This window comes from Lacerta agilis, chromosome 1, assembly GCF_009819535.1.
Source record: "Lacerta agilis isolate rLacAgi1 chromosome 1, rLacAgi1.pri, whole genome shotgun sequence".
NCBI lineage: Eukaryota > Metazoa > Chordata > Lepidosauria > Squamata > Lacertidae > Lacerta > Lacerta agilis.
The window spans coordinates 131,209,373-131,281,461 of record NC_046312.1 but is presented as its reverse complement, the minus strand read 5'-3'; the positions used below and the strand labels follow the sequence as shown (position 1 = coordinate 131,281,461).

The following is a 72,089-nucleotide window of genomic DNA, read 5'->3' as shown; positions in this document are numbered from 1 at the left end:
AGACTTGACTGAAAATGTTATTTTTACAGGTGTGACTTTCTAAAAACTTCTTCAAGCCAATGAATCCAACCAAGTTGGATGGATGAGTGGCACAATGGCTCTTGCTAGGACTGAGGAACAGTAACTGGGTATCTGAAGAAGTGTGCATGCACACGAAAGCTCATACCAGCAACTAACTCAGTTGGTCTCTAAGGTGCTACTAGAAAGAATTTTCGATTTTGTTTTGACTATGGCAGACCAACACGGCTACCCACCTGTAACAGTAACTGGTGCAGGAGCCTCAAAGTAGCCCCGGTGTAAGGACTTGGGTCAGGGCAACATGCCAGTGCAGTTGTTCCTTGTGCTGGGCCTAGGACTCTTGCCCAGGATACCCTAAAGAGAGGTTAAATGGGCTGAGGCAGTGCTTAAAGGTAAAGGTAAAAGGACCCCTGAACATTAGGTCCAGTCGCGGACAACTCTGGGGTTGCGGCGCTCATCTTGCGTTACTGGCCGAGGGAGCTGGCGTACAGCTTCCGGGTCATGTGGCCAGCATGACTAAGCCGCTTCTGGTGAACCAGAGCAGCGCATGGAAATGCTGTTTATCTTCCCGCCGGAGCGGTACCTATTTATCTACTTGCACTTTGACGTGTTTTCGAACTGCTAAGTTGGCAGGAGCAGGGACCGAGCTCACCCTGTCACGGGGATTTGAACCGCTGATCAGCAAGCTCTAGGCTCTGTGGTTTAGACCACAGCACCACCCGCCTTGAGCCAGTGCTTATGTTACCTAAAAAAACAAGGTGATAAAAGTGCCATGGGTAGCAACCAAAGAAGCACCAGTACTCCATACTGGTCAGTACTGCCATTAAAAAAAAAACACCCTGGGCAGAACTAGGTATGTTATGGCAACCCCAGGTGTTGGACCAGCAATTTGTCAGGGAAAACGGGCGGGGGGGGATTTTTGAACCCGCATTTGTAAATGTAATGTATCTTCACCCACTTTTAACAGATGGATTATCTTGCATACTTTCTCAAATTCTTAGTCGGATTAAGAGATGCCTGAACATGCATGTATATGCCCACTGGTGCTGTCTGACGACAAAAGCATCTTTCTCTTACCACATCTACCGTAATTGCAGATATAAATCAAGAATTGTTACAGATCTGGTGTAACAGACTATGTGGGTGCCAAGGCGCCCATAACTGCTAAAATTAGGGAATGATAACATTTTGAGTTTTGAAGGGAAGATGACAGAGGTTAGATTTAAAATGCAGGCTAAACCAGGAAATCACAGTCTCAGTGCCTGGAACCTCTAGGAATCTTGCTTGGCACAGAGAGGCGGAGGCACCCAACTTTTGCAATAATATCCCTTTCTTAGCTGGGCCAGATTTGCTACTAGTAGCCCCATCCTAGGGAGTATTGTGCAAATATAAGGAGGAAGAAATAAGCCTTGCTCCAGGAGTGTGAAAAGGCAGGAGGGGGAGAGGAAGAGAGAGAATGAAGCGGGGTGTGGTGTGGGGGGTGCAATCCATTGCTAGAGAAAGCGAATGCATCTTCTCCCATGAAAGATAGAATGGAGCAAAAAGGTACACAGAATACCAGAGAATTGCTTTGGGAACTGTGTCATTGTGTACTTTTATTTTTAAAGAGTTACAAGAATGCTTGTCTGCTCGAAATAGGGGTCAGCTTTTATGATTTTTTAAAAAAATGATGATGAGCTTAATTTCAATCCATGGATAATGCCCTAGGGTGGGGGTGGGGATCCTGTCACTGAGAGTACCGGTATATAGGAGATCCTAACTGGGCCAGGAAAATGGCCTGCTGGATTTCTCTAGACAATGTCAAACTATCCCCTTGATTTTTCTGGTCAATTTTACAAATAAAATTACCTTATATTGTTGTGCTCTTACTATTAAAAAAAAAAGTCAGAGGCAGCATAGAGATTGAGGGCACGTTGTTTCAGGAGAGGAAGTAATTAATTAAGAGTTTGTGAGAGCTGAAGTGCTACAGGCAAAGCATTGCAAAAGTCTTTAAAGAAAGGAAACAAAAGGAAATGCACAATGAGAAATCAGAAAGAAGAGGCGTCTCAATACACCACCCAGCTTTCCTAGGGATCACCCCCCCCCCAACCTGGCCTCAGTTGTATATTTTTCTGTTCACACCTGCAAACAGATTGTGTTGTTATTATGCTCTTTCTCTCCAACACATTTCCCCCCCATAACCAAAAAGGTGGGTGTAGCACTGGGGGTGGTGGTGTGGTGTGGTGTGGGGAATGGATGACCTAGTGCCACATGGACCTCCTGCAAAATTAAACAAACCATTACACAAAAAGCACCTCATCTGGAAACAGCTTGTTGAACTGGCTGCAAGTGGTTCACAGGAGGAAGACGGCATTTCAGGCAATATTCCTTTGCTAGGCCACCTTAGGTGATACTGCAGCAGCAATGGGGTGGTTTGATGTTTTAGGGCCATTCCATGAAAAATGAGCCTGATAAGAATGCTACATGAGCGCTGGACCTTGGTGAGGAAGATTCCAAACGTGCAGTCTAACCATTTTTTAAAAGCTAAAGACAAAAGAAGTTTAGTTTATGGACCTTCTTTTCAAAAGTCCACCCACGTAGTCTTCACAGAAGTGTTCAAGTTAAAAGTTTTCTGATGATTGTCCCACCCGTGACAGCATATTTTCCTTAATTTTGTATCGTTAAATTTCTTAAACTTAATTTCTGATTGCATAGTTGTAACCAATAAACATTGATTTAAACAGATATGCTGAGTTTATCATTGATTCACCTCCCAACTCACAGAGTTTTTCCATAAATCAAACTTATCTCAAGCTCTATTTCCTTTTTTTGTCCCACCCGTGACAATACTTTAACATTTAATAAAATTGTCAAAAATATCTATAAAAATAATAAAAAAATTAGTAAATTGCTCAGTATCTTATTAAGAACATAGTTTAAATTTTGGTTGTTAATGCTTATGTATATTTACATTGTTACACATGTGTGAATACCAAAAAACATGGTCCAAGTGTCCCACCCGTGACAATGGAATGGCAAACCAAGCCATGCTGAGAAAACTGAGCCTGTGCAGTGAGAATCCAGCGGAGTGGCCAAGTGCTTTCTCAGATTCTGATCGTGTATTTTACTGCATGTAACATCAGTGGCTGCTTGTAGCATCCTGTTCTGAATATATGTGAGGAAAGTCTAGACAATTTGGGATTGAGACTTCAGGGCAGGGATAGGCGAAGGCAGCCTTACAGTGAAGCAACTCCTCAGGCAGAAGATTTTGGGTGTCATTAAGAGAGGCAGATTAAGAGCCAGCTTGACCTGATTTGTGGAACAAAATACTCCGAAATGAGCAGGAACACAGTGTGCGTTTTGTGCAGCTTCTGCTCATTCAATAAAAATTATGCAGGGAAACCTCCTGGTGGGTTATGCTCTGTGTTAGTGGGATGAGTACCATTAAGATCCAGTACGAAAATGTATTGGGCTGGCCTTAGAGGTGGGCCCCCTGCAACCCTTGTTGACAGTAAACAGACAAGACTGGCAGCAACCACAACTCAGGGTGCTTCCAGATGGGTGTTTATTGTGGGGTGGGGTGTGTGATTGTTATTAGTTTTGCAGCATCCACACAACATTGTTAAACTCAAAATGCCAGTGTGTATTTCTCCCCGCAGAAAATCAGATAAATTGTGTGTGTGTGTGATTTGGGGACTTGTATGCAGTAATAAGAATCTGACTGGTGCCATGCCTACTCATCAGAGTCTTGGTATTGGCTGAAAAGGAAAGAAATGCACTGTATGTTTGGGAGCAGTGGTGCATTTTTTGGATAGAAAGGAGAGCCACTGATTTAGGAAGCTGCCCAGAGTTGGCTGAGGCAACCCAGTCAGATGGACAGGTATTATTATTATTATTATTATTATTATTAGACCCACCTGTAAGTGACTGCGGGAGTTCTGTGTGTAGAAAGAAAGGAGAGGGTTCCAGTGGCGGAGCTAGGCTCCGCGGCACCTGGGGTGGCAAAGGAAACGCCCCGGGGGTGGGCAATGCCCCGCCCCCGGGGCATTTCCGGGAGTGCCGCCGCTGCTTCTGCAGCCCCCTTTTAAGCCGAAGAGCCCGCTTTTAAGCTCTGCGGCTCAAAAGGAGGCTGTGGAAGCGGCGGTCCGACGCTGCTGCTCCCGGGGCGACTGAGCGAGCGGCAGCGCTTGGGGCTGACAAGCGCCGGCCCCTCCTGCCACTCCCCACGCTGCCGGTCACCCTGGGAGCAGCAGCGCTGCACGGACGGGGTGCTCCCTCGGCCGTGCGCTGTTGCTCCTGGGGTGACGGAGGGAGCGGCAGCGCTTGGGAATGGCGGGAGGGGCTTCCGCTTGTCACCCCCATGCGCCGCCGCTTGCTCCGTCGCCCCGGGAGCAACAGCGCACGGCCGAGGGAGCACCCCGTCCGTGCAGCGCTGCTGCTCCCAGGGTGACCGGCATTGCGTGGGAAGTGGCGGGAGGGGCCGCCGCTTGTCACCCCCACCCGCCGCTTGTCACCCCCACCCGCCGCTTGTCACACCTGCCACTCGGGGTGTACCGCCCCCACCGCACCCCCTAGCGACGCCCCTGGAGGGTTCAAATTTTAACAGGAAGGAGAAAGACACTGAACTCATCCCATACCTTAGGCCAGGGGTCAGAAACCTTTTTCAGCTGTGGGCCTCAGACCATGTGGTGGGCCAGACTATATTTTTTTGGGGAAATGAAGAAATTCCTATGCCCCACAAATAACCCAGAGATGCATTTTAAATAAGATGACACATTCTACATGCTGATTCCTGGACCATCCACGGGCCGGATTGAGAAGGTGATTGGGCCGCATCTGGCCCACACGCCTTAGGTTGCCAACCCCTACCTTAGGCTCATTTCCCTCCATCCTCCCTATTCTGCTTGGAAAGTGAAGGTGTGAGGAGACTCTGCACCCCTCCCATTTTGGTTCTGTGACTCTTCTCTTTCACACCCCACCCCAGCTCTGCTTTTTTAATGGGACTTGGGCAGTTCTCTGTTTGAACACAGATCTACCAATCTCCTATCCGGACTGCCTCTCAGCCTAAAATAAGAATGAGGGGTGGAGCGAGGAACCATTACTTGAGAGCTTTTTGCACCACTGAGTTTAACCAGTCTCATCATTGCTTCCTAACATCCTGTCAATAGGTACATTTCCAAATCATTCCAGCTCTTTAGGTTCACAGTGAACATAATTCCTACATATAAGTTTAATATATAAAAAAAGAAAAAGTGAAGTGTAGCAAGCTTTCTACCAACAGCAGCAAAATGTGTCCTTCAGTGATTATATTGAAAAGAATAATTCTCTACACAAAGCAGTACAATAGCACACTATTAATGGAACATGCCTGCAATAAAGAATAGCCTATTTAAGGCCTTCAACAATAAAAGGGATCTTGTGTCATGGTTTTGTGTATCATCTAACGGGATACACTGTGTTCTCGATTATTTTGCAGGAGAGAAAACATCCTTTCAGAGTTATACACTGTATCTTTGAATCTCTCTTTAAAGTTTTGGTATCATTTCTGATTTTCAGCTGCAGATTCCTGCTTCTTTTGACTCTAGACATTATCCTGCCAGAAAGACACACTATTATAAGCTCACTGGGAAAGAGAAAGAAATGGGACTTACAAGGACTTCACTGGGCTAGATCGTATGTGCAGTGGGTCTTTTCTTTGGCATTCCTCCCTTCCTATTTTTAGCCTTTTAAGAGCTTCTTCCACTTCCTTCTTTTTAAGCAATCTGTTAAGAATGGGCTCAGGTGAACATCCATGTGGTGATGACTTCATCTCTGGCTGCTCGCAGCTGCCTGCCTGCTTGGAAAAAAAAGGCCAGCGTAAACAAAATGAGCACATGCTGAAAACTCCCAGTGATGGAGCTATTATGTGAAAGATGCAACAACAACATTGTTAATCATTAGCTGCATTGCATGAACTAGATGGAGTGGATAATTGATACTTGCGTTGTCAGGAACATTTCATTCCACAGAACAGTTTTTCAGGGAAAGTTGAATGGCAAAAATAAAACCAATTCACTTGAAAATATTCTAGAACTGATGTTGAATACCCACAATGGCTTTTGTTTGCCTGAAAGTAAAGCCCTGCCCCCAGGCACCCAGCTAAGCTCCCTGCTTACTTGGAGCTGCCCATGGGGCGAGTGGGCCTCCCCTGGAGCTATTTCTCTCCAGCTGATGGAGCCCAACTTTCCGCCAGCTTCCCAATCCACTTTACAGACCAATCCAGTGTGGTTCAGTAGTCTCTCCCCACTCCTCAAGTGGGCACCTCTATTGTCTTTTTAATTTTTTTTAAAAAACCTGAGACACACATTTCAGCATCCTCTGAATTTTCTTGATTATAATTTTTTAAGTGTTGAAAATATTGCCTTTAAAATTTTTTGCAACCTACCCTGGGGCCTCATGCTGAAGGGCAGGCAATAAATCAAATCAATGACTAGAGTTTTAAAACATATATATTTAAAAAATAGAATCATTTTTACAACAGAGGAGGAAAGGGAGAAATGCTTAGTGGCCAGTTCCCAGCTCTACAGTGCTATATTCATCTAGCTTCTCCTTAAAACATGAAGCATGTTTCCCTTGACCTAGACCCAAGAGAGAATACTATGTCTGACCAAAACATAGTGAATATAGTTCCACACTGGAAACACTGCTAAAATAGGTCTGCTCAGAAAAATGGCGTCCGGGCAGATATTTGCTGAATTGGCAAAATGTCCAGGGAAACCCGGACGTATGGCAAGTTGGGCTATTTTTATTTTTAAAATCTGAAAAAAAAATCAAAGAAAAGCCCCAAAATGTGTTGGTTTTTTTTTGGGGGGGGGAGATGTTCCCAAGAACGGCTCAGCAACTCTGTCTGGATTTCCACTTTGGGGAATATGGCAAGCCTAGCTATAATGATGTTCACCCTCCCTACAACACTGATATTTGGTAGCCTGGGGAGGGGGTGAACTTTCTCCAGCCAAGTTGTCCCTTTGCCGTACAAGTGTATTGTCTCCTCTGACCAGTTCTAGTAGGGCAGTTTGCCCCTCCATGCCACCCCTACTAAGAGCCATTCACTGATCATTGCATTCTTGGAATAGATGGCGATGCGGGAGCTGACGCTCTTCCAAATACACCCAGAAGCTGATCAAAAGAAGAAGACAAATCATCCCCCCCTCCACTGTTTGATGGGGCAAGTAGCAGATTGCAAGAGATGGGACAAAGGAACATCATGGCTCTTCCGCTGTTTTTGGGTTGGCAGATCCTGCAAGCATCACTCTGCAGTAGGTGATTGTTCTGGAGTTATCAGACCTGCAGTGCTGCAAAGGATGGATTCTTTCAAGCATATAAAGATGAAATCATCAAGCCTGCATCTCTAAAAAGTAGGGAGAAATTCACCAATAGCTCAGCTTCCTATCACCTGCACTCTCTGCTCCTGATTTCTGGCTAGCTGGTTATGGAAACATATATGAAGCTGCAATCCTATTCCCACACGTGGAAGTTTATTGAACTCAATGAGTAACTTCTGAGGCTCCTTTGGGAGGATGGACAGGATATAAATAGCCCTGAGATATTTGGGTGGTCTGCTTTGCTTCTCTGAAAGTTGCCTGCTGCTCCTCAGTGCCTGCAGCAGAGGAGAATATATTAGCTGCCTGCACTGAATTCACAAAAGCCCCTGTGCAGATGGGACCTTGACAAGTGTCAGAATAGAGGAGGGAAATGAGGCATTTAAGTAATTTTTAGACTCTGAACTTAATGGACTTAGGGTTCCCCTCTTGAGATAGTAATGTGTTTTACTTCAAAACAGTAATGTGCCAAAATCCCTCCTTCAATTTATTGAAAGTTTTCTTCATCTACAAAATAAACTTCCATTTCTCTGCCTCGCTTGAAAGGTGTTCTAGAATTTTTCTGTAATTTTGTTGCTGTGGCATTGTGCTTGCTCACTTTATCAGGATGAGGTGGCCATGAGTGGTGTATTTAGTCTTCTTCGGAAACCTTTCCCCACAGCTCTGCAGTCTCCTTGGATGCCTCCAGTTACTGATCTTAAAGAAAACTCCATGGGAGGCGTAACCTCACAACATCTACCCCAGGGCTTTCATTGAAGAATGGGAAGCTGGCAAGCAATACCTGAGATCAGTGCACTGGCTTGTTTTGTTTTTGAGGGCATGTGTGTGTGGTGGGGGTGGGGAGAGGGAGAAGGAGCTTTCTGCACTGATTTCTTTAAATGTGAACATATTTCAATTGAACAAAAACAATAAACAACTGTCAGGCACATGGTAGGGGCCCTCCTGCTCCAACAGAAAAATGCAGCCTATGACGGAGGCTTTCAAGAAGTGTGGACACCCAGGAAGGCTGCCAACCATTGAGAGGATTTGAGGAATGCTCACATACACACTCCGGCAACCTTGAAGGTATGTTAAGGGCCACAAATACATGGTACCCTGCTAGGGTTGCCACCTTTGTTCTATCAAAATACAGGACAGGATGGTGGCATGCAGGCAAGGGGGGGGGGCAATTTTATTTTCCACCTGGTGCTGAAATTACTTCAAAGCATTCCATTACGATCTATTGCAGCCATACGGCCCCTCTGGAATTTGTCACATGCACAAACACACACTTTCCCCCCTGGTAGATCTGTCTGTGCTTTGCAACCCAGAGCTAAAATACAGGACTTTTCCCAAACCCCTTCACACACATGCAATATTGTGTGTACAGCAATACTTGCAGGCCAGAGCAAAATAAATAAAGAAGGCGGGCATATTCTGATGAGGGGGTGAGCTTTGTTCCACATGTTAAATTTCTGAAAAAGAGAGAAAATATGTCAGTGTGGCAGGTTGGGGGGTGGGAAAGCCATGTGGGCAGCTGCTTCTCTCCCACCCTCCTCTCTCAAAGATAATGCAGATAAATAACTACTGTTTGTTCAGAACTGGGACTTCTGGGCTACACCAACACAAAACTGCTTGTTTCTATAGCCTCAGAACCTGTTTGTCTCTGAGGGACGGGGCCCCAGTGCTGCCTGGCTGCCACTCTGCAGATGGCCACCTTAACCCAGCCAAAGCTGCAGGGAACTGGAAGGGACAACATGAAAGCCTTGCCCTGGTTTGCTCCTCCTTGGGGTGGAATGAGGAGAGGGAGCAAGGAGAAAAAAGGAAAGGAAAGGAAAGATGGGAGAGACATCGTTTCTCCAGCCAAGCCGGCAAAGCCTTCCCTGCAAGAGCAGAGGCAGGCAATTGGAGAGGATCCTTAACTTGGAGAGAGTGCAGAAGCAGAGAAGAAATATGAGAAATAAAGGGCAAACTGTCCTGTATTGAATCAATATAGGACACCACGTTTTACTTTGAAATAAGGGACAATCCTGTATTAAACAGGACAGGTGGCAACCCTATACCCCACCTCTGAAAATTCCACCAACTTTTTTCTCCCCTTCCATAATTCTCAGAAGGAAGTTCAGTTCTCATTAATTGATGGAGAACAGTTAAAAAAGAAAACCACAGAAGGAATTTTGTTATTTGTTAAAATTTATATATTTAAGCAACTCTCTAAGCTACGTGGTGACCCTCTTCTTCTGGTCTTCTGCCTCAAAGTCCTACCCTGGTGGGGCAAGACCCTCCTTCCACCATCTTTTCCGTGATCCAAAGCAACGGGCGGCGTTTCGCTCTTCTGTCCCCGGAGAGAGAGGCTGGGGGGTTTGCCGTTGCGCTTCGGCCTCTCCCCGCCCCGAAAGCCCTTCACCCGCGCAGGCATCGCGGAGCGGAGGGCGCCCCTTTCACAGCCCTCCGAAACCAAGGGGGAAACGGCAAGGCTCCCGCTCGCTTGTTTTTTATTTTAAGTTCACAATAAATGCGAGGGGTGTGGGAATCCGGAGCCCGGAGGAGGGGGGTTTCCGCTGGCGCCTTCCCGACCCCGCGGCGCTTCCCGGGGCCGAGGCGGGCCCAGCCCTTGGCGGCGGGCGGGCGGGGGGCGCCCTCCTGGTGCGCTCCCGAGGAGGGGGGCAGCCGCGTGGATGCCAGCTCCTTGCCTTCCTCCGCCTCCTCCCGGGGCGTCCCCCTTCCACGCCCGGCCCCTCCAGTGACATCAGCGAGGAGGTCCCTGCGCGGACGTCGAGGGGACGCCGAGGCGCTCGCAAGCCTCGCCTCCTGCTCGGCTCCATTCCCGACTCCCTGCCGGAGCGCTGCCCTCCTTGCTTGCCACTGGGGCGGGCGGCTCGACGGCGAGCGGAGCCGTCCTGCGGGGAGGTAAGGGAGCGCCCGGTCGCTGCGCGCCAACTCCGCGGGGGCTGGGACTCCCTCCCCCGCTCCCCCCACCGCGGGGCTCAGACATTCCCCTCCAAGTCCGGGGTCATTAAGGGGTGTTTTTTTTTTGGGGGGGCTGCCTCTCCCCACCCCGTTCGGTGCCCGCGCGCGGGTGAAGTGAAGCTTCCCTGCTCGAGCGATGGGGCGCGGAGGACAACTATGGAGGTGGACAGCGAGGTTGGGCGGGGCTGGGCAGGGACCCTGGGGCGGAAGGTTGTTATTTGGGGGGGGGGGTCGCTTTTCAGTAGGACCCTGCTGGTTGGGGTCTACAGTACCCCACAGGGATGCGAACTGGGAGCGTGGGCAGAGAAGCCCAGGCGCCGGGCCCAAGCGCCGCACCCCTCGAGGGGGCTCCGTTGCGCGCTGCTGCTCGCCTTTCCCGGGGCGCGTGGCTTTCTTGCTGCTGCCGCTGCTCCCCGGCCAGCGAGGGCTCTCGAGCTGCGCCTTCAGCCACATCCGCTCCTTTGCTCCGACCGCCTGGCGTGATGGTGGCTTCGTCCGGCTTGGGGTGGTCTCCTTTCCTTTGAGAATGGGAAGAGCAGCTGTGGGGCAAGCGACGTGGATGGAGGCCGTGGCGTTGCCCAGGCTTTGCTCGGAGCTGGATGCAAAGAAGGGAAACTCCGGCCCGGGCGGGGGGTCTTAAGTCGAATGTTTACACGAAAAGTTTAACCAGGCTTTGTTCTGAGGATTACACCGCAAAGGGGTAATGCTAGTAGAACCAGGAGGAGAAATGTGATCAGTATGATCCGGTTCCTTTGGGGAGGGGTAATTCTGTGTGGTCTGGTGGTCTGGCTTGTTTCTGCCCACGGCTGTATTTTGTATGCTTGATTATAGATGGGTTCGATGTGGATTTCATTGTATTTGCTAAATTGCTTAAATTACCAGGTTTTGTTGCTGTACTGTGTGAACTGCTCTCAATTATCTCTGAAGAGTGGGATATAAATAAAATTATCATTGTTTATTATCCTTATCCAAGCAGCCTATTTTATAAGTTGCCCCCAAATCTTCTAATACAGCAGAAAAAATTGGTCATTCCTCCATGATATTTACAGGACATTATATTCTGCTGATGCTTTTGTTTATTTTTTAAAACTTTACTATAGCTAGTAGTGGGGGGGGGGAGTGCTTACAGGCAAAAGGTTGTTCTTCAGTTGTGTAAATAATTGCAGCAACCTGAATAGCGGTGCAAACAGTTCCTGTGTTATGTGCTCTCCCCAACCCCCTTTACATCTACTGAGATGATGATACAAACATTTAAGTTTTTATAATGTACTATAAAACTAGAAACTCAGTTCAGATTAGAAAAACAAATCTTTTTATGACATTTTAGTATTTGCATGGGGATAGCCAAACTTTCAAAGCTGTTGGCTAAGGCCCCTGGTGAGGAGTCAGAAGGTAGATAGGACCTCTCTTATTGTACCGGGTGCTTTAGTTTGTTCTCCACATACCCTACTTATTCCCACAAAGCAGGAGGCATCAATCTGATAGGGTTATTTCCCTTCAGGTTCTGAGAGAACTTCTGTAATATCCAATTCTAGACAGGTCCTGTTCAATATATTTTACCTGCCCAAGAGGCTGCAGCACACACAAATCCAGGACTCTTGGTACGGCGAAAGATTTGGTGGTACAGTAACCAATGCCACTTAATGCCCTCTGATGTATTACAGTGAGATGCGGAACCCTGCAGATGTTGCTGCACCACAGCTCCATCAGTCCTGACCATTGTCCATGTTGATGGGGTGGGGGGAGCTGACGGGACTTTGAGTCACAACTTCTGGATGGCGGAAGATTCCCCATCCCACTCTTAAACCCTAACCTCACTATACATTTAAAGCAGCACCATAGCACTTTAAATAGTCCCTGAAAGAATCCTGTGAACTATAGTTTGTTAAGGGTGCTCAGCGTTGTTTGGAGACCCCATTCCTCTAAAAGAGCTGCAATCTGCAGAGTTCCCTGGGAAGAGGGATTGATTGTCAAGCCACTGTGTAGAAATTGTAGCTTGGGGGGGGGAATAGGGGTCTCCTAACAATTCTCCTTGACAGGATTCTTTGGGGGAGCTCATGACTGCTGGAAGTGATGGTGCTTTAAAAGTACAGTGCAGGTGAGAGGATTCTGAGGGACAGCACTTGAGCCGCATGTCAGCATGAGTGACTGCTCAGACAGCTGGGTCAGTCCTGATCCTACAAACATAGGAGTCAACTCCATGTCCCTTCGGCCCACCCAATAAAATATTTGAGGGACGTTGCCATTCAAATGGGGTGTGTGTGTACACTGTCTTAATTATGTGGGGTGGGGCTTACCTGGCCCCTGCCATATTTTACTCAAGTTGGCACCCTTGCTTGCAAATGATGGCGATTAAAGAGAAGGTCCCTTAATATTTATGTGTGTTGACAGCGTGGAAGAAACAAACCCTCTGCTCGCTTGTTTTATTCCCTCTAACAGTGAGGCTTAATCATGGCTCTGTTTGTGACAAGATAAGCAAACTGCCTGAAGTGATTTTGAGAATTCTGCCTTTCATGGACCTTGTTGAATCAGACACAAGCCATTGCAGCTGAGCCTGCAAACTCTAAGTAAACCTTGGATGACGCTGCAGGTGCTTCTAGATGCAGCTTGACAGTAGTCTGCTTTGCCGCTTAAGAATCTCTGAGGTCTTTTTTAATTATATGGTGGGGCTCAGATATTTATTTTTATTTATTAAACTGATATCCTGCCTTTCCGGCCAAAGGAGGCCAGGAAACCAGCACCTTAACCTTAGCCCAGTAGCTAATTGGCAGCCAGTGCAATTCTTTCATCAGTGGGGTGACCTGTTGGCAATATCCTGCCAGCTGCAGCTTCTGGACCCACCTCAAGGGCAGCCCCATAAAGAGTGCATTGCAGTGATCCAGCCTGGATGTTACCAGCGCATGGATGACAGCTGTCAGGCTATACCAATCCAGAAACACCCACATCTGTCCTGCTAGCTGAAGCTGGTAGTTAAAGCGCACTTAGCAACCGAGGGTCACTTGGGCCTCTAGCAACATAGATGAGTCCGTGAGCCGCTACGAACTTGCTCTTTGGGGAAAGTACTGCCCCGTCCAAAGCAGGCAATTGACCAATTATCCAGGGTTGTGAACCACCCACTCACAGTGCCTCTGTCTCGCTAGGATCCAGTGTTTTGGCTCACCACAGAGTCTAGGCATCAGCCCAGGACTTGCAAGGAAGGCCTCTCCTTTTTCGGATGTTACACAGAGTGGTGTCCTCAGCATACAGGCATGCTTAAATATAAAAATCTGTCCAGGGTTCCAGCAGTTTTGAAAGCTAATGTTTATTGAGCTGATGTTTGTAATTAGGTCTTCTTTTTTTAAAATTAGATTTATATACCGCCCTTCATCAAAGGATCTCAGGGGCAGTTCACAAGATAAATGCACAAACAAATAGTTAAAATAAAAGCAACAAAATGATGACAATCACCCTACAAACACATTTAAAAGGCTTTAGAAAATTACACATTTAAAAGGCTTTGGAAAATTAATCATCCAAAGGCCTGGTTGAAGAGGAACGCTTCCCCCTGGCGTCTAAAGATATACTGTGAAGGTGCCAGATGAACCTCCCTGGGGATGGGGGGCCACTGCAGAAAAGGTCCCATTCTCATATTGCCACTGTCTGGACCTCACATGGAGGGGGCACACAAATGAGGGCCTCCCTGCGGCCACCATATATGGTGAGATAATGACTTTAGGAGAAATCCTTTTGATTTGTTACTTATTTGATTTATCAATTATTATGATTTGTCATTCATATAAATTATATTTACCTGGCAAGAAAAACCTATGTATCTTGGAGCTGGGGAGAAGACTAGTTAGCTGTGGTTATCTGCTAGTGCAATATTTGTGGAGAAAGAAACCTGCAAGGGGCCGTAATTTGAAGAAGAGGAAAAGCAGGTGGTGGGAGGAATAGGCAGGTATGCGTCACAGATGCACACCCCTGTGGCATCTCAGCTCAGGGCCCCTTTTAAAGATAAAAGGTGTTGGGGTTTTCTTACATACTATTGTGTGTAATGTGTAGCCTTCCTCTCCAAACCATGCTGGCTAGAACAACATGAACAAAAGGATGTAGGTTTTATCTAGCAATCAACTTTTCCAGATGCGTGTCTGCCATCACTGCACACAAATACAGTGGTACCTCAGGTTACAGACGCTTCAGGTTACAGACTCCACTAACCCAGAAATAGTACCTCTGATTAAGAACTTTGCTTCAGGATAAGAACAGAAATTGTGCAGCGGTGGTGCGGAGGCTGTGGGAGGCCCCATTAGCTAAAGTGGTACCTCAGGTTAAGAACAGTTTCAGGTTAAGAACGGACCTCTGGAACGAATTAAGTTCTTGACCCGAGGTACCACTGTACCGATTTTTATTTGTGCAGGGGTCTTAAAAGTCTAGTCATTTTATTTGTGGAGCCTGTTTTCCAGGATTACTAAATGCAGCACAACAGAAGCATGTGGAGGACTTTTTGCATTCTGCCCCTTTCTAGCACATTAAAAAACCCAGTATTGCAAATTTGATTTTTTTTCAGGCATCAGGGAGGTGTTTTTTTGTTTTTGTTTTGGTCAGTAGGACAATGATGCAGTGTGGTGTAGTGGTTAAGCGCGGTAGTCTCGTAATCTGGTGAACCGGGTTTGCGTCTCCACTTCTCCACATGCAGCTGCTGGGTGACCTTGGTCTAGTCACACTTCTTGGAAGTCTCTCAGCCCCACTCACTTCACAGAGTGTTTGTTGTGGGGGAGGAAGGGGAAGGAGAATGTTAGCCGCTTTGAGACTCCTTCGGGTAGTGATAAAGCGATAAAGCGGGATATCAAATCCAAACTCCTCCTCCTCCTCCTCCTCCTCCTCCTCCTCTTCTTCTTCTTCTTCTTCTTCTTCTTCTTCTTCTTCCTGCATGCGAGAATGTTATGGCCCAAATGTGGTGGCTTTCAAGACTATTTCTCAAGAGCAAGTGGATTGCATGCATCTGTGAACTGGAATGTTTGAGCTATACAGACGCCATGTGGCTCCACCAGCTCTTGAGTGACGCCTTTTCTACAGTGGTGCTGTTTGCCCCCAGGCTAACAATTTATTGGAATACATTTACTTATTAACATTTAACTTGGATTCCATCAGGTAGTATCAGTAATTTAGCTGCAGTTTAGTGCTTTCTATTTTTAATATGCTTTCATTTCATCACATTCGTGTTCAGCTTACTAGCCGTGACAGAAGTTGTTCCTGAGCTTAGCACTCTTTCACTTCTTCTCCGGTTTCTTTCTTTTTAGCATCCAGCCAGCATGTCTGATTTCTCGACTCTGGCTTGCACTGTGTCCATATGCCTGCTTCCCCTGCTTCAAGAGGAGACTCCCAACTATAACTAGGATACATTTATATTTCCTTATTTTTTCCTTAGTCTGAGCTGAGGTCTGCCCTAGTTTTACACTCATGAAGGAACCTGTATAATTGCTTCAATTTCCATTTGTAGTTGGAAACTAAAACACAGAGTTAAATTCCTTGCCATCACAGGTAGTGAGTCAATCTGGAAAGATGGACTGCTGTTTACATAATTATTCTGAAGCTAAAAGTACAATGGGCAAAATGCACCCTATTGTGAGGCCGGGAGTGGGGTTGGTTTTAGTCTTAAATTTTGCTCGTGGTCAGTATCCTGCTTGAAAAGGAAGTGCTATTTCACTGTTGTGGGACTGCAAGATTTCAAATGGGGGAGTTGCAAGGACAATGCACTCATGGTTTGGCATATGACCCGTGAACAGGGCCCTGTAGGATAAAGGGCAATTGATTATCAATCATATTGCATGTAACTATTTTTCCTGCCTCCACACAACAGTGTGACTGTTTGGACATCTTGGTCCTTTACAGCCATGACTGCTGTGAGGAGGAAACACAAGTAGCAATGGCTCTGTCATTGCACAGCTCTTTCTTATTGCTCTGCTACAGCTGCTACATCTGAAACAGGAAGCCTCCTGTACTCGGGGATGCTCCCCTTGTGCTCTGATCTTCCAGGCAGTGTTCAAAATTAGCCAGGCACATTTTGGGACTGGCACTGGTCCAATTGCGACCATGTGGAGATATCTGGATGCTAGGTTGGCGACTGACATCTCCACCCAGTGCCCCCTCTAGCTTTCTTCAGCAGGTAAGCAGAAGAGCTCATTTATTGCATTCATATCCCACCTTTTTCTCCATGGATCACCCACCTTCTCAGTTAATCCCTACAACAACCCTGTGAGGTAGGTTAGCAGGCTGTGACTGGCCCAAGGTCATTCAGTGAGCTTCATGACTGAGTGGGGATTTGAACCCTGATCTCCCAGGTCCTAGTCTGACTCTCTAATAACCACACCACCACACTGGCTCCCTAGAGTCCTTCTGCTAAGGGGCAGTTCTATAAATTAAGTACGGTAGGTAAATAAATATGGGAAAAGCAAAATGTCACTTAGAGAAAGAGCTGAAATATTTTCCTTGAAGCTTGCATTTGTTTTAATCTGGATTGTTTTATTGGATGTTTTAATGTGCCATAAACTGCTTTGAGATTATTCTTTAAAATATAAAGCTGTGTGGAAATGAAATGAAAAATATTTTTTGCAATAATAATAAATTTCATTGCAAAAAATGGCACCTAGAGATTCCATTGTGGCAACCGTAACCTAGGTTTAAGGTGCCATTTGGCAATTAGTTTACCTATATATCTCAGTTGCTAGCACTGGTGGAAGTTAAAACTGCCTATTTCTCCCACATGTCTGACTTTCAAATACAGGAAAGGCTGGTAGTAATGTCAACAGTGTGTTTGTACAGTGTTGCAAATGGTGTCCCTATGCTATCTTTAAAATCCCTTCAGCATTTTGTGAAGCAGGAATTATGTATAATCCAGACATGAGATCTGCAATCACAAATGGTGGCCTGAAGTTAATAGATTCCATTTGGTTTTTGTGTTATGCCCTAAATCCAAAAGCAACTAGAACAAAGTTTCAGAATAGCTCTTGGATCTTGGCTTAGCTTTCTGAGACTCATCAATTGGGAGGCTGGAGGGGGAAGGGACGATTAGAGCCACAAATTCCCCCATCCCCTGGACTCAGATACTCATTTTTAAGTGCCTTTCCATAGCCTTAAGTGATCATCTATGTCAAGTCTTATGAGATAAAGTCAAGTATGCAACTACAACAGCAAATAGTATTAAGTCATCATACTGAAAGGAAGTACAGGGGTACCTTGGGTCAAGAACTTAATTCGTTTTGGAGGTCCGTTCTTAACCCGAAACTGTTCTTAACCTGAAGCACCACTTTAGCTAATGGGACCTCCCACTGCTGCTGCGCACCGCCAGAGCACAATTTCTGTTCTTATCCTGAAGCAAAATTCTTAACCTGAAGCGTTATTTCTGGGTTAGCAGAGTATGTAACCTGAAGCGTATGTAACCTGAGGTACCACTGTAATAAGGAAAAGATAGATGTCCATTCTGCTGGCAATTACAGTGCAAGTGTAGCTCATTTTGCTGGGCATAAAGTTTTGATCCCTGAATAAAAATATATTGCTTGATTCCATTCTTTCTCCAAACACTGGAGTCTTTTGCAGGATCTTAATTTTCTGCAGCACAGAATTATTATGCATAATTTAATCAGATTTCACCAATAGGCAAGTTCTGCATTTTGGTCTTTTTGTCACATTAGAATCAATTTTTCCCTTCCCCTTTTCTCTCTTGGCGTAGGGCTGCCATATGTCCTCTTTTTTTCCAGGACATGTCTCAGGGGTAAAATTTCTGTCTGGTTGGATTTTTTGAATTTTCTAAAATGTCCGGGAGTGTGGGAATGGGCTACTTTTTATGTTGCCTATGCAGTACTAAATAACCAAGTGCAAAACATATACATACTGCGTGTATTTTGAAAGGACACTGTAGAATGTGCCCACTCACGCGCACACACACCCAAGAGCTGACAAATGTGTCCTCTTTTTCTCTCTTCAAAATATGGCAACCCTGCTCTTGGGGTGACATCAGTGTTTGGGTGTGTGGCTGATATGGTCTAGCTGCTGCTACAGTGTAAAACTTTAGTCTGACTACCCATCTACGGTATATCAGTGTTGGGAGATTAAAGGCAGCGGTGATGGAGTTGGAACCAATCTGACTCCGTAATAATGCCACAGAAATCTAGAAACCGCAAATTCATATATGGATTGAATTCCCCCCCCCCAGCTGAACTGAAACTAAATGTGTTCAAATATTCCAGTACTGTAAAGTGTTTTGCACAGGATTAGAACATTGATTGGAAAGTTAGTTTATATTTAAGAGGTTAGCAACCATGTTTGGAATAGTAACTGCAGCACCTGAGCCTCCCGAGAGCGCACCTCTTTGCCAAATAAAATGAGCAGGGAAGTGCCAGGAGCAGAACATTTTAAAGTAGCTTCTTCGGGCTTTTAGAATGGTGGGGGGTGAATCCAGCGTTGCAGGCTGCCTTATCTGCTTCTGCTACCTTAACAGAATTGTAGGGAAACACAATATGTATACTACTGAGGTGATGAAAGAATCCATTTATTGCTTCTAACTTATTTTATTTGTTATAGATCTTAAAAAGCCACACCTTTGTATTTTCTGCCCTGGCTGGGCCCCTTCCTGCACTTTGTGAAGTACATTGCCATCTGTGGAAGTCATCAAAGTGTTCTACCGTGTGCTAGACACCTAAGCCATTCTGCAGGTGAAATACTCCAGGATAGGGATTTGTAACTAAATCCTATGTAATCCAGTTAGCAGAGCTGCCCTCTAGTGCAGTGTAATCTCTTATTCTGCAAGTAGGAGGGGAAAACATGATTTCCACGACTCTTCACTGCTTTCCAAATCTGCCCTGAGGAGAGGGAACCATTTCAAAAAAGATATGGACATAAATCAGCCAAAGTCAGTCATGACCAAGACCCACTGGTAGCAGCGAGAGTTACGTGGTCACAAGTCAATCAAATAACTCTGCTTCCAGTGGGGTTTAATCATGGGTGAAACTTGCTAGCTGGTGGCCTGATATTTTGAGCATTTGTTCAAAAAAAAAAAGTTCAAGGCCGTCCTCTGTTCTTTCTTTTTAAAAATGGTTATTGCTCCCCTTCCTCCTCCACTCTTTGTGGTAGCAGGACATGCTCTCGATTCTCCCTTGTTTACCAAGTTCTGCTTGCACTGAATTTTTATTTTCACAAATTTTGGGCTGCTAGCAGAACAGATCCTGAAGTTGAGGCTCCAGTACTTTGGCCACCTCGTGAGAAGAGAAGACTCCCTAGAAAAGACCCTGATGTTGGGAAAGAAGGAGAAGGGGACGACAGAGGATGAGATGGTTGGACAGTGTTCTTGAAGCTACTAACATGAGTTTGGCCAAACTGCGGGAGGCAGTGAAAGATAGGCATGCCTGGTGTGCTCTGGTCCATGGGGTCACGAAGAGTCAGACACGACTGAATGACTGAACAACAACAAGCAGATTTCATTAGAAGTCTGAGGGGCTGCCCAGGTAGGCAACGTCTTGAGAGGAAGGGTTAAGGCAGGGTTTCCCAAACTTGGGTCTCCAGCTGTTCTTGGACTACAACTCCTATCATCCCTAGCTAGCAGGACCAGTGGTCAGGGATGATGGGAATTGTAGTGTAAAAACAGCTGGAGACCCAAGGCTGGGAAACTCTGGGTTAAGGAATAGTGACAGCAAGCCTCTGTGTGGCATGTTTAGGAAAGCAGGAAGGCTTGAGGACTGTGATTGGCCTGGGGGTATGCTGAGAGCAGCCACCCTGTTTCTGTAGCCTGCTATGGGAAGGAAAAATGGTGACACAGTGAGACTGTGGCAACCCTCCGCCCTTGCAAAGGCAATCTGGATAACAATTCAAGAGCCCTGCGGGATCAGAACAAAGGTCTATCTAATCCAGGGTCTTCTTTCTTACAGTGACCAACTGCAGTCAACCAGGTGTTCACAGAGGAGGCAGTGACAGCAAACCAAAATTGGGTGCAGCAAACCTTTGCTAATCTGCAAGACAGATCATGTCCTGTTCAACAGTGTATAGAACAAGCTATAGCTGTGCCATCAATGAGTGTGGCTCTGGTGTCCTTGCATAGCATGTTAAGGCTGGTACAGTGGAACTTGGGTTGTTGAATGTAATCCGTTCCGGAAGACCATTCAACTTCCAAAGCGTTCGACAACCGAGGTTCCACTATATTGTTCCTTTGGTAGATGGTCCCAGAGACAACTAAAATATATGGATAAGCATTAGAGGACGTTTCTGTGTTTCAATCAGTGTGTGTTTCTTGGACAGTTAGGAAAACAGCAGCAGCTCTGGGCTTGAGAGTGTGTGAGAATAGCCTAAGTTTGCAGGGGGGACCTTTGTGTGCAAGCTGTAGCAAGATTCAAGAAGCAGCTGTGTTCCCTGCTTCCCCATGAGTGTGGTTGGCCCTCAGTGACCGCAGACCAAGCAATCTGCTCATTTCCAGACGTGCTTTTTCCATAGCAGCATAAAGGAAAGCTGGCTTGGCAAAGAACCAGATCATTCTTCTCATGTTTTGTCACTATCCCCTTGGGGACTATTCTTAGTTTTCTGTTACGTAACGCTGTTCGCCGTGCCATTCTTTAGGGATGAAAGGGAAAAGAATTCATATACAGTGGTATCCTGCAGAATTAAAGATCTCTGCAGGATACTGTAAGCCAAACAACCTATTTTTGGTTGTTGTTTTTTATTTCAAAGGTATATTGTCAAGCATCTGGGTGAGGAGGGAAAGCCTGTGGAGATCACAATAAATATATATGGTAAATATCTCCCCCCCCCAATACCAGTTTTCAAAGAATATATATTTCTACTGACTTTGGATTGATACAAATTTCCCCTTTTGATCTTCTTTTCATCTCTTATTTGCTTTTTGTAGCTTCCAAACTGTTTGCACTGTTGTGAACTACAATTGTCAATCATCAACTGAGGGTGGGAGTTGGGAAGAAAGGGTTAGCTGCTGTTACTAACAGTTTGTCTTAACTGTTTCAGTACTAGAGGCTTCTCTTAACCCTTCCTTTAATTCAAAGTGTATTTGACATACAGTGCCTGTTATTTATTTATTTCATAAAATTCATAACCGCTTGATTGGGAAAAAAACCCTCTCAAAGTGGTTTTCAAAAGATAAAACAGTCAAATCAAGAAAAAACAACAAAACAACCTCACTTTAAAACATACAAAAGTGAAAATGCTAAAACAGATTTAAATTGCATCTGGGCAGGCTTGTCTAAATAGGAATATTTTAAGGTACCAAAAGGAGCGCAGTGAAGGCACCTGCTTGATTTCAGTAGGCAGGGTGCAGGCGCTGCCACACTAAACAGCCGAGCAGAATGGGTATTTTGTGGCACTTGCAGTAGTGCCAATTCCGTTGAAGCGGGCAAGTGGGCATGTGTAGGGTAAGGTGACCTTGCTACCCAGCCCAGTAGCAAATAAGCAACCAGGTCAGACCTGTGAGCCTCACTCCTGTCAGCAATTGTGCTGCTGCATTCTGCACTAACTGCAGTTTCCAGATCAAGCGCAAGGGAAGCCCTACATAGAGCACATTGCAGTAATCCAACTGCAATGAACTACTGTGACAAGACCTTCCTGATCCAGGAATGGCTGCAGCTGTCGAACCAGACACAGCTCAGTTGGTTAGAGCATGGGGGTGAGAACGCCAAGGTCATGGGTTTCATCCGCATATGGGTGCATATTCCTACATCACAGGGGTTGGACTAGATGGTCCAGGGCCCTTCCAAATTTATGATTCTTTGATTAGGCCCACCTTTTAAATATATGGTTTATGGCTCTTCCTGGTCATTGTGTGACTGTGCTGTTTTGGGATTGCTTGACTTCACGATAGTACAAATCTTGCCAAACATTCTGTTTCGTTCTGTTAAAGTCAGTCTTGGAAGGTGATAAGCAGCCCAGCTACATCTTAGCAGCAATACTTTTAAAAAATATTCATCATAATTTCCAAAATTTCTAAGAAGTAAAACATAAATGCAAAAGACTGCACACAGAGTGTACAAGAAAATGAGTGTTGCATTTGGATGCATGATACAGGCAAAAGTGGAACCGATTTTAGCTCCCACGGATTGAAATCATGGGTTGAAGTGAGCTTGTTATGAAACTTGCCAGGGTTTGTTTTAAACCAGGATATTGAGTTCATATGTTCACACACACACACTATTGCTTTCAAACAAAAAATTACAGGCACTTGGAAGTATAAAAACATTGCTGGGAATGAGCACATTACATCATAAATTCATCTGGGATGTAAATCAGTGTCGAAGCCTGCCTCCATGTGTGGCCAGTGGTTGTTGCCTCTGTTTCATTTACTGGAATAAAAGGATACCAAATGATGGAAATAGTCTGTTTTGTGCTTTTCTAAGTTGACAAGTTTATTTTTCAGCTAAATAAGAGCCCAAACTCGACCATGTGTGCAGGAAAAGTCCCTGTAATATGCCCCACTTCTAGGCTCAACACTTTCCCAATGTTAACATTATTTTATATATATAATTTGTTACTGGTTTTTACACATATTTTCCAGCATATCATCTTTTTAAACATCATTTCAATTGTTTTGGCTATCACAACCTAGGACTTCCTTCAACCTTGACTGATGGTTTTCTAAAGTCTTTTCTAATTGTGCATTTTGTTACTATAATTATTGCTATAAATTCAAATCTTTAAATACAACTATTCTTAATTCTCTTCGCAATAATTTATATAATACTCCTTACAAAACTCCTTTTAACCCTACAAGCAATGTTAATTCATTACAGTTGCTTTCCAAATATATCGCAAACTTCTTCCATTCCCTTAGCCTGGTCCTGCTGGTTCTGAATTTTCCCAGTTAGTCTCGCTATCTCAGCATAGTTCATCAGTTTCTCTTGCCACTCTTCTTTAGTTGGTATTTCTTCTTGCTTCCATCTTTGGGCTAATAGAGTCCTTGCTGCAGTTGTCACATATAAAAACAGTTTTAAAAAAAACATTTTAATGAATTTCTAGTTTTTTTAAACAAATGTATATTTCAACATTTTTTTCATTTCATTATAAATCATTTCCCAGGAGTCTTTCACTTTCTTACATTCCCACCACATATGATAGAAAGTACCTCCTTTTCTTTACATTTCCAACATTTATTTTCTGTTTTATACATTTTAGCTAATATCACTGGTGTTATATACCACCTGTACATCGTTTTCATAATATTTTCTTTCAGCGCACTGCAAGCAATAAATTTTATTCCCTCTTTCCATAGTTTTTCCCAATCTTCTATTTGTGTATGTATTGTGACCAACATCTTTAGCCCAATGAATCATAACCGATTTAACTTCCTCATCTTTCAGATGCCATTCCAATAATAATTTATATTTTAGATAATATTTTAAATCTCTTGTTTAATAACTCCAATTCAAATATCCAAATCCATTTTTGTTTTTATTCTCTTTAAACATTTCGTTGATTTGACGATAATGCAACCAATCATTCACCAAACTTTTTCCATCTTCATATGGCTTTAGCTTCCATTAGTAAATCTCTGTTACTAATTGCTCATAGGTGGCCCAATTTTTACCCATATTTATCTTTTTTACATTCATTGCCTCCAATGTTAACAGTAAGCAGGGTTGGGGATTCTTGAAAAGTGAAGATAACTGCAAAAGTTGTCCTTTTAGCCACTGGTGGAGGAGGAAGGTGGAGCACGATAGCCCAATGGCACTTTGTTCAGGCACAGTTTATTAGCTTTGTGTGCAAATGCAGCCACACCCTCCCATTCCTCTTTGCAATATTATCACCCCATGTTATAAATAAGGTCTGGGTCTGATCGAGAGAGAGGTATGTCACCTAGTAGATGTATGGTTATAGTGATGTTTGAACTAGTGGCGTTCTGTTTCTTGGTTCACATTCTTAGCTGCTATAAAACATATTTTCTGTCTATTGGTCTGAGACAGAACAAAGAACTTGAGTTTGCCAGTAATGCAACCCAAAACTGAGCAAAACATCACAAGGGCATCCAATAGGATTTAAACAACAGCTTGCTCATGTGGGTGAGATTAAATGTTACCAATTGTGAGTGCGAAAGCAGAACTAGGAAGAGGTGATGGGAGCACTGAAAGTTGTGCTCATCTCATGGCAAGCTGGCTGCAGACTTTGCTTCTGGTGTAACAGTGGCTTGGTAGGAAGAACTTTCTGTTGAAAGTGTTCAAGGCTATGCAGTGTGTCATTTCTCTACTTAGACAGAAATACCCATCTACTAGTTGGAGGAGCCAAAGCAGCAATTTCCAGGTCCAGCCTCTCTATGCTGTTGGCCTTCTCTTCCAATTTTGTGGTCACTTGGGAAAGGGGGTGAGTATATCTTTGAGGACTGGAAGAGCTTGTTATGTAGCCAGCACATTAATTCTGCAGGAAATAGCATGGTTAAATCAACACAAACCTGGCAGATTTCATGCTGTGTGTATGTGTGTTTTATAATTATGGTCATGCAAGCATGCATCCTCATAATTGCACAAAGGGACCTGGTGGATCCTGGCCTTTTATTGACTGTATGATTCTCCTAGATGAGTGCATGAGCAAATACTACCAACAATTAAACTTTCAACATTGATAAAAGGATTTTGTTCCTCTGCTTCAATGGCTCTATCAGAAATAAGAGCTACAAGTATGATTGGCTTGCACAGATTGTGGATATGCAGCATTTATTCCATGAACTGCTAGGTTGTAAACAATGCTCTCACTCCCCCCTTTTCTTCATTGACGTTCTCTGTCCTGTATCAACTAGCAGAATACAGTGAATCAGGAATGGCAAAAGAGCTTTGATGAAGCTATGCTGTCCTTGGGCCAGAGGTTTCTCTTGAAGAATCTGAAGCCATAAACCAAGCTTCTACCATCCTAGCTTTACACCCCGCATGTCTTTCAGTCCCTGACATAAAGCTAACTGCTTCTTCCTCATTCTGAGTGGCTTGAGAAGTTCTGTAAGTAGAGAGGAGAGTTATCTTTCCCACAGCATCCTATCTCTGGTAAACGCAGAACACTAATGAGCTATCTTGTCTAGATGTTCCTTGTGTCAAATCCAGTATGTTACAGTTAGATTTGTAGCCTGTTAAAGAAAGGTTGTAGATGAGCAAAGACATTCTGGGAGGTTAAATATTTTTCAGCAGAGCAAGTTTTTGTGTGTTTACCACTTCATTGCTTGATATCTGACTGGCTGCTATTTTTTCTGCCGATTGAGACATTGGCATTGCAACTCTGCATTGCCCAAGGCTGTCCTTCAAGCAATGCTCCCTAGCAATCTTACAATGGCACTTTGTGCATGGAGCCAGCTGCACAGTTGAACAGAGTACAGTTGCATAAGCAGCGTTACCGCATGAGAAGCTTGTGAAAGAGCTCCCAGATGATATTGGGTCCAATGAGAGTGCTTCTCCATTTACTTCCATCAATCTGTGGAAGGAATGAATGACGGACTAAGAAATGCAGGGCAGTAAAGGAGAATAGAAAAAGTATTTTACTCAATAGAAAGCTGCTTGGTCTGGAATTTTGTTCTCCACCAAGAGTGAAATGGGGCTAGCCAAAGATGTGAGGTCTCTTATTTCTGGGAGCCTTGTGAACCTTCCCTAAATTTGTGGTAAAAAGTGAGTGTAATCCTTCAGAGTAATTTGGCACTGAACAAATGAGCACATAATCTCTATAAAATGTGCGCTTAAAAGTCAATTTCTAACAAGTGGCATCAGCAGCAGCATTGGTGGTTGCTAATACAGTAGGCAGTAACCTTGGTACTTGACTGATCCCGCCACAGAACTTGAAGTACGCCCGTAGCATCATTTTAACAGTTTCCGTGTGGCAACTACACATGGAGTTATACAGAACTGTTAACTCTTGACCCAAAGTGTTCTTTGATTGACCTGTGACAATAAAACATTTGGTAGCTGCAGTAGCTTGTCTCGCCATGTTGCAGGGATGATCAAAGTAGTGGCTGTTATGGCAGAGGAACACCATTAATGGCAAGACATTGATGAACCCTTTACTGTGTTGCATAGTCCTGTTTACTGTTGCACTCACCATGTGTTTACTGTAATTCTTAAAAGCCTGTGTGGTGTGTACTGTAGCTCATTCTACGTGTCACTGGGATGAATGAGCAATATGCTATCTATCCTACAGTCTTCCTTGGTAGCAATTTTTGTGTATGTGTGCCTGTTCCACCAGGAACTGATCTGAACAAGCAGGATTTCGAACCAGTTCAACTGGGTTAAATTTCAGAGCAAAAGCAGATTTAAAGGGTTAGAGCATGGCACTGATACAGGCCACCTGCATATTCCTGCATCGCAGGGGGTCCAGCTAGATGACCCTCATGGTTCCTTCCAACTCAGCAGTTCACTGGTTCTAGGAAATGCAGTTTTAAAGGGACTAAATTGAAGCAGAAGGGAGGGGGGAAATGAGTTAGATTTCTTGTTGGAGTATACTCCTCATGGAGAAAGCTAGAGTGTCTGGGAGAAGTAATAACAAAATCGCCACCATTCTATTATTGATTCAATTTGTATCCTGCTCTTCCTCCTAAAGGAGCCCGGGATGTGGAGGACACACACACCTGCATCTTCTCTGAAATACTGCATCATACCAAAGAGACCCAATTCACATTGCACAAGCTGCAATCAGAATTGACTCAGCTTTTCCCAGGCAATGGTTAATGTTTTGCTAGTTAAAGGAAAACCATTTGTTACTGCAAGAATTTGAGATAATATGTAATGGCCTTTTCAGCCGTTGCTTAAAAGTATTGAAATCTGTATCCAAAGTTCCCAGTCTTGTGACCTGGCTTGCTGCCTCAGCTTGTCTGGAACACGCTTTCATTCAGGTAATGTCCCAAAGACTCACAAATTTCCTTGGCAAACTTACTGTTGCTGTGATTAACTGCACCTGAGAGACCTAAAGCATTCCTAGACCTTCGACTAATTGAACGATCTATGGCCTTTAGAACTGTGGAGGTATTGTTTTCGTTTGTTATTATGGCATGGATTTTGTGTTTTTATATTGAAAATCACCCTGTGATCTTCAGATGTATAGAAGTTTAATAAATAATAATGGTAATGTGCAAGGTTTCAGGTTCAATACTTGTCACCCCCAGTTAGAAAGTTCTCAAACACTGCCTGAGACTTTGGTGGGCCAGGGCCAGTTGGAGGGATGTACTTGTTTAGATGGGCCAGTCATAAGTCTGCTTCCTAAACAGAACCCTCTACATTGATTGAAGGTCTTGTGTGTTTCTGGAAGGGAAAGGAGGGGGTCTCCTCTTCTTTATAGGGCCAGGTTGTCATCTGACATTTGATAACTGCAAGCTCTAGACAAGACTAGTGGCCACTTTATGACACCACGACGAACCATTTCTCTTTTTTCTTTTAATTCTGCGGTGTTCCATTTCAGAGTAAGGGTTGCTTCCGAGTGCTTCCTTGCAAGAGTCTTATCCTTGTCTTGTGATGACACACATTTTATGTCAGCAGAGCCGGAAAGTAAATATTTTCTTCTCAAGCTCGTTACCTCCAACATTTGTTTAAAAAGATTGATTCCTTTTGATATTTATTTGATGTAAATGTTCTTCTAAATAAACTTTTTCTTTTAGCCAATTAGCAGAAACACTGATTTTTTAAAAAAAGTGTCTATGTGATGCTAAGACAGTGATGGCGAACCTTTTAGAGACCAAGTGCCTGAACTGCAACCCCAAACCCACTTATTTATCGCAAAGTGCCAATACGGCAATTTAACCTGAATACTGAGGTTTTAGTTTAGAAGGGGAGGTTGGCGCATCCACGTGGAGAGAGAGTGGAGCAATACGGTGGTACCTCGGTTTTCGGACAGCTTAGTTCTCGAACTACTTGGAACCCGAACACTTCAAACCCGGAAATGAGTGTTCTGGTTTTTGAACTTTTTTACAGAAGCAGAAGGTGCTCTGTTCTGAGTATAACTTCCATTTTGAGTGCCACACTTTGGTTTTTAGAGTGAGGGAAGGCGGGCTGGGTGGCAAGCGAGCAGACAAGGGATGTCGCCGCCACCGCCCCCCCCCTGCCTGTTGCTGCTTGCAGCCAAGTATGAGTGGGATCGGGCTGCTCTGCTAGGCAGCATTGCTGCTTGCACAGGAACAGGAGCTGGATTGGGGCTGCTCAGCTGGGGAGGTGCAGGCTCTGTCACACTTTCCGCTGAGGGGTTCGAGGCAGCACTCCCCTCAAGGGAGAAGTTTAAAGGAGCCCCCACCTCCGCATCAGATCCCCTGCAACCCCATGAAGGCAGCCAGGCTGAATACAGGAGAAACTCAAAAATTTAGAATATTGTGAAAGGTTCATTTCTTTCAGTAATTCAACTTAAAAGGTGAAACTAATATATGAGATAGACTCATGACATGCAAAGCGAGATATGTCAAGCCTTTATTTGTTATAATTGTGATGATTATGGCGTACAGCTGATGAGAACCCCAAATCAACAATCTCAACTTTGGGGTTTTCATCAGCTGTATGCCATAATCATCACAATTATAACAAACAAAGGCTTGACATATCTCGCTTTGCATGTCATGAGTCTCTCTCATATATTAAACTCCATTGGCTAATGAAAACAATTGCTTACATAAATGGACTCTTCCACGATATTCTAATTTTTTGAGTTTCACTTGTAGTTGCTGAGGTTGGGGAAAGTGGAGGCAGCCCGGAAGCTGCATCTCAGAGCCCCTGCACCACCAGGCGCTCCTCAGCTGAGCTGCCCGATCCTGCTTCTACTTGCATGCAAGCAGGAGTGGAGGCTTCGTGCTCCCCAGCTGAGCTGCGTTGGCGGGCTTCTGAGCACAGTGCTGCGCCCTCCCCACCCACAGTGGAGGCTCCCCAAGGGAAAACGTGCGCCCTGGAGGTTGTGGCTCCGTTTTGCACATACACACCCCAATGCTCCATCCAGGTGCTTTTACTCAGATGCAAGTTGAGCTGAGGATTCAATGCCTTCTGCTGGCTCTGTGCTGGGGCGACTGGCGCACGTGCCCAAAGACAGGGCTCTGAGTGCCACCTCTGGCATGCGTGCCATAGGTTCGCCACCACTGTGCTAAGAGATTTATATCTGTTCCGAAAATGCACAATGTCCCATTTAAGCAGGCTGCCCATATGCTGTTCCCTACCCTAGCAGATTTGGTTTGGACAGGGGAGCTATCATTATTTTATTTTATTTTTTGCATCCTAGGTGCAACTTGTTAGAGTAAGTCTGTAGTCTCTGCCATCTTAAGACGGTAATTAAATGCAGGCTTTGTGGCCTCAACATCAAGCCAGTTTTCACCCATCTTCTCCTTTCCCATTTTGCTTAACATCCAGCCTGATGAGGAGTTGTGGAGAGCTCAAAGGCTTACGTACTCATTTGTTTCGTGATATTTTGGCAGATCCTAATAGTGGAATTTCCAAATGATGGGCTTTTGGATTTTTCTGCACTCAACACTCTCTGTTTCTTGTATGCCGCATCAATATGACTTGTTAGGCTTTTGTTGTTGTTGTTGTTGTTCAGTCGTTCAGTCGTGTCCGACTCTTCGTGACCCCATGGACCAGAGCACGCCAGGCACGCCTATCCTTCACTGCCTCTCGCAGTTTGGCCAAACTCATGTTAGTAGCTTCAAGAACACTGTCCAACCATCTCATCCTCTGTCGTCCCCTTCTCCTTGTGCCCTCCATCTTTCCCAACATCAGGGTCTTTTCTAGGGAGTCTTCTCTTCTCATGAGGTGGCCAAAGTACTGGAGCCTCAACTTCAGGATCTGTCCTTCTAGTGAGTACTCAGGGCTGATTTCTTTGAGAATGGATAGGTTTGATCTTCTTGCAGTCCATGGGACTTTCAAGAGTCTCCTCCAGCACCATAATTCAAAAGCATCAATTCTACGGCGATCAGCCTTCTTTATGGTCCAGCTCTCACTTCCGTACATTACTACTGGGAAAACCATAGCTTTAACTATACGGACCTTTGTCGGCAAGGTGATGTCTTTGCTTTTTAAGATGCTGTCTAGGTTTGTCATTGCTTTCCTCCCAAGAAGTAGGCGTCTTCTAATTTCGTGACTGCTGTCACCATCTGCAGTGATCATGGAACCCAAGAAAGTGAAATCTCTCACTGCCTCCATTTCTTCCCCTTCTATTTGCCAGGAGCCTTGTTAGGCTTAAGACCACCCTATCCTGTTTGATGCTGTTGTCTGATCAGTTTGCTTGATGTTTTGCCGAAATGTAAGTAAAGGATTCTAATATGACTGGCAACCATCTCAATAAAAGGCATTGGTCTGGGATGCATGGGCTCAGGAGAGTTTGTTGCATTATTGTATGTTGTCCTGTCTTAAAATACACAAGAGTCATAGAATTGTAGAGTTGGAAGGGACCTCAGGGTCATCTAGTCCAACCCCCTCCAATGCAGGTTAACCCATCTATCTTTCTCAACAGAATATTGTTTCTGAGGACAGTCACCAAATTTAAGATGAGAACTCTTTCTCTCCCCCCCCCCGCCCTTCAGAGTATTATAGTTATTGACATTCACCATTAAGGATAATCTGTTGTAGTATAATGGATTATGAACTATGGCTCAGGCTGAGATCTCCCCTCCAGCCACAAACTCAGCAGGTGCCAAGTGGCCTTCAATCTGGCACCTTATGTGTCTGAATCTTATTTGCACATTTAATAATATCCCAGGCAAGATTTAATAAAGTATCTGAAGAAGTGTGCATGCACACGAAAGCTCATACCAAGAACAAACTCAGTTGGTCTCTAAGGTGCTACTGGAAAGAATTTTTGATTTTGTTTTGAAGATTTAATAACTGTAATTTAATTAATGCAGCTGATTAAGAACAGTACCTGATTAAAACGTTGATCTATTTTTCTTCACTCTGTGCTCTGTGATCCCTGAACTAGCTCATATCAGGCCATGGCCAAGAGCAAAATGTGTACAAGTGGTGCAAATTCTGTGTTGTTTCAATATATATCAACTGCTGTGGGGGGAGCTAGTTATGCAACTAGAGCTGTAAGAATGCCATTTACCTTCCTCCTGCAGCAGTATCTATTTATCTACTAGCACTGGTATGCTTTCGAACTGCTAGGTTGGCAGGAGCTGGGACACAGCAACGGGAGCTCACCCCGTCACACAGATTTGAACCTTACCTTTTACCTTTAGGAAATAGCTCTTTACAAAGACTAATCCATTCTCATTTCATATCCATCAGAGTCAGCTGTGTCATTAATTGGAGTAATCCATGTTTCAGTTTGTTCTGGCTTGGCTTTCTCTGTAGATGAGACTTGGACAGCAGATGAGACTTTGCAGCGAAACTGTTTAGCCTTCTTGTGCTGGCGCTGGCTCCCTGCTACCCACAGTTAACAGATTGGGGGGGGCACTCTTGTTTCTCTGGTGCTGCCACAGTAATAGGCATCTCTGCCATGTGAGTGAATTGGTGAAACGTGTAGAGTCAGCTGCCATTTGCGTGTTTGGGAAGCACCATGCAATGAACTTTGACAGGCGTCAGTCACCCGACATCATTAACACCAGATGATTATCATATGTGTTGTCCCACCCACCTGTCAAAACTCATCTACAGGGTGGGATGAGATAAGGATATGTTTCTCCAAACCCCAGGATTTACTTGGGCTTTACTTCCTCCCCATTCTTATGTATTTGCTGAACAGGATTGGGGGGGGGAGAGGAAACAGTTCAAAATGAGAGTTTTAAACTGCCCTTGAGGAATCATGAAGCAGTTTCTAGGCAACTATGGGGTTTAGGGGGTCTCTGCTTCCAGATCAAAGTCCCAGCCCATCTCATGCCAGAAATGAAGCCTTGCTAACTTTTAGAAATGGTCTTCAAGTTGATATGTTGTAGCTGAGCGTTACTGTTTAGCTCTGAAATCTTGATTCTGTTCTACTGTTTTGGTAACAACCGGGTTCCTTTGAAGGCTCTTGGGGGAGGGTTATTGCTGACGTGCTTCCTCCGCCCTGGACCTCTTGTCTGGAAGGAATTAATCATTCAATTTTTATGTTAAAAATTAAGAATTATCAGTACATTGGATATTTAATGTGGAAGTCAACTGGCTCTGCTGCATTAAAAGATCTAAATTTGTCACACATAAGATTGTGATTCTGCAGCCTGAAACTTGTGGGATGGGCTGCCAAATCTTAATATTTTTTTTAATACACACCTGTACTGAGAGGAGAACACCCAGGAAAACTGAAGATTTTGGGTAGGGAAATTTTTTTTCTAAATAGCAAAACTGGAAATTTGGGGGAAATACAAAACCGGAACCTCTTTATGTGGTATTTTGTCTTTTAGAAGGAGTGATCTATGTATTTTGTTAAAGTTGTGGCTTAAAATAAAGTAAAATAAAATAAGTTTGCCTCTTTTGAAGGCAGCTTGTCAATTCAGATGAAATAAACAGGCGGAAAACTCACATCTGAAATGGCAATGTCCAGAAACCAGCAGGAAAACATTTCAGCATGCCAGGTCACTCTGAAAAAAGGAGCTTTGAAGGGAGACTCCAGCATGAAACTGCTGAATTGCCTTTTGAACAGAAACTCAATTCTAGCACCTGCAACTTGAAATGACAAGATTTTTTATTATCCTTCATGTGTTAATTAGCTTACCAATGCCAGGATGTGTGTGTTAACACCAACACAGCCTTGTTAATCATTGCTATAACTTGCTTTTACATAATTATTATTATCTGTCCTTTTTGCAGTTTGTTTTCCTCTGACGTCATCTCCCATTTCTTCCTCCCACCTATCCATGCGAACACTCTGTGTGCATCCATGCCTGCCAATTTATTGCAGTCTGCAGATGAGGACTAGGCCATGTGAAAAATCAACGTGAGATTTTAGCTGCAGTTCATTCATTATCAGCTTTGTATTTTTGCAGGGTTGAAACTGGGCTTTCTTTCACCCTCCCTGACACACACCTGTGCGGACACACCCACCCCTCAACACATTTGTTCTTAAAGGTGCATATTGCATAAAAAGTAGGCAATATATTGTTTGACATCATGTCTGTTATGGCATGGACAGCTTCCAGAGGCTTCAGCTGAACTCAAGATTTGCACTCTTAAGGTTTAGAAATGTAAGAAAAACTTTCGCCATAAATTTTGGAGCTTAAAAGTTCCCCCGTGTTTAACTTGACTTTAAAAGTAGCATTCTGACGTTAGCAGCCTAAAACATGGCCAATTCTGAGAAAGGAGAAAATAAAGGGTGTGCTAATGTTTGTTGTTTGAAAGAGGCTGGGGAAAAGTTAGTATCTCCAAATAGAAAAAAAAAAGTGTGTGTGTGTATCTGGTTTTCGTTCAACCTTAAGCAGATCTCCTCAGAGAGTAATAGATTATTTGAGGAATGCTAAGAACTATTATGCGGGAGGCAGTGAAGGATAGGCGTGCCTGGCGTGCTCTGGTCCATGGGGTCACGAAGAGTCGGACACGACTGAACGACTGAACAACAACAACAACAAGAACTATTATGACTGTATGACCAAAGGGAGAATGACCGTTCCTTCCAATAAAAGTAAATTGTTTGTCAAAAGTAGAGCTTCCTTGTACAGCAATTGTCTATCTGAGGTTGGGTTTTGACTTGGATTTATTTAGTCACAGGATCATTAAAAGGTTGTATGTCCATAAGATCAACCAAGACCCTCTGGTTCCCATTTAAAATGTTTTGGGATCTATTTATTTTTTTGGTATCTTTGAGGATTCCTTTTAATTTTATTTTTGTTTGATTAGTCATTTCAGAAAAGTTTTTTTTAAACAATTAAAGGAAGCTATCTCTTCCATCCTTATTTCAGACATCATGATATATTGGTATATCACGATGTTTGTTGTTGTTCAGTCGTTCAGTCGTGTCCGACTCTTCGTGACCTCATGGACCAGAGCACGCCAGGCACGCCTATCTTTCACTGCCTCTCGCAGCCAAACTCATGCCAGTCGCTTCGAGAACACTGTCCAACCACCTCATCCTCAGTCGTCCCCTTCTCCTTGTGCCCTCCATCTTTCCCAACATCAGGGCCTTTTCCAGGCAGTCTTCTCTTCTCATGAGGTGGCCAAAGTACTGGAGCCTCAACTTCAGGATCTGTCCTTCCAATGAGCACTCAGGGCTGATTTCTTTAAGGATGGAAAGGTTTGATTTTCTTGTCCATGGGACTCTCAAGAGTCTCCTCCAGCACCATAATTCAAAAGCATCAATTCTTTGGCGATCAGCCTTCTTTATGGTCCAGCTCTCACTTCCATACATCACTACTGGGAAAACGGATAGCTTTAACTTATACGGACCTTTGTCGGCAAGGTGATGTCTCTGCTTTTTAAGATGCTGTCTAGGTTTGTCATTGCTTTCCTCCCAAGAAGCAGGTGTCTTTTAATTTCGTGACTTCTGTCACCATCTGCAGTGATCATGGAGCCCAAGAAAGTAAAATCTCTCACTGCCTCCATTTCTTCCCCTTCTATTTGCCAGGACGTGATGGGATGTTTAGCTGGTGATATATTTCAGTGTTGAAAACCAGATATTGCCCGCCCTAGTTGGCACTTTGCAAAACAAACTGGAAACACCAGCAAACTATCAATAAAACAAACCCCCGGGCTTGGAACTGAGGGAGACCCCATGCATGTGGGAGGCATCTTCACTCATGATAGTGTAAGAAACTCCAACCTGTACCCAAAGATGTGCCCCCAGTTACACAGAAGCTTCTGCATGCAAAAGCAGGAGGATGACTGCTGTGGAATTTCCCTGTTGTCCAATAGCAATAGTTTAACAGTGCCAGCATGCCTTCAGTAGCACTGACCAGTGCTTCTTTGCTTCTACTTGCAATTATTTGGATCCAACTCGCTACCTTGAGTCATTAATACGCATCTAATGTCATTGTTACTTAACTGAAACAGGAGTTGAATGTTCCTATTCATAAACAAGGACTTAAGTGGAGTAATTTTTGTTAATATATTACATTGGTGATAGTGATTAAAGGTTTTGACCAGGGGCATCGTCACAGCAGTTACTATGCATAAAAGTAATTGTTGCTACATTTTATGCACCTGTTGGCACTAGGGTACTAAATGTGGGAAACATTTATGGAGAGCAGTCAAGCACTCTGACTGAGAAGCACTTGTAGAATAACCACTTTGGGAGTGGCTGTCCACTTGGCTAAATAGCTGGTTAAATGTTCACATCCTGGACAAGTTGCTGGAAAATGTGACCATCTATATTTCCTTGTATTTTCACCTGATGAATTGAATTTCTCCTTTGGATTTTATCTATGCTAAATCTGAGCAGTGGTCCAAACCAAATTGCTGGAAAGACTGATTCAGTAGTGTGAAAAGTATGGGTATTCATGAGAATCTCGCGGAACACCCAAAAGAAATATATTCCATGGGTGGGCTGCTTATTTTGAACTAAGTAGAGCACAGAGACGGCCCTCTCTAAGGAGGAGATCTCTGTGTCAACATAACTTAGATTCTTGTAGCCCAAACTTACTCTGCTTAGACGGTAGTTCAGTGCAGTCTTGGCCATGTTGAGCACCAGCCAGCATGATCAGTGGTCAAGGATGAGGGGTGTGGAAGGCCAGCAAGTTCCGGAGGGCTACAGGTTTAATGATTGTTTCACCCTGGCCAAAAAAAAACAACAGACTGAATAGGAACCATTATGTTGCTTTTGAAAGGTATACTGGTCAAGACCCAAGTCTGCCTCTGGTCGTACTGGATATCTATGGAACAGAAAACCTTATGTACTAGAGTGACTTAAGCAGGTGTTGTAAAGAAACTTACCCCTCCTCCAACATATTTTAAAGTAAGCAATATGGTACTTGCAGTGGGGAAACAGGATCCTATAGGGCCCCCACCCCCAGCTTTTGCCTGATGGCTACATGAATGTAGCCAAAAGCAGATTATTTGAGTGTTTTTCAGACTCTAAACTTTACAGTGAAATTGGAGAAAGAGAAGTTTTCTACAACAGACTCTCATGTCAAAGTTGGAAATGCTTAAGAGAAACCATGTTGTAACTCTTCCACTCTTTTTCTTTTCAGATTTGTCTCAAGTTGTAAAAAAAATACCCCAAAAAACGAATAGCACCCTAAACGCACCGGTAGCTTAAAGCTTCTGAAGAAAAATGGCGCAACTCTTGTAGAGAAGATGGCCCACTAGATTCTCAGGGAAGGGCACAAATCTCAAGATGGCAGCCCAGAGGATTCGTGCTGCCAATGCCAGTGGGCTCCCACGGTGCAGATCTGAGGGGACACTGATTGACCTGAGTGAAGAATTTTCTGAAACCAGCTTCAGTTCCGTCAAAGGTGAGAGGGTTTTTTGTATGTAAGTTAGATCACCAAAACTGAAGTGCCTACAAGAGAAGGCATTCTGTATGCACCATCACAGTAAAGTCACCAAACTAGCTCAGTAGTCAGCAGTCTTTTCAGACCAGTGGGCATATTTCAAATTGTGAGAGAGCACTGGCAGTACCAGTCACAAACTAGCAGCTATGGGGCAGGGAGCATGGCATAATGCAAAATGGCTACCATGGGGAGCATGACATAACACCAAATCAGAAAGACAGACAGCCCTGACGACCTTCTGCCTACCACGGGAAGTCAGCTACATCCTGCTGGTCCTGATTGTGGAGATCACACAATGTTGATTTTGCACATGCCACACCACATTAACTCTCATTTCATAGAAATTGCTTAGTAGGTTTCTGTGCATTTCCCCCCATAACTTTCTGGAAGGACTAGACACTTGCTATTTTCTTTTTAAAAAATGAAAGCTTAAGAGTTTGGGGCACTTCCCAAGGAGCAGCAGTGAGAGTCTTCAGCTGGGTTGGTGACCCCTGCACTAGCTCATGATTTCTGCTCTTGTTGCTTTGTCTTCCAGATGTGCAGCAGGCAAAGCATGGTGGGGGGATAAGTGAAAAATCCCTGTTTCTAGTCACTACAAGCCATTTAGCATAAGCAGTGGTGGAGGAAGGCTCCGCGCTACCCGGGGCGGCGAAAAACACGCCCCGGGGGCGGGGCGTCGTGACGTCACATTGTGACGTTACGATCACCAGGCCGCCGCCGCTTCCGCAGCCCCCTTTTAAGCCACAGAGGGGAAAGGTGGCTTGTGGGGCTGCTGAGCACTATCGGTGGCTCCCCGCCGATCGTGCACAGCAGCCCCACGAGCCGCCTTTTCCCTCTGCAGCTCAAAAGGGAGCCGCGGAAGCGGCGGTCCGATGATGGAGTGTGCCTGCGTGAAATGTCGCGCAGGCACATTCCATTGTCGGGCCGTGCGCTGCTGCTCCCGGGGTGACGGAGGGAGCAGCGGCGCGTGGGAGTGGCCGCTGCTTGTCACCCCCACGTGCCGCCGTTCGTTCCGTCACCCTGGGAGCAGCTGCACCGCACACACCATGCGCTGATGCTCCCGGGGCAACGGAGCGAGCAGCGGCGCGTGGGGGTGACAAGCGGCGGCCCCTCCTGCCACTCCCCACGCACCGCTGGTCACCCCGGGAGCAGCAGCGCTGCACGGACGGGGTGCTCGCTCGGCCGTGCACTGCTGCTCCCGGGGTGATGGAGGGAGCGGTGGCACGTGGGAGTGGCGGGAGGGGCCACCGCTTGTCACCCCCACCCGCCACTTGTCACCCCCCCACCCTCCCATGTCGCCCGGGGCGTACCGCCCCTACCGCCCCCCCAGCGACGCCCCTGAGCATAAGCTGTGGTTTGCAAACTCACGGTTTCTGACTCTGATTTGCCACACTATTGGAAGCAATACTTTGTCAACCACACACCACACCAAACCATAGTTATGTTTCCTTAACTGTGATTTGATGCTTTGTCTGAATTGTGCCTTAAAATGTCAAATGATCCTATTTCTTGATCATACTACTACTTACATAATACTTCAAAATGTTGTTTTGGAATGAAAAGATTTCTGTATAAATGCTCTTCTAAAAAGTTTTCTGAGAGTTAATATCGTATGTTTAGAATAACTAAGTGTGGCATGGCTTGAAGGAGAAATCATTCGGAATCAGACCGGACATGGGCTAGAGCTCAACTTCGAGCCTACCAAGTGGCAATGGCGACAGCGAAGAGGACCTTCTTCGCTGTTTCTATTGCATCTGCAGAAAACAGCGGCAGGAGACTCTTCCAGGTGGTTCGCAACCTAGCAGAACCACCTTTGTCACCGGGGTCTGGTAGGGACCCCAAGATCTCCTGCAATGCTTTTGCAAAGTTTTTTGCAGATAAAGTCGCTCAGATTCGGAAGGAGGTAGACTCCACCATGGGAGCAGGGCCAGGGCGGGAGAGTGCTAGAGCCCTGTCTAGTCATGTTTCATGGGATCAATTCCAATCTGTTACCTCCGAGGATGTGGACAGGCTGCTTGGACGAGTGAAACCGACCACCTGTCTCCTTGATCCTTGCCCATCCTGGCTTATAAAAGCTAGCCGGGAAGGGCAGGGCGATGGGCTCTGCGCGGTGGTGAATGCTTCCCTCTGCGAGGGAATCCTTCCAGACCCGCTGAAAGAGGCGGTCATTAAACCGCTTCTTAAAAAAACATCTCTAGACCAAGCCAATATGGCCAACTATCGCCCAGTCTCAAATCTACCATTCTTGGGCAAGGTGATTGAGCGGGTGGTTGCTGAACAACTCCAAGCACGCCTGGAAGATGCGGACCATTTGGATCCCTTCCAATCAGGATTCAGGCCTCATCATGGGACTGAAACTGCCTTGGTCGCGCTGGTTGATGATCTCCGGCGGGCTAGGGACAAAGGTGAGAGCTGTTTCCTGGTTCTGCTGGATCTCTCAGCGGCCTTTGACACCATTGACCATAACATCCTTCTGGACCGGCTAGAGGGGTTGGGAGCTGGGGGCACTGTTATACAGTGGTTCCGCTCTTTCCTCCTGGGCCGTGTTCAGAAAGTGGTGGTGGGGGATGAGTGTTCAGACCCCTGGGCTCTCACTTGTGGGGTGCCTCAGGGTTCTGTCCTCTCTCCCATGCTTTTTAATATCTATATGAAGCCGCTGGGAGAGATCATCAGGGGGTTTGGGTTGGGTGTTCATCAATATGCAGATGACACCCAGCTCTACCTCTCTTTTAAATCAGAATCAGTGAAGGCGGTGAAGGTCCTGTGTGAGTGCCTGGAGGCTGTTGGAGGATGGATGGCGGCTAACAGATTGAGGTTGAATCCTGACAAGACAGAAGTACTGTTTTTGGGGGACAGGAGGCGGGCGGGTGTGGGGGACTCCCTGGTCCTGAATGGGGTAACTGTGCCCCTGAAGGACCAGGTGCGCAGCCTGGGAGTCATTTTGGACTCACAGCTGTCCATGGAAGCGCAGGTTAATTCTGTGTCCAGGGCGGCTGTCTACCAGCTCTATCTGGTACGCAGGCTGAGACCCTACCTGCCCGCGGACTGTCTTGCCAGAGTGGTGCATGCTCTGGTTATCTCCCGCTTGGACTACTGCAATGCGCTCTACGTGGGGCTACCTTTGAAGGTGACCCGGAAACTGCAATTAATCCAGAATGTGGCAGCTAGACTGGTGACTGGGAGTGGCTGCCGGGACCACATAACACCGGTCCTGAGAGATCTGCATTGGCTCCCAGTACGTTTCCGAGCACAATTCAAAGTGTTGGTGTTGACCTTTAAAGCCCTAAACGGCCTCGGTCCTGTATACCTGAAGGAGCGTCTCCACCCGCATCATTCAGCCCGGACACTGAGATCCAGCGCCGAGGGCCTTCTGTCGGTTCCCTCACTGCGAGAAGCAAAACTACAGGGAACCAGGCAGAGGGCCTTCTCGGTAGTGGCGCCCGCCCTGTGGAACGCCCTCCCATCAGAAGTCAAGGGAACTGACTACCTGACATTCAGAAAACACCTAAAGGCAGCCCTGTTTAGGGAAGTTTTTAATTTGTGACTCTGTAATGTATTTTGGTATGGGAGTGGCTGGGGAGACCCGGCCAGATGGGTGGGGTATAAATAATAAATTATTATTATTATTATTATTATTATTATTATTATTAAGCTGAATTTTTAAATTCCTCATAGGAAATGCTATGCCAGGAACATTATGATGAAAGTATTGTGTATTGTTTCAGCAGCTATATTTGCTACATGATTCTGCTTTGGAATTCAGTCAGTGGATACAAGATTGAGATTGACTTAATGGTTACTGAAAATAACCTTGATCCAGAGATGGAAAACTTTGGTTTAGTGAAACGGCTTTCCTTAGCCACCTGTCCCTGGGGTGGGCAGGGGTGGGCTCTGCTACTGTGTTTGGTTTGTCTTCCCCTCTTTCCACAAGAGTGGAAAGAGGATGAATAACTTCACATTACCAGGAGAAGAGATCATCCTGGCACCCTCCTTCACTCAACATGAATCACACCCATTTGTTTCCTGCTGTGTGCTTTAAATGTCTCCAACACAAAATACACTTTTTTTAGCCCCTCCTGCATTTGTCCCATTAGTGATAAGGCTCCATCTGCAAAACCTGCTGCTTTGCGTGTGTGCAGTCACCAAGACCTGATTCTCGCTGAGGCTGTGCCATTTTAGAGTACAGGGCAGGGCTTTTGCGATGACTGAATGTTCTGCTGTACAAAAAGGACCTGAACAAGCAGCATACAGGCATCTGTTTGAGAGACCAGTTTCAGAGACTGCACTAAAACTCTTAGGTTAGTTGCTATCTGCCTGACTTCAGGGGCAGGGGGGCTGGAGAAGGCAACCTGGTGTCATAATATGACTCATCTAGGTCACAAACCATTAGAGATTTATGAACACAATCTTTTGCATTATGCCTGAGAAAACACTGGCAGTCAGTGTAGTTGTTCACCTTTTTCACCAGCTAGGTTTTACTGATGGGGATGGGGTGGTAAACAGCTGTTTTGTCTATTCTGTCAGTGATTATTAACCTACAGTAAGTAGTAATAAGGCTAAAAATTTTGCCCTAGAAAGAGGCATTTCCTTTTCATCCTACCAACGCCTGAAGCACATTTGGTAGGAATGCAAAAGAGGGTCTTCTCCGTGGCTGCTGCAAACTCTGGAACTCCTTACTGAGAGAAGCCTGGCTAGTTTCTTCTCTGATAATGTTCTGCTGACAATAGATGGGCATTTTTATTTAAACAGAGTGCAGGCCTCATAACTGGTTCTGTTTTTTACTGGTGCCCTGCAAGCTTTGTTTTTAGTGGGTTTTTACTTTCCGTTATTATCATTAGTGTTGTTATTATCATAATCACCGCAACCTTCTATACCACCCTTCACCTGAGGGTCACCAGGCAGTTTACAATACAAAAATACAAAAATGCATAACATAGTAATAAACAGAAAAAACAGTGCCCCCCCCCCAATATATGCCCTCCCAATGTCTGAGTGGGTATCCAAATGAAGTTGGTGTTTATAGGAAGTGTGTTCAGTTCCAGAAAGGGCATTGAGGTCTTCAAAGCATTACATAATAGATGTTGAACATTTATCCTCCCATGCCTGGAGCGGAGGGGGTGTGTGATCCTACACATGTGCATAAATGAGCATGAGGGTGCCATTTATGTGGCTTCCCAAAGTCAGCACACTGCATGGGCATTCAAGGATTGACATATGTACAGGGTCACCACACCCAATGCTCTTTAAGCCAGCAATACTTTTAATTCCAGTTTCTACCATGAGGAGCCTTCTGTATAGGATGTGATGTGTGAATTGGCCTTAAGTTCTGGTTTTCTTTGAAACTGGACCCTACATTCAGCCACATATGAGAGTGTTTCCTTTCTGATTTATTGTATCGTGTCTGTATTGTTGTGGTTGGCCACCTTGAACGTTATCTGGCGGAAAGTTGGGATAGAGATTTAATATATAAACAAATGTGGACATTTGGACTGGATGACTTTAGGGTTCCTTTAGGCCCTAAGATTAATGCACTGTCTCCTTTAATATGCTCAGATGGTGATTATCTAGTAACCCAGATTTGTGTGCATTAAGACCTCTAAGCTTCTCAGCCGCAGATTAGTATCTCCATTTCTCCCTACTCATTTACATCAGCTCTGCTTTGGTTTGCCCTGCTCAGCAGTAATCTTCCTTAAGAATAATGGATGCAAAGCATTCCTTAAGTGTGGCTTTTCCCCTTGTCTAAGTTACCTTGAAGCATTAACATTCTTATCATGCAGCAGCTTCCTCCCATTGTACGTGGTGTTCTAGGCCTTCTTTGGCAATGATATAACACTTTGCATCTTTGCTGTAAGATTTAATTCCACTTAAGATTCAGCAGCGTGGAATCTCATATTTTGTTTTTCCTTTGAATTTATTACTGTGAGCCTTTGAGATCAGGCCATCTCACTACTGAATGCGTAAGCCTTCCTGCATGGACAAATTATCTTCCATGACTTGGATAAAATTAGTATATTACCATTAAGGCTCTCTTAACTCTTTTCAACCTGGAACAATTACCTACAACCTGCATTTCAGTACTGGAGAATGTGAAAGAATGTGAAAGTGGATGGGGCCCTCTGACTTCTGCCAGACCTTCACCTATGCAGCTGTTTATTTAGATTTGGCTCTTGCTAGCCTGGAATTGGATTTCTAAGTTAATGAGGCAGTTGTTTTAAAAAATAACGATCTGATACAGGAGTAACGTGATGCTTGCAAATGCTTGTACAACAAATACTAGTTAAAACCTTTTATAACAAAGCTGAATTAGTTCATGGCCAATGTCATTCTCAATCAACTTCTTTTTCCATTGTTGCCTGCCACAGCCCCCATTTAGCACAGCGTCTCCTTGTGAATCTAGTGATGAATTTGCTCACACATTAATCTCCAAATCTGCAAGTAGTTAACTCAACCATATTCCCAATAGAGATTTACAGTGCAATGTATGCATATCTATTCATGTCTACTCAGAAATGAGCCCTATTGAGTTCAACAAGGCTTACTCCTAGGTAAATTTGGTATACGATTGCAGCCTTATTTTCTAATAACACAGAATCCATTAATCTCTTAAAGGATCTCTTGAAAAATAATGTGTGTGTGTGTGTGTGTTTATGCATGCAAATATCCTGATTCAGAGTACAAGCAAAAGAGCTACAGTATAATTGTGCAATGTTGGTAGATGGTTGTTACCTCCTGCAGTTGCTGACTATGTTCTGCTTTTTGATTTACAGTGCCTTCTCCTAGTGCCTTGATGATAGACAATCCTACGTCATTTGGAAATGCAAAGGAAGTTGTAGCAATTAAAGACTACTGCCCCAACAATTTCACCACCTTAAAGTTCTCCAAGGGTGACCACCTTTATGTCTTAGATACCTCAGGAGGTGAGTGGTGGTATGCTCACAATACCACAGAGATGGGCTATATTCCATCCTCCTACGTTCAGCCTGTAAACTACCGGAACTCTTCATTAACGGACAGTGGAATGATAGACAATCTGCTTGAAAGCTCCGATGAGGGAGCCAAAGAACTTGACTTGCTTGGAGACTGGACAGATTTAAACCTGAGCTTAGCCAAAAACAACCCTTTTATGAATAACATGCAGACTAACCCTTTTCTGAATGGGAATTTGCAGATATTGCCTGATAGGAACAAGGATTGCTCCCACCAAACCACTGTGGATTTGTTGCTGTTTGACACAGGGGTGCCCACCTTTACAGGGTCAAGTTCTGCAACTGACAGCAGTCTAGGTAACCATCTTGATGAGGGTCCATCAATGAATGGATTTGAGTTTGAGCAGCCAAGCAGGCGGGACAATCCTTTTTTCAGAAGCAAGCGCTCCTACAGTTTATCAGAGCTCTCCGTACTCCAGGCAAAGTCAGAAAACCCTGAATCCTCAGGCTTCTTCACAGGGTTGAAATCTCCTACCCCAGAGGAATTCCAGAGCAGAGAAGACTTCAGAGCTGCATGGCTGAACCATCGGAAATTAGCAAGGTCTTGCCATGACCTGGATCTGTTGGGCCAGAACCCTGGTTGGGGCCAGACGCAACCTGTGGAGACAAACATAGTTTGTAAGCTGGATAGTTCTGGGGGAGCAGTTCAGCTTCCAGATACAAATATTAATATGCGTCTTCCTGAAGGGCATGTGGGTATTGGCGATACACAACAAATCTCCATGAAGGCTCTTTTGGATCCTCCTCTTGAGCTCAACAGTGATAAATGCAGCACCATAAGCCCTGTGCTAGAGATTAAGCTGAGCAACATGGAAACCAGAACCTCCATCCTGCTGGAGATGAAAATTTCAGCGGAAGTGAAGAATGACCTAGTGAGCAAGAGTTTGGTGGGAGTGCAGTGCCTGCGCAGTGACATGAAGGAAGGTCCATACACACCAGTGCAACTCGGCTGTTGCTATGGAGACACCATCCAGGTTCAGCTGGAAAACCTGGAGCCTTGCATGTACATAGCAGTTGTGGCCCAGGGACAGAGCATTCTATATCCTTACACTGTCTGGGACTACATTAATAAAAAAATCACAGTTGGAGTCTATGGTCCAAAGCACATACACCCTTCTTTTAAAACTGTGGTGGCCATCTTTGGACATGATTGTGCCCCCAAGACTCTGTTGGTGAATGAAGTCACGCGTCATGCACATTGTACATCGGCAGTGGCGCTGCAGTTGTGGGGGAAGCACCAGTTCACCTTAGCGAGGCCACAAGACCTAAAGCTGTGCATGTTTTCAAACATGACTAACTATGAGGTAAGAGCCAGCGAGCAGGCAAAAATAGTGAGGGGCTTCCAGATGAAGCTGGGCAAAGTCAGCCGCCTCATCTTCCCCATCATGTCACATGATCCCAACGAGCTGTATGACTTCACCCTGAGAATACAAGTCAAGGATGCCAAGGATGCCATATTGACTCAGTTCTGTGTTCAAACACCACAGCCTCCTCCCAAAAGTGCTATCAGGTCAACTGGGCAGCGAAGGTTCCTGAAGAAAAACGAAGTGGGGAAAATCATCCTGTCTCCTCTTGCAACCACCAGCAAATACCCTGTCTTCCAGGATCGGATAGTGGCAAGCTTAAAATACGGGAAACTACTGAAAACGGTAGTGCGGCAAAACAAAAACCATTATCTCTTGGAATACAAGAAAGGGGATGCCATAGCCTTGCTAAGTGAGGAGAAAATCAAGTTGAAAGGTCAACTCTGGACAAAGGAATGGTACATTGGTTACTATCAGGGTAAAATTGGCCTTGTCCATACCAAAAATGTTTTAGTTGTTGGGAAAGCCAAGCCGAATTATTTCTCTGGGCCTGAGCTCACCACTAGTATGTTGCTGGAGCAAATCTTGCGGCCTTGTAAGTTTCTCACCTATATCTATGCTTCAGTAAGGACTTTGCTCATGGAAAACATTAGCAGCTGGCGTGCATTTGCAGATGCTCTGGGATACGGCAACTTGCCACTTGTTTTCTTCTGTCGAGCAGAGCTGGACAGTGAGCCAGAATGTGTGGCTTCTGTGTTGGAGAAATTGAAAGAAGACTGTAATAATTCCGACAGTAAGGATAGGAAATCTTTCCAGAAGGAACTGATGTCAGTAAGTATTCTGGTTATTGGAAGTATTAAATCAGGAATGGTCACCTGGTTTCCAGCATTCTGTTGTGTTAAGAGCTCCCCTGAACAGGCTGTGGGGAAAATAACTAAGGCTGTGAAAGCTGCTGCTTGTTTCTAGCACAACTGAGCACAAAAACCAGCTCTTCTTCACTGTTGCCATATATTTAAGCACCACCCAGGTGCTTGTCAAGAAACCAAGATGCCTGAGGTAATGGCTGAGCATCCCCTTGTACATTACGAACATTACACCTATTGATAGCACAATCCTAACAATGTCTACTTAGAAGTAAGTTCTGCAGAATTCAGCAGAACTTACTTCCAGGTAAGTAAGTTTAGGATTGCAGCCTTGATTGTGTTAGGCTGCAGACCTAAACTTGGAAGTAGCTACCATTAAGATAAAGGGGGCTTACTTAGGAGTAATCATGATTAGGACTGGGCTGCTATCCATTCTGTTTTCAATGGCTGAAGTGCAAATACATGGCATTGTACAATGTGCATTTTCTTGTCATTTTTATAAACTTATCTCAGGTGATTAAATCAAAAGACAATCATAGAAAAGTCTTTGACTGGATCCCTTTCCCAGCTCAGAGGTGCATTTTTAGGATTAAGTAACCACAGGTAAATTTCATCTTTTGGTTGTATCTCCCTCCGAAATTGCTCATTAAAACTTAGCTTCAGTGACCAATGAAGTGCACTGCAGCTAACAAATTGAAAGCCAGGACTCTTGGGATTTGGGCCTTCTTAATAAAACTGCTACTTTTTCATTAAGTAAAAATGACCTTCCAGAAATCCATCTTGTGGAACCAGCTATATAATTATTTTACTTCTCCCTCAAGAGTATAGAAACCTCTGTGTGCTCAGGGAAGTGTTATACAGTAGTTACCCCATTTAAAGCTGCAATCAAGCTGCCCCCCCCTTTTTAAAAAAAAGGATGTTTAAAGGAAACTGAATTGAACACCGTGTCTAAAACCATGATGCCCAACACGTCATATACGCAATACATGTTGATTGGTTTAATTCTTACAAGAATTCTACCTTAATGATGAAAGCTCTTTTAGAAGATGCTATAAAGTGATGGTTGCCCGAAGGGGAATCCTTGGGCTAAGCTGCTGTGATACAGAATGGGAAGGAAGGAAGGAAGGAAGGAAGGAAGGAAGGAAGGAAGGAAGTGGGTGTTCAGTAAGGAGTGTGAGCAAAGGACAGGAGGGAGCCAGCTCTGCTTTGTCAGCAGGAGAAGTGCAAAAGTTTGCCAAAGGCATGATCGTTGTGTAGCGCCATCAATGCAAATGAATTACCAGATTACCTGGATATTCTCCTTGATTTGGCAGGATGTTAAGAAGTGTACAAATAGGGGTTATAAACTGGAAGATACTACTTCTTCCTGCTGGGAAACCAATTGTTGGAGTTCATGGGGGAGGAAATGCTCTGGAAAGTCAGAAGATGAGTAGGTTGCCCGTGTCCTACAGGCCTGTGAAGCAGAGCAAGAGCAGGGCAAGAAACCAGACCCTCTTGTTCAAACTCTTTCAATGGCGTTCGAGAGGACCCCCCCCTCCCCCCACCCCGGAAATAGGGCTCATTTCAGGCTTGGTTTTGCAGTTTGGGGAAACATGTAGGAGGGAGGCCGCAGGTCTGCCTTAATAAGATTAACTTCCAACTACCGTCATTTCATACTGAGACAGAAGTGTGTGGTGCCCTGACTACCACTCAGCTTTTAATGGCTTGGGGGAAAATACTTAGCAGGGAGAGAATCCACTTTTTTAAGAATTGAGGGCCCTTGCAATGGTCCTACCATGCCTAATATGTCCATACCAAAAAAATAAAAAAGTTCCTTGGTGCAGAAACTTGCTGTCACTCCACTACCTATAAGCTACTTAATATGCAATCAGCTATTTGGAAATGAAAGTTTGCCCACTTTTGAGGCATTATCTAAATATTGAAGAGTACATACGTTTGAATTACATTCTTCCAGCACATCTTTTGAAGTGTGATTTTTGAATGTAAAGTATTATTCTTTGATATGCTGCCTGCTGCTTGGATGTAAAGCAGGAACTTCAGTAAATACTAAGGGAGAGCATTGTTACTACTGTGAAGTAATAGCCAAGCGCCAGGCAAGTGGTCACTTTAGAGCACACAGAAGAGATCCACAGCCTCTCCTCCCCCCCCCCCCCCCGAAATTTAAATAGTACAATTAGGAGGAATTAAAACTCCTGTTGTCAAATTTGCTAATCCCAGCAGGAGTGTAGTAATCACTTTTAAAAGCATGTGGGCTATAATGTAATTAATGCACATTATTGAAGGCCAGACCACGGGGATTCTCCTGTCTATGCTGCATATCCTAATGCATAAGCTAGTTTTGCAGTGCCTTTGGACACACGTAATTAAAACAGGATATTTGCATTTAATTTAATGGAATAGCAAGGTCCTAGAATAGAATCTCAGAATTGTAGAGTTGAAAGGGACTCCGAGGGTCATCTAGTCCAACCCCTGGAATGCAGGAATCTCAGTTAAACCATCCATGACAGATGACCATCCAACCTCTGCCTAGAAACCTCCAATGAAGGAGAGTCTGTTCCACTGTGCATCAGCTCTTGCCATCAGAGGTTCAGTCGGAATCTCCTTTCTTGTAACTTGAAGCCATTGGTTCAGGTTCTGCCATCTGGAGCAGAAGAAAACAAGCTTGCTCCATCTTCCATTTGACAGCCATTTGAAGATGGCTATCATATCTGTTTGACAGTGGAGCAGACTCCCTCAAGTGGTTATGGACTCTTATTCATTGGAGGTTTTTAAGCAGAGGTTGGATGACCCTCTGTCATGGATGCTTGAGCTGAGATTCCTGCATTGCAGGGGATGGACTAGACAACGCTTGGGGCTTTCCAACTCTACGATTCTATGATTCTATCTTCTCTCAGTCTCCTCTTTTCCAGGCTAAACACTCTCAACTCCCTCAACTGTTCCTCATAAGGCTTGGTTGCAGACCTTTGAACATCTTAGTCAAATTAGTTACACACTTCTATTTTGCTTGGCTTAAGAAATAAGCGTTACCTGAACATACTCCTGTTTGGAGTATCTATATAACCAGACAGAGAGGGGAATATAAATATAAAATAGTAGTGGCTTTTCCTCTGTCTTTTGATCTCATGCATAAATGGGCTGATGCTCCAGTGAGGTTGGGTGTCCATGACTAACTTGACTTGTTCTGCATTCCTTCAGGCCTTGCTGAAAATGGACTGCCAGGGCTTGGTTGTGAGGCTAATTCAGGATTTTGTGCTTCTGACTACGGCTGTGGAAGTGGCCCAGCGCTGGAGAGAGCTTGCTGAGAAACTGGCCAAGGTCTCCAAGCAACAGATGGATGCTTATGAAGCCCCCCATCGAGACAAGAACGGAGCTGTAGATAGTGAGGTAAGAAAGCTTTCATGTAATACATTCTGGGTTTTGCTGTATGGCTCACTCGGCACTATAGGTTGGAAAAACAGTTTGCTGTTATGTTCAGCTCCCTTTTTGATCTTGAATGATGACAAAATTGAACAGCAATTTTTGTTGCATGTTTGCTGTGGTCAAAAAAGTGGCCAGACAGGAAGAAATGCATTCAGCCTTGAGTGTTATTCCTCTTCCATGGTCTTGCAGGTGTCGCATTTATCGCAAAAGTGAAATGGCTAGCCCATCCTAGTACTTACAATCTGAATGCTGGCCACCCTCTGGTTTAATCTGTTTTCCATGTTCACATATAGCTGGAGTGGTTCAACAGAACAGGGAAAGTTGGAGCAGATAACACTGGGTGTATCTTTCCATCCAGCTAACTATTGCCACTATTTGTAATGTTGAAAGAGTTCTTGAAAACCTCCCAGTATTACAAGAATACCAAGCCATTTGTCAGCTGAAAATCTGAGTTAGACCCAAATTTGCAGCACACTAAGCAATTAATTTGACAGCAGTGTGTGCTGTGTCTGAGACCTTTTCCTTATTCTGTCCTCTAGCGTTTGGTTTTGCGGGAAACCCTTTAATCAAAAGAAATGTAGCTTAGCCTACTGCAGTATTTCTCATAAACTGGTTCTGATATGGTTTATTCTAGGACTGAAATTCTTTTCTTTTCTTTTTTTAAATCCAGCACCAATTTATTGACTCTAGTAGGAATTTCAGCAGTGCAACTGCATGATAAATGTACGATGGGATATTATTGTAATGAATAATGACATTCTGCAACGGGCCACATCGTCCTGATAGGTTCTTTTTTTATAAAAAAAGTATTTTTATTTTGCTTTTAAAGTAACAGACAGAAATAAACACTCTCAGATTAATACATTTGTAAATTAAATATACATGCATATACTCCACCGAGTATTGTGACTTCCCTCCTTTCCTTCCCTGGTTTTACACCTTTTCTCCATTCGTTCGCTTTGCTAACACCATGTTTACTTTTACATAATTAAAATACTCTCTATTTTGAACTCCTTTGTTACATTGCAAGTATTGTATCAAAACCTGTCGGTGATGTCAAATTTTTAAATACACAATAAATTTACTCCAATCCTCTTTGACCCTTTGGTTGCTTTGGTTTCTTATTCTCCCAGTCAATTTTGCTAATTCTGGGTATTTCAGCAATTTTGTTCTCCATTCTTCAATTGTTGGTAAATCTGGTGTTTTCCATTTTTGTGCTAACAATATCCTGGCTGCTGTGGTGGCATACAAAAATAACCTTTGATCATTTCTCTTTATTTCCTTTCCCATCAGCCCTAATAAAAAGGCCTCTGGCAACTTTTGGAATGTGTATTGTAGCATTTTTTTCAACTCATTGTATATTAATTCCCAGTATATTTTAACTCTTTCACACCCCCACCACATATGATAGATGTGAGGGTGATCTGGCTGCGACACCTGTCACCCCATTGATTGCCAGGGTTGATTCGGCTGATCTGGCTGGCTAGGCGGGTGTCCCCTCCCTCCCTCACCGCTCCATGTGCCTCCCTCCCAAAGCTGCGTGCTTGGTGGAAGAGGACGACCATCCCAGATAGAAGGAGTGTACCGTTCTTCGGTCAAGGGTATACGATAGCTGCGCTCCCCTGCTAGAACCTCCAAACAAGCTAGGACTGAAATTCTTGCCTTTCTTTTGGTCTAGTTCTCATTGAAGTCGCAGCTGGTGTCAAGGCTGTGCTACTTCAGCCTGTATGTGTTGATTCACATGGTATATATTTCAGGATTTTTATCCCACGTGTGGTCCAGTCAAAAAGTGTTCTAAGAATGAGACAGCCCTTGCTCTTGGGTCTGCAAGAGACTGCAGAGACTGTACACAAGATGGTTTGGTTTGGCTGACATAAATCCTAATGGCAGAGCAGTCTTGTATACTGTGTTAATTCTGGTTTCTTGTCTTTGGCAGGCAATGTGGAAACCAGCATATGACTTTATGCTCACATGGAGCAATCAGATGGGAGACAGTTACCGCGATGTGACACAAGAGCTGCACATTGGCCTTGACAAGATGAAAAATCCCATCACAAAACGCTGGAAGCATCTCACTGGAACACTAATTTTAGTCAATTCCCTGGAGATTTTGAGGGCATCTGCCTTCAGCCCACAAGACCATGATGATTATGCTATATGAGGGGGAGCCCCAACTTCTGGATGCTTCTTATTTTTATGTTTTTAACTGAAACACAGTGGGAAGATACTTCTGCAAAGCCAAAGTTTAGAGCAATAGTTTCTGTGCCCAGACTGCAAACTTCTTACTGTTGCCTCTCCCTGGTGCAGAAGACACTCAAGACTATTGTTTTCTATGCTCTGTGGTTGACAGCTTTTCTTAATCTGTAACATTTAAAATTGAACTTTTTTAGGCATTTGCAGATATCAGCATTGAAAGCTGAAGTTACTTTGGAGAGCTACCATTTCTGTGTAACATGAAACACATTTTTGCTCCCTTTAAAACTATCATTCCTCAATGAGTCATTGATATGCATTAAAGTGAAGCACAGTCAGGCATCTTGCAAGCATTTGCAATTTCTAATGTGCCGCTCTGAAAACAGTTTATACATTAAGTGTACTAACACACACACACACACACACACACACACACACACACACTGATCCTATCGGTCTTATGACGACTCTCAATGGTTCGTTTTTATGTACACCTTTTCGTAAGGAAGAAAAAGCACACTTCCTCCCCCACTGAAGTGATTTTGTTACCTAAAATTTAGGACTATGTGCTAGTGCCCAAGCTGCTTCAGATCCATGATTAGAAATAACTAGAAACAATTTCAGATTATAGGACTGATCCATCCCCTTTCACATTTTTGAAAACTGTAATGGATACCATTTATGGTCAAATAGCATTTCACAGGTTCATCCTGTAACAGTAGTGTGTCTTGACCATCTCTACTGGCAGGTGACGGTCACCAGAAGTTTACATTGTATTATTTTAAATGCAGAAACAAGTATTTGATAGTTGTTCTTAAGTCTGCCATTGTTTAAGCTGAAGTTTTAGGATTAGTTCTTTTGAGGGTCATTGCCCTGTGTCGAGGCTGCACCACTTGAAACTCACATGACTGAATGTGTTTCTATTCCACACATTCTCTGGATGCAGAAAACTGGCTCCACAAGGGGAAGCCTATAGTCCGTTCCCCCTCCCCATAACACATAGAGCAGCTGTCTCCAACCTCCAATGGTTCTTGAGCTCCATCAGCCTTAGTGCGCATAGGGATGATGGCAGTATAGCCTCAAACATCTGGAGGACCACAAGTTGTGAAGAGCATACTTACCATGTGAGGCCCTGCATGCAGTCTGAAGTATTTTCAGCCTAGACACATTTTCCACCTTAAGTAAGAACTGGACCTACCTCTGATCAGGTGCCTAGTTGGTCACTCAGAGATGCTTGACTTGACAGCACTCTCTCATTGTGTTCCAAGGGTATTCTGTTCATTTATTAACCCTTAGGTCACTGGGATTCACCTTATGTGCTGTATGAGCATTCAAGAGCTGAAATGACATAAAGCTATAGAAAGAAGTCGAGTTGCACAACTTTAAAATGAAGGTTTTGTGAAGCCCTTTAAGTCTACCTCTTAATTCCAAAATACTTCATGTGGGAAGTGTTTTCATTTTTTCTAGTGTGTGCATTGATTTTTTGCACAAGAGATTTTCATAACACATTTACTAAATTTCCCAAGGCACTGTTCAAATGTTGAATATTAAAGGGAACGTGATCACTGTTAGTAATGTTTTAAACCAGTTTTCCATTTTAGAAACATGTCACAGCTTTGTTCTTTGGAACAAGCTGACCTTTTAAGCAACTTGGGTTATACAACACAACTTTCCTATCAGCAGTTCCAGAATTTGAAGAAAGCATGATCCAAGCTTGTTGGAAAGGTGTTCCTGTTGTTTGCGTACATGTTTAATTAGTGAGGAGAGTGTTTGTCATTTATTTGCTTTCTTAGCCGGCTCCTTTTAAATGGCCTCCCTGAGTACTTTCCTACTCTGTCTAATGAAAAGCACCTTAAACTTGGGGTTTTGTTGCAAGAGATTGAAGCAGATTCCTATGCAAGTGTTCACATCACATGTTTGAAGTTGGTTAGGCTAGTGGTATTATCCTGTGCTCATGGAAGCTGTTTTTCCAAAGCATGCCTGTTTTTCTCTCTTGACAAAACCAGAATCTGCACATGATCCTGAGTAGCATGTTTGAGTGTAGGGAAGGAAAAACAACAACCCTTGTATTGTAGCCCATACAAAAATATGATGCAAGGTGGCAAGCCAGAGCAGTTAAGAGTAAAATATTTTAAATTGGGCTGGGGGTGGGGGACCTTCTCTTTCATTGTGATGTTTTTCAGAAATAGAACAAGTCCATGGAATGGTTAGTCTCTTTCTAGATACATGGAAACCTGAGGGGAATATATTGCACATGGTAGTCTAGGCTCCCCACAGATGGATGGGGATGTGAGAATGCAGGCATGCTCCTGTGTATAAAGGTTCTCACTGTATGTGCGCAGTCACTGAGCTAATGATAATGTGTTCCAGGTAGCCTTATTCTGCACCTGGCTCTGCGCCAGACGCGTTTCATCCGTGAAACTTGGTTACAGTGATCGTGGACTCTACAGATTCAGTAGTTTGTACTTCTGTGTCTTGTAAGAGCAGAATTGAGCCACAGCAATGAGATTTTAATCAATTTTAGCAGTGGGAGTTTAAAGCTGGCTATTGGGGGAGATTTCATTTCCATAAATTGGATGAAATATTCCATGAGAGGTTTTTTTTTTTTGGGGGGGGGAGGCAGGGAAAGGGTCTGGTTTGCCTTTTTCTGCCATTTTTATCAAACTACCTCAGGTCTTACACAGTTTTTCATGTTTTGACTTAAAGCCTAAAAAGCTCCCCTGGATGATTACTACACACCACCAACACTACACTATGGAGAACTATCAAATCACAACAGCAGCTTTTCTAGATTAGTTTGATGCAATTGCTGCATGATTGATTTTCTGTTTTGACTAAAAAAAAGTCAGGTCCTAGCACATAGTTGGAGTGGTTTGTATGTTCAGCCAAATGCCTTTCACTCAAAGTATGTCCTTACATTGTAAGCTTGCTTTGGATTTTACATTAATACACTGTACAAGTAGCTTGTTGTACATTTTTTAAATAAAAAAAACTTGTCAAAACTACAATTAAAGCAGATATTTGAACACTGCTTTGTTTCAGTGTGATTCTTCTTGGAGAGTGATTCAGTTTGGGGGAGCTTGACTCAGACTTCTGTGTGTTTGTGCTTTGAAGCAATGACCACTCTGCATATTCTCATTGAACTGTCACATCAGGTGTAGTTTTTAGTCATTGTGAAGGCTGGAATAAAAACTATTGCAGAGACCCTTTCTGGTGCAGTGCCAGGTTCTCACCAGAACTGAATGGGCTTAGGTGTTTCAATTCCCATCTGAAAACTTTCTTCCTCTAGCATCAAGAAATATACCCAAGAAGTATGACTTAAATCAAAACAAGGCATGCCAGACGAATCTCATTTCCTTTTTTGATAAGAGTTACAAGCTTGGTGGATGGAGTGGAATGCTGTGGGCGTAGTTATCTTGATTTCAGTAAGGCTTTTGACAAAATCCTGCTTGATATTCTTGCAGAGAAGCTGGTAAGATGTGGACTGGATGAGATAACTGTTAGGTGGATTGTAGCTGGTTGACTGATAACCCAAAGAGTGACAACCCTCATCCTGGAAAAGTGACAAGTGGGGTGTCACAGGTGCTGTCCTGGGCCCCTCTTTGTTCAAAGGCTTTATAAATGACTCGGATGAAGGTCTTGAGAGGATGCTCATTCCATCTGCAGATGACACCAAACTGGGAGGGGTAGCCAATGCCTCTGAAGACAGAATCTGAATTCAAGATGAACCATGAGAGATTAGAGAACTGGGTCAAATCTAACAAAATGAATTTCAGTATGGATAAATGCAAGGCAGGTAAAAACAGCTGCACAAATATAAGATGGGGGGAACCTAGCTTACTAGTACCACATATGAAAAAGATCCATGGGTCTTAGTGGACCACAAACTGAACATGAGCCAACAGTGTGATGCAGTAGCAAAAAAAGCTAATGCTATTCTATGCTGCATCAACAGAAGTCTAGCGTCCAGATCAAGGGAAGTAATAGTACCACTCTTTTTTGTCTTTGTCAGACCACACTTGGAGTACTGTATCCAGTTCTGGGTGCCTCAGTTTAAGGAGGATATTGACAAGCTGGAGCATGTGCAGAGGAAGGTGATCAAGATGATCAAGGGTCTGGAAACCAAGTCTTATGAGGAATGAGGGAGCTGGGTAAATTTAGCCTGGAAAAGGGGACTGAGAGGAGATATGATAGCCATCTTCAAATATCTCAAGGGCTGTCACATGGAAGAGGGAAGATGCTTGCTTTCTCCTGCTCTGGAGGGTAGGACTTGAACCAATGGCTTCAAGTTACAAGAAAGGAGAGTCCGACTAAACATCAGGAGGAACTTTCTGACAGAGAGAGCTGATGGACAGTGGAACGATCACCCTTGGGAGGTGATTGGAGGTTTTTAAGCAGAGGTTGAATAACTATCTGTCATGGATGCTTTAGTTGAGATCCCTGAATTTCAGGAGGCTGTACTAGATTACCGTTGGTGCCCTGTGGTGCACTCTAGGAGCAAAGAGACGTGGATTCAAATACCCACTCAGCCATGAAGGTTGTTGGTGATCTTTGATGAGTCGCTACATCTCCTCCCACAGGCTTGTTTTGAGGATAAAGTGGGCAAAGGGCACACTTGTCTGAATCTGCAGAAGTAGAAAATTAATTGAAAGCAGTTGTCATCTGTAGTGCACCAGGTGGCTCTGTCTGCTACAACCTATCTGCCACTTACAATTAGGATGGGCAACCTGTGGCCCTTCAGCTGTAGTGGGACTCCCAACTCCCTTTAGCCCAGCCTGCATGACCAGCAGTCGGCGATGATGAAAGCTGTAGAGCCAACAACTTATGGAGGCACAAAGCTTCCCATTCCCTAGCGGACTCACGCAGTTCAATAAAACTGGTCTGCCTGTCCTACAGATGGTCTTGAATGCTGGCGTCCATAGCCCAGCCACAGAGCACACCTTTGACATGTTCATAATGCAATTCCACAGGTGGGTACCTGTACCTGTCTTTGTCTTGGGTTCAGCATTTTGCTTACAACTAACACCACCTCTGCTTCTGTTTCCCAAAAAGGGAGCAGTCCTGACAGCAAGACAGCAGGTACATGCAACTTCTGTAAGCAGAAAATAATATTCTACTGTCATGATCTTTCTTTTAACCCCTGCCTTTTCTTGTTAGAATATAAGACCTGGACAATGCTTCAGGGGGCAGAATTAAACTACTGTGTCCGGTCATTGCAAGGAGGCTCCCTGCGCCCCGTGTGTGCACTGTGCTCTCTCCAAATCCGCTCCAGAGTTTAGAGGGGGGGGAATGGGAACTCCAAACAGACTTTGGGGAAACTGGGATGAGAGGGAGGAAGTCCTTCTTGTGCAAGTGAAAATCCTTGCAATCAAGGCTGCTACATTGGGTACCACCCACCATATTTTAGTTCCCAGGAAATCTCGAGGATAGTTATGGGGCTATCCAGTCCACATTATCATATGTGTAAACCTTTGTATTCTGAGCTGTTTCTTAGTGTACGTGCTGGAGATGTGTGTGAAAGCTGTCAAGGCTTTGTGTCTTATTTTCTGTATGCAGATAGCTTACTTATGAAAAATGATTAATTAGGGTTAGGAACTGAATCCTGGATTACAACAAGAATCCATAAGCTTCTCTTGTAATGCATTGTATTGCATTGCAATCCTTTAATCCATAATTAAAATTAACAATTGGATATGTTGGACATAAACCACAAATCAAAATTAAGCCACATTATCCGTATTGCTCTAAAGATTTGCTCTTGGAGCTTTTATGCTGAAAGAATTATATTATTACCCTTTTTTGCTGGTATAGTCACTATGGCTTTAAAAACTTCATGGCATACAGAAATTTAGCAGGTGCAGCTTAAAACTGTACTTATTTTTCCTTGGACACTTTTTTGATGCAAAGAGCGGTCTTGAAGTGCTCTCTCAGAAGCCCCTCCCTCAAAGGGCCCTTTTTAAAATCTGACCACCTGTTGCCCACTGCTCCTCTGGGCAGTGACTTCAGTGCCATTTTCCCCTCTTGCTCCACATGGACTTGAGCTGCTGCTTTCTGGGGGCGGCAGGAGGGGGAGGAGTTGTGAATGTGATCGTGTCACGGTGACAAGTACCCAATCTGACTTGACATGGCAATACCCCCTGAAGGGGCAAGGGTAGCTAGTTCCTGCATTGCACTGCCCTCACTCTGGATGGGGAGGAACAGAAATGCAGCCAACATTGTACTGCTGTCACCTTCTAACTAAAATGGGTAAAACTTCACAGCTCTGTTTGAAGCCTCCTCTCAATGCTCCTTTCTTTAGCTGCCTGATAAGAGGACTGCAGCTCCCAGGGCCTGGCCCTGCTGGTTGCAAATCATGAGTTCATCACATTTTCTTTAACCAAAATAACTGACTCCTCGTTTGCTTTTAAGTCCAGGCAGTACAGGTAGTTGTAGCATAAATGAAATGAGCATGCAAGCGTATTCCTTGGTTTGATGAGGGCTGGGTGTTTGTCCTGGGCATGAAACCATGTGGTGTTCCACGGGAGCACCCACATTTTTAATCTGACATGCCAGAAGACTTAAGAGAGGGTGAGTTTGCAGATAATGGAGCATTCCACTTGCCCCTGCTGTCTACAAGCAGGGTTGCAAATGCAGTGGAAGGATGCAGCAAGGAGATGTAAATAGTTATGCATGTACACACTGGGAAACACACCTAGAAACTGAAAGGGATGATGGAATAAAAGTTTCTATATTCATGGATTTTGTTAACAAAGAGAAATCAAATGAGCATGAGAAACTGAAAAACATGCTTTTTATCCTCTTGAGTTTTAATGTGCTTTCACTGTGTAGCCAATGGGACTGTAAACCTGTTCTCTGCACTTTCATGCCTGGCTGATTATTATGTTTTGCCCTTTGCTGGCATACAGTGCACCTTCTGTGGTCTTTAAAAATGCTGTTCTTTACAATGAATCATCATACGTATTTCAGCAAAACTTCAAGGACCATTTAAAGCCGTTTAATTTTATTGTATATTCAGAGCAATAACTGAAGGGGAAATGCTGCAGTTAAGTTCACCTTGGAAGTATATATCCTCACTTTCCTCCTGTATTTTGAAAATAAAGTGTTCTTGTACTGTAATACTTCTAATTACCTTTTTTTTACTGAAAAAACCTGCATCTCATTAAATGTTTCTTCCCCCACCAGAAAAGCAGATAATGAGTATTGAGCTCAGGATGCAGATTCACACTTACACTTCCATCCTATATCACACTGAAATCACCCGTATTAATTAATTAATTTTGTATACTGCCCTGTACCTGCAGGTCTCAGGGCAGCTCACAGGATAAAATCACAACATAAAAACACAGAATACATAATCAAAACAAAAAATAACTCAATAACACCCCCCAACACATTTTAAAAGGGCATTGGATTTAGCAGTCTGATATCAGAAGTGACAATATAGAAAAGCCAGTAAGGGAACATTTCACCTCCCAGAACGATCTCTAATGAACCTTAAGGTTGCTTTCATTGAACAAAGAATCAATTGAATTACAATGAATTACATTCAAGAGGTTCAGCGCTATCACTTGTGGACTGAAGTCATGTAACTGATTTCTATTGCGCTGCATTCAATTATTTACTTTGTTGTCACAATCCAAAAGGCCTTCTTTGAGGGCATTTTGGGACCAATTCCTGCTTCAGAACTTGCAATGCATTTCCATGATTCACAGGAATCAACTGATGCTAGAATTGGAATATTAGGAGCAAGCTTTTAAAATCCATTGGATGTTATAGGTGCTGACGGAGCAAATTAATTTTTGATGTTTTCACAAAGGAAGCATTTGACCTGGATTTCTGAGGCCAGATAAAGTCAATGAACCAAGGCAAGCAAGGAAATTGAAGCAAATTCTTTTTGCATACCAGATGTCAGGACCTTATCAAGGTTGCTTAAAAGCCTGATAAGGGGTTTGAGAAGGATTTGGAAGGTAGGAAACAGGCTTAACGATTCCTCTTTACCTTCTGTCTGCAGTTCCATCTGTGTTTCTTGCTTTCTTGATAAGATCATGGAGCTTATGAGAACCACTATGGTGTGCAGGTGGTTAGAGTCTGAAGACTTTCATCTGGGACAGTAAAATTTATTTATCTACCCAGTGAGGTGATTTCAGGCAAATACTGCTTTTGTAGATTCTGTTCTCTGTGGCAATAGGACTTTTCAAACTCCAACATGATATTTACAGCAACTTGGAGGGGCAATATGCAACCTGATAGCTGCTCTTGTCACCAGTCATAAGCCGTTCTCCTTAGTTCATAAGAACATCTAGTACAGTTGTGCCTTGGTTCTCGATCTCAATCTGTTCTGGAAGTCCATTTGACTTCCAAAACGTTCGCTAACCAAGGCACAGCTTCTGATTGGCTGATTGGCCCCGGAAACAATGCCGACAGCCGAAACGGACGTTTGGCTTCCAAAAACGTTCACAAACCAGAACACTTACTTCCAGGTTTGCAACGTTCGAGAGCCGATTTGTTCGGGAACCAAGGTACCACTGTACTGTCAACTCACACCTCAGCCTAGCTTGCATAACCTGGTAATAATGCAGTTATTATTACCCCACTAAGTGGAAGTATTAAGTAGGTCCCTTAGAGTGGAAGGAGGGGCACCAGTGCTTTGCTCAGCTAAAACAGTTTTTCACGCCTGGGGTGGGCAAGGTTAAATTAAGAAAGAATGAAAAGAGAGGAGAAATAGGGAAGGGCCTTAAACAAAGCACATAAACACACAAAACATTGCATCATGTTCAGTCACTTTCCAAGAAGAAGATTCACCTTTTAGAAGCAGGAGTCTCACAGGTTTCTGCCATGTTAACTCTTGAAAATAATCAGGAACCAGTAACCAGTACAAAAGTCTAGAGCAGGAGCCATGGGCAGCTGTTGAGCAATCCCTGTGGATGAACCATAATCTCCTGATCCCCAGATTTCATTTTAATTATTTTAGGAGTATTTCTAGCATTTCTAGAAACTGAGATATGAGGCATCCTTCTTGAGGGGGATGGCTTCCCTTCCTGAGACCTCCTGAGCAGGGATGGAGGAGGTGAGGAGCAGCTCTCTTTCCCTCCCCAATTGCTCCATGGCGGCGATCGCTGGGCTATGCCAAAGAACCACCTCACGGGCACCTGGTTATAGAACCAGGTATCAGTTGCAAGACAAGCAGGCTTGCTCAAGCAACGGTAGAGAGCAGCCTCATAATCTTCCACAGTCTTTAGCATTTAATTGGCCTAGGAATTGTACCCCATATTCAGTATCTCTTTGCTGATAGTTAATTATGCATTTCCTGTAATTTTGTCCTGACCATCCCTGCATACCAGCTGAGTCTCTGGGCAAAATAAATGAACCACAGAAGGTTGCTAGGCAACAGAACCTCAGGCTTAACCAGTGGATGTCAGTAGGCTTCTGCTTGTTCAGTCTCTGGCATATCCTCCTGTGGCACTGAGGGAAATATGAGAGGAAAACCACCACGCAGGCCACAGGCTTGGTCTAGTCCATTCCAGACTTTTGGCATTACCACCCTGGCCTTTCCTTTCTTTCCCCCACCCTTCATGAAGGATAAATTGGCATTTGCAGGACCTTATTTCACAGCCACCCACTTTAATCTCAGAGCCATTAAGCTGGAAGGCAACGAAAGACCATCTCCCTGCTACAAACGAGGCCCTCTGTCCATCGGCATATTCTTCCTGCCCTAAGCAGCCCATGCAAATCTGCACTCCGGTGTCCTGGAAGACACACTTTGCTTATGGGAAGGGTCTGCCACTCTGTGGTGGCACATCTGCTTTACATGCAAAAGGTTCATGATTCAAACCTTGACCTCTCTGGCTAGGGTTGAAAAATTTTCCTTTACCCCTCTCTTCTTTGGTGATGGGTGGTGTAACGGAAAATCCCAGGTGTGGAACTGCCCAGGCACCTGGCCCTTGGGGATAAGCCCACTGGTTTCTGTGGAGTTAAATAAAAGAAGTCCAGCCACTGGAGCAAGGACAAGACAGGGTTTATTGCGCAATAGGTTACAGTAAAACTGCACACCAAGAGCAGCGTTACAAGAACTTTTAAAAACTCCTACCATATCCCAGAATACAGTTTGGAAACATCATTCCTACATCACTAAAACATCATCACTACATCACGAAAGGGGAGGGTTATACATGATTAACATATAGGAAAAACAAGATTAACATATGGGGAAAACAGAGCAATATCAGGGAGATAGCCCTGAGCAAATGTGAATGGGTGTTAAGTATTGGCAAGGATACCTTGAGCACTTATCTGGGAGAGAACAATGGGATTCCAGTTGAGGGATATTAGCCCAGTGGCTTCCTGAAGCACCCAGAGATTACCTGCTGAGGCATTTCCCTGTGTACTGGTCTCTTGCCTACTGGATCATGGCAGAGAGATGGGTTCCCTTAAGGGCAGCACTCCGTACCCCAATGAGTTTACTTGGGAGGAGACTTTGCTTAGGTGACCCCCCCATAATTTCTGTAACAGGTGGGGAGACTTGAGTGCTAAAAAAGCAGGTCAAGGGGGCAGTTTTTCTGAGCAAAATTCTCTCCCTGCTTTGTAATCTTATCACAGGTGGAGGGTGGGTTGGGCAGGCCTTCCTCTGCCACTGAGTGGCTTGGTAGAAGATAAGCAAGAGATTCTAGGAAGGGTAGAAAAAATAATCTAAAAAATCTCAGCATGCAGAATCCTTCCACAAACTTGCTGTTTATTCTGAATTACCAACACTTTCTTCAATATTATTTTTTACAGGGTGCTATCTACATGATGAAATAATTTACCCGTGGCTATGTATTTATTTTTGCACACATACACTATTACATTTTTTTTTGTTTGTGCCATTTTAGCAGCATGGTTTTTTAATCAGTCTTTAATTTGCACTAAAGTGTGTGTGTTTCTGCAGTTGAAAAGGGGGTTCAGTGCAAGGCTGTTGCTTTTAAAGCCATGTTCCCAGTCAACCTTTTAGTTAGTAACAAAAACAAAACCGTTTAAAGCATACCTTTATTTTTTTTAAGTATTAATTACACAAGAGTGCCTAAAAACGCTTTAGCACAAATTAAAATACTGAGCTTTCAAAAATTGATCAAAAATTGATTTTTATATTGGCACGTTCAGAATTGGGTATTTCCTGCCAACTCAGCAAGAGTGATATGCCACACTCACCAGTGTGAACAGAATATGGAATGTGTGGAAGGTCAACTGCAATGCCGCATACAGTTTAGAGCAACAGAGCTGAATTGGTATCACCAAGAGCCACCAGTCTGCGTGTTCAGATAGTGAAATCCTACCTAGCAGCTCCTGAAGCCAGCTCAGTTCTGCTGCCCCTCCCTGCTGCCTGCTGGGTCCAGGAACAGTGACTATGGGCTCCCCCAATGCAGGCAGAGATATGCCAACACACATCATTCTCACCCTGCTGAGGTTATTCTAGCATGTGCTAGAATAGAGAAAATTAGGTTTGCAGGAAGACACAGAAGGAGACCATTGGAAGAGACCCTCTTATACCCTTCTGCTCCCCAATTCAAACATCTCACTTAAGAAGACTGGGGCTCTCTGTGTTGCATTTCAGATCTGTAAGCATAAAATATGGTGGGAATCTGGAGAACGTTGGCATTATTGATTATCCCAACCACTCTTTCAACCTAGGGCATTTCCAGACAACCTGTTTATTGAGCATCCATCCTAGAACCATTGAGTTGGAAGAGACCACAAGGGCCATCCAGTCCAACCGCCTGCCAAGCAGGAAACACCATCAAAGCATTCCTGACAGATGGCTGTCAAGCCTCCACTTAAAGACCTCCAAAGAAGGAGACTCCACCACACTCCTTGGCAGCAAATTCCACTGTCGAACAGCTCTTACTGTCAGGAAGTTCTTCCTAATGTTTAGGTGGAATCTTCTTTCTTGTAGTTTGAATCCATTGCCCCGTGTCCGCTTCTCTGGAGCAGCAGAAAACAACCTTTCTGATTTGTTTGCTGGGAGGCTAGATTATTTTTGTGTGGCTGGGGTAGCCCAGTTAAATGGGCAGCATTTAAACAAATTGTTGTTGTTGTTGTTGTTGTTGTTGTTGTTGTTGTTGTTATTATTATTAATATTATTACTATTTTGTGGGGAGGTTGGGTGGTGCTGGATCAAGGCAGGTCATCCCCGTCCTAGGTGTTCTCTAAGAGTACACCCTGATTACGCCATGGAGAAGGAGATTCCTGAGTTCACACATTCTAAAGGGGCACCTTATTCTTTTCTATCACCTCTCATGTTCCACTGCCAAATCTTGTCAGGTAAGTTTGGGGACTGAATGTCAGCCTTCAGGAGTATTAATAAAAAATTGATAAAGGAAGAATCAAGGATGTATGGTTCCAACACAGATAAAATGTATCTAAGGTTTTCACCATTGTGATACCCAGGGGTGGCTCATTCTGGTTCGCCATCACAGGTGCGTGCGCGCACACCCACACCCACACACCTGCCCACACCTTGCTTATTGTGGTTGCACCACTGCCGTGGCTTCCACAAAGCTCACAAGATCTTGGCAGAAACCACCATGCAGCTCAGTGGTGGCCAGGCCAGGCAGGGTGACTGTGGGATTCTGCCACTCAAGGAGGCTGCTTCAGTCTGCCTCATGGGTGGGCCAGCCCTGGTGAGACCAACGTGTAGAAAGGTGCTACTTTGTGCACACAGAAAAACAGCCATTTTTTCTATCTTTACGAGAGGTTAAGGCTATGTGCAACTCTCTATTTTCTATCTCCATAAAGAGTAAATTCTGCTAAGGGGACATGAAGAATGGCCTACTCCTTGTCGGTTTCAAAAGAATGCCAGAAATGTTCCTATCTCCTGAGGAATGCTGGCGCTGGATGGAAGTCAAGAGGTGTACATAGTATATGCTTTGATCTAAGTACAAAATATCTCCAGAGGTGCCCAAGGTTGTTTTGCCAATTCCCAAATCCAAAACTTATAACTTGCTCTTTACCGGTTTTCTACCCCTTCCTTCACCAGCGCTGTGTTCTAGGGAAAGATGTAGCATATCAATATTTTGACAAAGTCCACAGGCCCTGACCAGCACACGAGAACCAGAGAGACTCTTGCCTTCACAAAGATAAAAGCTCCTATGCAGAAGCCGACTGACATCTGTGGCAGGTCTGGTTTAGATCTCAGAAGGCGCACTGTGACCTAGAAAAAGAGAAAAGTGATCTTTAAATACCTCTGCTGACTCACCAACCAGCACTGCACAGCACAGATGTCCCTGAGACAGAGGGCGGGTGTGAAAAATGCAAGCTATAATTCTTAGACTTCAAATGCAATGCCAAGATTAATTTATTTGGACCAATTATCTTTACTTGCCCCCTCCAATTTAAATAGTGTGCATCTATGAAATTGGCTGGATACAGTTGTAATGAATGTTTGGAGCAAATGTATCTTTCCCACTCACAATTTTTTGTATTTTCAGTTGAGTATAACATTTGCAAATTCATTGCTAGGTTGCAGAGACCTTCCTGACAAATACTTCAAATCAAGCAGATAAGATCTATGAATTGCATCAGAGTTGAAGGTTGCTAATGTATCACTTTTGGATGAAACCTGCGGGTGGGAAGACAGGAATATTTATCTTCTTTCTTCTTCATATTCTTCTCAAGACCGGATATCAGGGACTTCTGTTGCCTTGGAACTAGAAGCTGCCTCTGCAATGCCAGCAATGTGTCAGATGTTTATCTGTGTCTCAGCTGTTACCAGGAAACAAAATGTTGACCAGAGAGTTTGGCAGGGATGAGAGAGAAAGGAAATCAAATGACAACTATTTGCTTTAAGGAAACTGGAATGTTCTCTGCAAAAAACCAAAACCAAACAAAAGCCCTGGCAAAGTGAGGCAGTATCTGTTTCAGGTAAGAAGAAAGTAGTGGTGTGACTGGTGTCATTAACTCTTCTTATACTGTAGAGATGCAGAAGATAGATATACATCTAGGACGACCAATTAGCCAGCAGCAGCAATTGGCAGGTTAAAAGTGAGTAAAAACCTGTGGGAAGGAAAACCAAAAGGGGGGATGGCTGGGCGGCTCCGCTGCTTTTACCTGGCCCTTGACCCCACCCCCGGCCACTGTCCTTTGTCCTCCCTGGCCAGGGGCGGCCCAAGGGCCCATCTGAGTTGGGGGGGGGGAACCTGCCCAGGCGATCCTGCCCGGTGCTGCAAACCTGGGGAAGGGAGGGCGGAAATTATAGGAGCTGGGTTAAAAGTTGGCAACCCTAGGCTATGTGCCACATAATCTGTTGGGAGTCGCTCAGAGTGGCTGGGGAAACCTAGTCAGATGAGTGGGGTATAAACAAACAAACAAACAAACAAACAAACAAACAAACAAACAAACAAACAATAAGTAGTAGTATGTCAAAAGTGCAAGTAGATAAATAGGTACTGCTCCGGCGGGAAGCTAAAGGGTGTTTCCGTGCGCTGCTCTGGTTCACCAGAAGCGGCTTAGTCATGGTGGCCACATGACCCGGAAGCTGTATGCTGGCTCCCTCGGCCAGTAACGCGAGATGAGCGCCGCAACCCCAGAGTCGGACACGACTGGACCTAATGGTCAGGGGTCCCTTTACCTTTAGTAGTAGTAGTATGGTGGCCAACTCCCCATCCCCCACTGACAGAATTCCCATGTCTTTAACAGCAACATATTAGGCATCTTTTCAATGGGCACAACTGTTTATACAAAGAAAATCCTCAAAGCAACTTAATAATAAAGTAAAGTACAAAGAGGTAAGACAAGTTAAAGCCAAATAAAAAAAAGAAAAGAGCAACATACAAAAAACCTCCTAAAAGATGGACTGTAATAGGAGTACAAGTTAAAGCCAAATAAAAAAAAGAAAAGAGCAACATACAAAAAAACCTCCTAAAAGATGGACTGTAATAGGAGTATACCCATATCACCTACGCCTTCGCCCCACCATCACCCCTATGTACAGAGAGGGGACCTGAAAATCCACTACAACGCCATTTTAGATCCACTTCTTTCCAGAAACAGAAGGGCAAGCTGGCCGGCGAGAGAGGGGAGGGGGGAAGACGGACGATAACAAAGCGGATGTTCAGATGCAAATCTGACCGCTCCTAATCATCCGATCACCCACATCTCCGCATCTCCGCACCCACCCACCACCTGCAGCCGGATTAGCTTCCCCACCCAGCCTCTTCACCGTTTGCATATCTAAACCCATCAGCCAAAACCCAGTGAGGGAGAACAATAGGCAACCATTGCCTCAGGTCCTGACCGAAATAAACCTCCTTATCGCTGAGGCTGCCCCCCCTCCGCGCAACCCACCCGAGACTGCAAACGCACCGTAAAATCGTGCCTTTTTCTTTATTTCTCTAAACTCTATCCCCCCATGTATTCACTGACTTAATGTGCCTTTTACACCCCCAAAGCATCATGTATCGTTACGTTGTTCTCCGACATTGTATCCGAAATGTAACTCTTGATTCTCCAGCTATGTATCTTAAAATGTATCCCTACACTTCATGTATTCTTCTCTGTAACAACTGTAAGGTTCTAAGGTAATCTGTACTCTGCCTGTATCAAGATTACGTTACAAAGGGCTTCCTCTTGCTGCCGCCCTTCATAAAGACTAACTGCCACTCATCCAAGAGCTGTCAGATTCCCGTCCTCAACATTCTATGAACTGTCAAACTGCTTCCCCTGTACCACATCGCCATCTACTGGGTCTACCACCAAAGCAGCAGGGAACAGACAACGGAAACATCTGCTATCCAAAGGAAATCACCTTTATTCATATACAAAAGGACATGGACATTTACAATTCAGGAAGCTCCGATCGCCGACTCCACCCTGTGAACAGAAGATAAACAGGAGTATTATCTAATCAAAAGACAGGCAGGAAAACCACTCTGATACTATTGTATAAACCAATCACCTTGTCATAAAAATGTACTTACCTTATGTAAATCCTTCTTTCCCGCTCTTTTCCTTCCATTCACCTGTATAGAAACAAAAATGTATAAAACCCTCCCTGTGACTATACTCGGGGTTCTCTTCCTTCGTGATCCTGCACGTCGTGGGGAGAACCTCTGTTGCAACAGATCTCAATAAACGGGAGGCATCGCCTTGCTTTTCCCTTTCTTCAGCTCCTGTGTCGTCTCGGCTCATTTCCTCGTAAGTGGGGGAAGCTTCAGCGAAATTGCGGGCTTTCCAGGGTAAAATCTCCAGAACTCCTCCTTGGATACCGGACCCTAATTTCTCCCTTTTTATAACTAATTGGCTTATATTAGACTTAATAGTGGTTGTGATCCTGGTTACTTCACTTGCCAAGCTCATTTACCCACCAACCCCCATCTTATCAACCCCCTTGCCCCTCCCTTCACACTTCACACACCCAACACCCCAGACTTTGCCTACCTCTGCAGTTTGCTTGGACTGCTTGCCTACTAACCTGTCCACACCTCCATCCTCAGCTTCCCTCCTCCTTGCCTCACTTGGGCCACCCACTTGCTGACCTGCCCATCTCCTGCCCATCAGCTTGAGCTGGCTGGCTGCTCAACAGCCCCGCAGCTCTTTACACAGCAAGTCGCAGTGCCACCTCTCTGCAGCTGCTGCCCCTGCTCACATTGCTCACCAACCACCCCAACTCTCCACCCCCTTGACATGCACACCTCTCCTCCCCCAACTCCTTCCAACCCCAGCCATCCCAGCCTATCTGCCACTCCCACCCCACCCCACCCCAATTCCCGTCCTCACATAGTTTGTCCCAAACTCCCCTCTCCCCACCCCCACCCCTCAGCTTGCTCTAATCCCACGATCTGCTGCTGCTCACTCTGCCAGGCTGCCTGCTTTGCACAGTTGCTCTGCCTGCTATTGCCATGTTGCAGTTTGCATAGTCACCCATGGGAACTGCAACATGGTGACACCTTACATTTCTATGTATATAGAAAGATATGTGTGACTACACACCCACCCACCCACCCACACCCACAGCCACACACCAGTATATTTCTTAGTTCCCTATATATATAATGTACATGGAGACTAATAATAATAATAACTCTGGGCGGCTTCCAACAAAAGATTAAAAATACATTAAAGCAGTGGTGTGTAGAAGATGACTGTGTTGCAATATGTTCCACAGGGCTCACATATATTGAACTTGAAAGGGAAATTGATTGCTTGCAGCTTGTGAAGTTGGAGCATATTGGTTACAAAATGTAGTCATATAATGCTAGGCTTATGAAGGGCTCACATAGGTATGAATTTTGGCTTTTTATTTTCTAAGCAAACACGAGAAGGGCCCTGATCCTGTCTCAGTCATTGCAAACAAATATTTTGTATGAGTGGGGCAGGGTGATGGGGGGAAGTCATACAAACACCAAAACTCTGTGCTCTTCATAACTGATGCATGAGTCCAGGAAAGCTTTTGCAACAATAACACTCCGTTGCGTTATCTTTCTTACGATTGAGATCTCAGAACAGTTTTCTATGTAGTCTGAACCACTGTAGAGTGAACTGGAAATTGAAAAGATTCTTTGACCTTTCCCAGGGTAAAGGTAAAGGTAAAGGGACCCCTGACCATTAGGTCCAGTCGCAGACGACTCTGGGGTTGCGGTGTTCATCTTGCTTTACTGGCTGAGGGAGCCGGCGTACAGCTTAACCACTTCACCACACTGGAAGTCAAATGGGATACTGAACCTGCACCAATTGTGGATTGATTAGCAATGTAAGAGTTGGTTTACTTTGCTTTCACTTATGCTTCACTATCCCATTTCTTGACAGACCTATCACACCTACCGGTATCAGAAAGTATGTTTTTACATGTTTGTCTAATGTACATATAGATACTTTTTTAGTTATAAATAACTAGATTTGATGTGCTCTGTTTGGGAGCTAGCCTAGACATCTCAGTTGTGACATGCGGTACAATTTTTAGCACATTTAACTACAGCAATCCTCACTGAGGTAAGTTTCAGACAATCTGTTGACTGAGCATTCATCCTGATATATTGTCTAACCTCCCTGCAAACACATCAAGCAATTGTTGTCTCAAACTTTGCAGTGCATTTCCCTTGCTACAAAACTCTGGGGTTTTGTTTTGTTTTTAGTTGGAAGGTGGCTTGTAGTTCAAGAGCTCCAAATTCAATTGAATTGTGCAACTTGAATTTGCCAGTGTGATTGAATCCCACCCACAAAATACTGGTAGGAACGTTCTGGAAGTACCATGAGTTACAGGGAGCTTACTCCCAAAGTAAAAACACAATTTACCAAAGCTGTTTTTAACCAAATAGAAAACTAAGGGCCATGTCAAACATGAAAATAATTTCACTACTTGGAAAGCAGGAAAAGGTGGGCAAACCACATGTAGTTCAGCACATGTGATGATCAAGTCAAGACACATCAATTTTGCTATACAGTGGTACCTCGCTAGACGAATGCCTCGCTAGACGAAAAACTCGCTAGACGAAAGGCATTCGCTAACAAAAGGCTGACTCGCAAGACGAATTTCCCTATGGGCTTGCCTCGCAAGACGAAAAATTTTCACGTCCCCCCCCCCCGTCAAACTGCTCTTCCCCCGTTGGTGCTTCGCAAGATGAAATTTTCGCTAGATGACAGCACTCACAGAACGAATTAATTTCGTCTTGCAAGGCACCACTGTATGTACACATGATATACATGTACAGCTTGTATACAGGCAGAGAACAGACATATACCAACATTATGCATGGTGCATGGTATGTTCGTGCTTTTCCCTACACCTACCGGTAAGTGTTTTTGAGGAAGCCCTAACTGTTTGTTTTTAAAGCCACATTTTGCAAAACTGGGAAAAGAAGTGTGCAACTGCATAGCTGAATTTTTTTTTAAATTACCTCTACCACCACCTACTGGACATAATAAATAGTGTAGCATTATTCTTCAATGACAAATGCATCCACCAGAGCAACTTTTTCATTTTCCACATAGTGTTCTCTCTCTCTCTCTCTCTCTCTGTCTTGTCCAAAAGGCCGAGAAGCGATATCATTGCCACATAGGAAATCACATGTAACCCCCTTGTATGTTTCTCTGTGCATAAATGAGGCAGAAGCGTCTCATTAGTGGTGACTTCCCATTCTTTTATAAAACATAGCAGAACAGATTTGAATAACTGCATGTTGGGGTAGATGTGAGACACACATGATTTTCTACCCAGAAAAGATATATGTGTTGCCAAGTGTGCGGTGGCTTTCAGTGTAATTTGACATAAATTTATATTTGACTGGAACAACCTGTGAAAGTCGCTGTAATGCAAAGGTATAGTCACATCAGTCTGGCAAGCTATGGCCCTGGCTCTTTTTTATGATGACAGCTTAGTTATTAGGAAAGTGTTATCATATTCTTTCTCCTTCCTCACTCCAATCTCTTCTTGTGGTCCTGATGTTCAAACCCTATCAGCCCCTAGTCAGAGAAAGCTCAGTTCATGTGAATATGGATGTAAGGCCTTTGAGAGGTCGATACAGGAAGCACCGATGTATCCCAGCAGAGTTTTCTACTTTAAAAAGTCTCTAGCCCTCCTAAAAAGAGATATGAAACATAATGCACAGGTACTGTTCTAAGAAAATACTGTGAGATAAGCCAGCCTGGATACTCTTGCCTTTCAGTGTTTTTAACCAATGAATGAAGCCACAGCAGTGATTGCTGAGTTGTTTAGGTACAAGGAGTCCTTAATTAAGAACTGCTGCTTCTTCCTGCACCCTTTCAGTGTACTCTTACTGCTTATGACTCATTTTCTGGTCCTTGGAATCTACCTAGTTTGCTCTTCCTTTTATCCTAGCAACCAGAACCTGTCCTTCCTGTGATGGATTCATCTGAGATCAGGAACTCTCCAGAAGTTATTTTATGAAAATATAAGTGCAGATGGGTGTTAAAGAATCCCACACCAAAATGGCAAATACAAAAACTCAGAAATTCCTGAATTTAGCAAGGGCTGGGAATAACACCAGCTAACTTCCTGATGAGGTGATGATGAGGGTCCTCAGAGATAATGGTGTTTGTTGATGGACAGCCCTTAGCCCCTCAATGGAAGTCATCAACAATGCAGAAGGCTCTGCTAGCCAGAGAGAGAGAGAGGAAAGTTGCCGGGTAACAGGGTGGCATGATGTCACCACAGGAAGAGAGGATGTCCTTTTACAACAGAGGCTGTGGGTGCAGAGATTTCTGGGAAGGAGCAGGAAGTGGGCAGAACTCCACACAGGGATGGAAGGGCAGCAGCTATGATGGCTGGCTGAAGCAGGCTGTTGCAGAGACACACACAAGGGTGGTGCTTATGATGCCTCTGAATCCATTGCTACACTGCTGGCAAAAAGAAGCCCCTCTTGGGATGTAAATGCTGTGAACTTTCCCTCCTCCAAAAACAACAACAACCCAGGTGAATAAACCTATTTCAGTCTCTGCCATGCCTCATTTGTCTCAAGGAAACACAAACCCTGGTTAAGTGTCAAGACTCACTGTCTCCTGCACTACTGTATCCCAGAACCAGGAGGGGATTGAAAAGGGATGGGCAGAGTTGCAGTCTCTGTAAAAGTGAGCCTGACTAGGAGTCAAGCACATATAAATGGGGGTTTAGCACATACTGGACAAACACCCCTTGACAATCAAGCTACTTGACAGCTTGTCCAATGTGCAATGATTGTAGAGATCAGTTGGTGCTGAGCTGCCTTAGGCAGCCCAGTTCCATTTGATTGGGGGGCGGGGCGGAAATC

General features: G+C 44.3%; 1 protein-coding gene across 1 annotated transcript; it reads left to right on the top strand.

The window, feature by feature from the left end:
• The first annotated feature begins 36,300 nt into the window (after window positions 1-36,300).
• On the top strand, window positions 36,301-51,704 carry SH3BP4 (SH3 domain binding protein 4). Its single transcript, XM_033171475.1, has 4 exons — window positions 36,301-36,552; window positions 43,359-45,712; window positions 48,940-49,128; window positions 51,101-51,704. The coding sequence occupies exons 1-4, from the start codon at window positions 36,435-36,437 to the stop codon at window positions 51,323-51,325; spliced, it is 2,886 nt and encodes a 961-aa protein (XP_033027366.1). The 5' UTR covers window positions 36,301-36,434; the 3' UTR covers window positions 51,326-51,704.
• The last annotated feature ends 20,385 nt before the right edge of the window (window positions 51,705-72,089 follow it).

What these genes read in the sequence shown, in the direction of transcription:
- SH3BP4 (XM_033171475.1), top strand. Translation starts at nt 36,435, where the DNA reads ATGGCAGCCCAGAGGATTCGTGCTGCCAATGCCAGTGGGCTCCCACGG. An exon ending in CAGCTTCAGTTCCGTCAAAG is followed by an intron (nt 36,553 to 43,358) that starts GTGAGAGGGTTT and finishes TTTGATTTACAG; the next exon opens with TGCCTTCTCCTAGTGCCTTG. An exon ending in ACGGAGCTGTAGATAGTGAG is followed by an intron (nt 49,129 to 51,100) that starts GTAAGAAAGCTT and finishes TGTCTTTGGCAG; the next exon opens with GCAATGTGGAAACCAGCATA.